Source organism: Lycium barbarum, chromosome 11 (assembly GCF_019175385.1).
Source record: "Lycium barbarum isolate Lr01 chromosome 11, ASM1917538v2, whole genome shotgun sequence".
Taxonomy (NCBI): Eukaryota; Viridiplantae; Streptophyta; class Magnoliopsida; order Solanales; family Solanaceae; genus Lycium; species Lycium barbarum.
In genome coordinates, this window is record NC_083347.1 from 26559697 (window position 1) to 26631785 (window position 72089).

A 72089-nucleotide genomic window follows, 5' to 3' on the forward strand; every position below is an offset into this window, starting at 1 on the left:
ATTGGCATGAAAAGAGAGTACAGTACTTCAATTTATTAGGAAAAGAAGATAATATAAAATATTCTTCAATAAAGTGGCAGAGCAAAGGTCCTAGGGTAGCCTTCAATAGATAATTTTATATAAAAATGATGTAATAGTATACATACAAATGCATATATAATTAAGCCGTTTAACTGGTTTAATTGGAACCGGACCGGTAACCGGTTAGGGAATCGATCGGTTTCCGGTTAAAAAACCGGAACCGTTTAACCGGTTCCGGTTTACCGGTTTGAAACCTCAAATCGGAACCGGTCCGGTTCAAAGTCTCCAAAACTTTTATTTTATTTTTTGTATTATATATATATATATATATATATATATATATATATATATATATATATTATAGTATTTATTAGTATATTTACATATGTTATACAAGTTTATAAGTAAAGTTTAAATATTTACTGACTAATAGGCTAACAGCAAGTCAGCAATACAGAATATATGTGTATACATATATATATTAAGTTATATGCTTAAGTTATAGTGTTATACTACATATACCTAAAATATAGTAAGAATATACGTATATATATCAATATACTTAGATTATATAACTTATATATATATATATATATATATATATATATATATATATGTATATATGTTTAAGTATACTATATATACTTATAACTTATATATTATAACTTATGTTATTTATAGCTTAATTTTTTTCTAAGTTTATAAATTCATAAATACGTATACATATATATATATATACCTAAAATATAGTAAGAATATACTTATATATATATATCAATATATGTATCAATATACTTAGGTTATATAACTTAATATATATAGATGTTTAAGTTATACTTATAGTATACTATACATTATAAGTATATTCTTAATATATTTTAGTTATTTTTCAAGTATATAACTTTCTAGTTTTTATTTTTAATATGAACACAAGTAAATAGAAGAAAGCTTAATGAGTCATATATTTTATTCATTCTTGGATAACATTTATTTGCAAGTTGTAGTTTTTTTTAACTTGCAAATAATACATGAGTTGTACAAAAATAGTAGAATAATAAAATCACCAATTTTGAATCATTTCGTTAATTTCCCCCACATCATATTCGGTCATGGAAATATCTTCAAAGTCTTCCATTTGGTCCGGTCCACTAGCTATCAAATCTTCAATTTCTTCCTCTTCGCCTTCCTCCGCTTCTAAGTTTTGGTTGCGTCGCTCCGATCTTATCCAATCGCGAATGCACACTAGTACTTGCAAGCTAAAGCCGGATAATGAATGTCTATGGTCTCCAATTTGTTGTCTTCCTTGGCTAAATGCGCTCTCCGAAGCCACGGTTGATACTTGAACCGTAAGGATATCTCGAGTCATTCTTGAAAGTATCAGATAACTTGCCTTGTACTTCTTCCACCATGCTAAGACGTCCAAGTCATCCAGTTCCTTGATATCCACATTTGGCTGCATCACATAAAAGTTATATTCATCAAAGTTTGCAGTACAAGAAGAAGTTGGATGTGAATGTAAAACTTTTAAACCCGACAAACCCTTTTTTGCTACTCTGAGAAGTAGTAGGGCGTGAAGCAACGGGTGTAGCACGTTCTTCCAAACTAGAATAATGAGTAAAAACTTTTCTAAACTCATCATCAATAGCGAGTTCGGCTTCAGCTAAAGATGGTTGAACTCCCTCTTCAATTTCTAAAAATGTATAAATTTGACTAACCAAATTTTTAGTATAAGACACTTTTAAACAAGGATTTAAAAGAGAACCCAATATAAATAAAGTTGGGATGGGAAAAAAATACTTCTTAAATTTGATTATCATTTCAAAAATAGCCACTTGATAACTGGGTTTATATTTATACTCTTGTAAAACTCTAGCTATTTCCGCTAAGTATGCTAAAATTCCAGTTACCGTTGGATAGAATTGTCTAGAAAAAGCAAGAGTTGCATTATAAAAAATTTCTAAGAGTTCAACACATTCTTTAACATCTTCCCAATGCGAAAAATTTAACCAATCATCACTATCAGTATTATATTTGTTGTGAACTTATTGTATGGGAATCCTATACTCATATGCTTGTTGTAGCATAATGTAAGTATAGTTTAACCTAGTCTCAATTTCTACTTGAATTTTCCTAGGTCTAAGGTTATTTTCCACACAAGCATTCTTAAAATCTCTAATTCTTCCCCTATTAGCATTACAAAAAAGAAACGCAACCGCATCTCTAACTTTTTGAACAGAATCTTCAAAATGCACAAGACCATCTTTAACAATTAAGTTTAAAATGTGACAACTACATCTTACATGAAAAATATTTCTTAGCGGAGGGTTTAGTTCTCTTTTTATAAGACCTATCGCCTTTGTATTAGTAGAAGCATTATCTAAAGCAATACAAAGTGTTTTTCTATAAATGTTAAAAAATCTCATAATAGTAGACATTGAATCCGCTAAAAATTTTCCATCGTGATGACCTTTTCCTTCATCATATAAAAAAGCTATAATTCTTTTTTGCATAACCCAGTTGTTATCAACCCAATGACATGTAATAGCAAAAAACTCTAACTTGTTAAGACTAAGACCCAAATCAGCGGTAAGACAAACATTACAATTTAAAGAATTAAATATATGACGCAAATAAAATCTATATTTTTTAAACAAATCTATAAAAGCGGCTCTACAAGTACTTCTAGGAATACCCTCAAATAACGGATTATAACAACGTTGAATGTAAGTAACAAACCCCAAACCCGAGGGAAAGGAAAATGGTAAACAATCATAAGCTACCATTTTAGCTATTTCTACACGCTCTTTTTTCTTGTCATACTTAAAATTTCTACCGGTTCGTGGATCTATCGTCATTTGAATACCCCCCACATTTGAACCCGTTTACTCTCCCCAAACATCCATATGTTTGCTTCTCATATGACCATTTAGTGTACCCGTTCCACCATCCTTACCAGTTCCTTGCTTAAAACTAAATACTTGTCCACATAGGGTACATGTAGCTGATTGGTTTTCCCTATTCTTAGTCATAAATTTCCAAACTTTAGCTGTTGGCTTACGAGTTATAGGCGGTTTGTCTTGTGTATGTGATTGTGCAGGACATGTATCTCCTATGGGATTTTCGGGGGGTTGTGTTTCATCATCATCATCATCTTCATTAAAAGTGTCGGTAAAATGTTGTTGCATTGCCTCATGACCTAAAAGTGGATTATTTCCACCAACATCAATACCTAAATTAGGTGTTTCTTCCACAAATGTTTTCTCATTAAGCCCACCCCTAACAATACCACTACTACTACCGGCACCACGTCTTAATCTCTTTGACATTATTAAATAGAATTAATTTAAATCACAATCAAATAAATCACAAGAAAATAAATTACAACAAATTAAATTGCGTAAATTAAATTGCGAAAAATAAAGATAGAGTTGGAACGAAGGTACCAAATTGCCGGATTAATTTCAACAAAGTGAAGGCGGCTAGAATTGCAAATCCACCAAAGCTACTTCAGATTGTTGCAAAATCACCAACTCCACCAACAATATTATAATTGAAAAATTAATAATTGAAAGTTGAAACTATAATAAGACTTTGTAATATTTATTTGAGAGAAATATAAAGTGGCTAATTATTGCAAAGTAACTATAATTGAGAGATTGAGATTTGAGAGAAAGAGAAGAGTGAATTGGTGTGAATTAAAATGAAAATGAAGAAGGGTTTATATAGGGGTGGGGGATGGGTTAAAATGTTAAAAAAAAGTTTGGGGGGTTGGGGGGCCAAAAATTAATTTTATGACCGTTTGGCAACGGCCATTTTTGCAAATAGACCGTTGCTAACGGTCCATTAACGGACAAAGGCCCAACGCCCAAAGGCTATAATTTAATTTTTTTTTATTTCACCGGTTTAACCGGTCCGGTTTCAGTTTTACCGGTTTCGGTTTCAAAAAAATCAGAACCGGACCGGTAATTCCGGTTTTACCGGTCCGGTTACCGGTTTTAACCAGTTAAACCGAACCGGTTGACGGGTTTATATATAATACATAAACTAGGGTAGTTATAACATAATTAATCCTCCTACATATGTTGAATGTGCTCACTGCCTATGTAATATTTTTCTCCTTTTAAAAGTAAAATAGTTGAGAGAACTTTTCAGATAAGGACCGAGTGAAATCACGGATGACATCAACTTATATGAAACATATTAAAAGTCAAGTGTGTGTACTGGATATTGAATGTAATTCCAAACATAAAGTCCCTATGTTGAAGAGCTTTTACAGGTTTCTACCTAATTAGTTCTGGAGTAAATTCACATAACATACTTTAATTTTTATAGCCCTCCAACATTTGCAAAGAACAAGGAACCTCACTTAACCTGAAAGTTGATGGTCTTGATGTTAACATTATCGTAATTCTGAAAAGGTAAAAAGTGGCGTAATTAGTAAAATTTGTTGCCATGTGAGGTCACGGGTTTGTACAGTGAAAACAGTTTCTTGCAGAAATGCAAGATAAGACTGCATACAATAGATCCTTTTGGTCCGATCCTTTCCCCAACAGTGCGCATAGCGGAAGCTTAGTGTATCGGGCTGTTTTTTTTTTTTTTTTTTTTGCAAGATAAGGTCCTCCTTTTCTTTTTATTTGGAAAGTTCAAAAGTAACTCACTTGGCCAAGGGTAGAAACCATCAGTTGAAAATGATATGAGGATCCTTGTAGGAAAGTTATTTGTCAGAAATTAGAGGAAAATGTATTTTTAAGAAAAATATTTTCTGAAAGATTTAACCCAATGAAACATGAAAAATTAAAAGAAAAATCTGAAAAATAATTTTGTCGAAGCAATCACGCCCTAATTAAGTGAAATTTACTCATTTTCTTTCTAAAGGTTACTACCTTCATATGGTTATCTCTATTAATCAGCTTTCCAAAATTCTACACATCAGCTAGTCTAATGTTGTGCCATAAATAAAGGGCATAATAGAAGCAAGAAAGGGACCTTTGCGTTGGAAATGTCGAGAGCTGTCATAGCTTATCCTGAAACCGACTTTTTCTCTACAGTAAGTCACACTATCAATTGGTGATACTATGTTATCGAGTGGCTGCAAATTGATAAGGGCAGTTCACGTGGAAAAGATGCTTTTTGGATTTCTTACTGGATGTTCGATAGTAGTACTTGTTTTGATATTGAGATAATGGGTAAAATCCACACATTAGTATCACTTTTTTTAGTAGACGTTTGGCCATAGAAATTTAAAAAAAAAAAATCACTTTTTTAAAAAAATTTAAAGTTGAAGTTGAGTTGGAGTTGTATTTGGACATAGTTTTTGCAAATAATATTTGATTGTTGAAATGTATTTTTTTGTAAAAAACATGAAATATAATTTATACCTCAATTTAAAAAAACTAGCAAAACCACCTGAAGCAATTAATAAACATAACCAATGCGAGAATCAACTATATCCGAGATCAGCTTATGCAGTGCTCAAAACTGATGGTTTCTTTCCATCAAAAGGCTGCAACTGGAGACTTACTGGTATACACAGAAAATATAGCATCTCTAAATATGATTTTGTTGCAAAAGTCCCATATGCTTCTTTTCTTTTAGAGGCTTTTTAGCACATGATGCGCAATGTTGTTGGAGTGGAGAGCAATTGAGCAACGTAAGTTGCCTCTGACCAGTGAAAAAAATTGTATGAACTTTTATGGTAAAAATTGAGCAACATTAAATTTTGGGGTAAACATGAAACAGAAAAATAAAAGTAAAGGTCCAAAACAGAAAATGAAAAAAAGTGAAAAACAAAGTTTTGGTTGTTTAATGAATTTTAAGTTGTATTTGGAATTTTTATGGCCAAACATCATAAAGTGAAAAAAGTGAAAAAAAAATTCGAAAAAACACAGCTCAACTATCAGTTGTTCACTTTTCTTACCTGATAGTTGAGGTAGGAAATTAAAAAAATAAAGTAATACTTGAGGTGTGTTTTTTTACCCTTATAACTAATTTTTCATTCCAAAAAAGTTTACTTTGAGAAATAAAGTGCTTTGTACCAATACCAATTACATTCTCAAAGGCTAGAAGTAGAAACTTCTTGGCACTAGTAGTAGTAGTAGTATAGGAGTAGTTTTTATGAGGACTCGCAATCTTGGCAAATGTCAAAGTGGTTTATGGAAATGGCTATGTGCTGTTATTACACAAGTCTTCCTGAGTTGTAGCTTGTCGCACAAAGTTTCATGTGGTTTGAAATATTTCACGGATCTTCCTTGTTTTATATGTTACATTACGTTAACCTATAAATTGATTAATCTGCACCTTATTATAAATTTACGCTTGGATCGATGTTCCCATCTCATTGTTTTCTCCATAATGTTTCATCTTCATTACTTGTTTTTTACTTATGTTTAAAAATAAATAAAAAATAAAAAATTGGAGGTACAATGAAATTATCCGGAAAATGCGGGCATGGTATAATTAAGTTAACCTATAAATTGATTAATCTGCACCTTAATATAAATTTACGCTTGGATCGATGTTCCCATCTCATTGTTTTCTTCATAATGTTTCATCTTCATTACTTGTTTTTTACTTATGTTTTAAAAAAAAATAAAAAAAAATTGGAGGTACAATGAAATTATCTGGAAAATGCGTGGCATGGTATAATTAAGTTTATGAGCTGATTCACCCAAGTTTATTTGTGCGATGGACAAATCTATCCATTTGTACATTATTCCTCGCTGTAAATAATGCTCGTCACTTTTCATTCTCAAAGAGTCAAACAAAGTGAATTTATACTAAATTGTATTTTTTCCTTATTAATATTAAGAAAAATACATCTTATAAAACTTATTCATGTATATGGTGTAAAACCTCTCCTCAATATATCGATTATGTGAGTACACAGGTGTACATATAACATCTAACTTAGAGTCCTACAATTACTCAAGTACAATAGCATATCCAACACAAACTAGGAGATAAGAGACTAAATCCTAGTTGGACTATACAAGCTACAAAACGTTATCTTTCATTCCCCGTCAAGTTGAGCAGGGTGTTGAACCACTGTCAACTTGGTCTTCAAATCAAGAAAGCGAGACTTCGACAAGGGCTTGGTGAGCACATCAGCAACTTGATCATGAGAACTCACATATCGAACTGAAAGTGACTTGGCACGAACCGTGTCGCGAACAAAATGAAAATCAATTTCCATATGTTTCGTACGAGAATGGAAAATGGGATTAGCAGTCAAGTAGGTAGAACTAAGGTTATCACACCAAAGGATAGGAACAGTAGACGTGAAGCAGCGTATCTCCCGAAGAAGGAATTCAATCCTGGTAATTTCAGATGTAGCCGCTGCTAATGCCCGATACTGAGCCTCCGTGCTGGATCTAGAGACAGCTCGCTGCTTCCGTGATGACCAAGAGATTAAGTTATCACCAAGAAATATAGCAAAACCAGTGGTGGATTTACGATCATCCACATCTCCCCCCCCCCCCCCCCCCCCCCCCACCCCCCTCAAAATCCGAATTAGAGTATCCATGAAGTAAGTTATTTGAAGCACGTTTGAAAAATAAGCCATGGGAAGCAGTAGCTTTAACATACCGTAAAATACGTTTCACAGATGTCCAGTGAACATCCATGGGACAATTCATGAATTGGGATACTTTGTTCACAGCATAAGCAACGTCCGGTTGAGTGAAGGTGAGGACTGAAGCGCACCAACGATACTGCGATATAAAGTGGGATCACTGAAAGAAACACCAGCATAAGAGGATAACTTTGATGCAGAGGAAATAGGCGAGCAAACAGGACTACAGGCAGCCATATGCACTCGGTTAAGAAGGTCCTCAACATAGTTACGTTGAGACAAAAGTAATCCCTCACTTATCCAAGTTGCTGCAATGCCTAGAAAATAAGAAAGAGTGTCAAAGTCACGAACAGCAAAACGAGACTGAAGCTGTGTAATGAGCGACTTGAGTCGAGCAGGATTATTGCCCATCAATAAGATATCATCGACATATACCAAACAAAACAACTTATCAGTAGCAGTAGACATGTAGAATAAAGAGCTATCGGTCTTGGAACCCAAAAATCCAAGAGAAAGAAGTACATCAGTTAGCCTCTTGTTCCACAGTTGAGGTGTTTTAGCATACAAACACGATCAGGACGACATGGATCAACAAAACCGGGAGGTTGCGACATATATACAACTTCATCCAAGTTCCCATGGAGGAACGCATTCGAAATGTCCAGTTGTGTGATATTCCAACCATTGGTCACTGTTAAGGATAGCAACAATCTGATTGTTGCCGGCTTCACAACCGGACTAAATGTATCCACAAAGTCAATCCCAAGACGTTAATGATATCCCTTGTCAACTAAGAGGGCCTTGTAACGATCGAGGGACCCATCAGATTTCAACTTTGTCTTGAACACCCAACGACAACCAATAACATTCTGCGAAGGTGATGAAGGTACAAGTTCCCAGGTCCCATTCTAAATCAAAGCATTATACTCCTCAGTCATCGCACGACGCCAACGATCATCCTTAGTATCTTGTGAATAACAGGCAGGTTCCTCACCAGAATGTGTAATAGCAGACAAGGAAAAGAGCAGTTATGGCTTCAGCGATCCTGTTTGAGTACGAGTGACCATGCGTTGAACATGAGGCGGAGGATTCAGAGATGAATTAGTAGCAGAAGAGGTAGTAGGTAAGGCAGTTTGGTTTAACACAGATGGTGCGGTGGAGCTAGGCAATGGTGAGTGTATGTCTGTTCCGATTGAAGGCTGGTGCACAACTGGATTAGGTAAAGGTAACAGAGAGGTGCTAGCATTCGTCTCAGAAAAAAGATGAGGTGTTGGCTGTGAAGGCAACAAAGGTAGCTGTAAAGTTATGGGGTCATTAGCAGAATTGGTCGATGATCCGGACACCTCTGCATCCTGCGAGGAAAATGGAAACACGCGTTCATCAAAAATGACATGACGAGATACATAAAATCTACCTAAATCAGGATCAAAACATTTATACCCCTTGTGGATCTTACTATATCCCAGAAAAACACAAGCTTTGGACCTAGGTGACAATTTGTCCTTTGCATAAGGACGAAGCCAAGGAAAACAAACACAACCAAAGACACATAATAGGGAGTAATCAGGATCTGTTTGAAATAGCACAAGAAACGGGGATTGATGTTGTAGTCGTGGTGTAGGTAGTCTATTAATAGTATACACAGCTGTTTCGAAAGCGTTGGTCCAAAAACGAGAAGGAACATTAGTATGATGCAAGAGTGCTTTACCTGTTTCAACAATATGCCTATGTTTTCTTTCCGCACAACCATTCTGTTCCGGAGTATAGGGACAAGATGATCGTTGTGTAATCCCATTGTCTCGTAAATATTGTGTCAAGGCTTGAAACTCGCCTCCCCAGTCAGCTTGAAAAGATTTAATAGATCGCCCAAAATACTTTTCAACAATAGTACGAAATTGAATAAATACAAAAAGAACTTTAGATTTGAAACAAAGAAAGTAGATCCAGGTGTATTTACTAAAATGATAAAAAAAAAAACATAATAAAGATAGCCATCGTTAGAAACAACTGGAGCAGGGCCCTAAACATTTGAATAAATTAAATCAAGAGGGCCAGAGGCCTGAAAACTAGACTCACTAAAAGGAACTTTATGACTCTTACTGACACAAGTAGTGCATAAACTAGATGATTTACTAGAAGTTAAAACAGTAGTTGGTAATGCTTGACGAACTGTCGGATAAGATGCATGCGCTAGACGAGCATGCCAAACACCAAGAGAAACGGCAAAGGAAGCTGGTGAGCGCAATTTTGTCACAGGAAGAGAATAGAGTCCATTAATACTCGGGCCGGTGTGCAGTATTCCCCTCGTTACCAAGTCTTTAATCAGATAATAGTCAGGAAAAAATTCAACGGAACAATTGTTAGACTTAGCAAAAGAACTAATAGAGAGCAAGTTGTGAGTAGCAGTAGGAACATGTAGAATATTATCAAGTGTAAATTTTTTTATCAGAAGCAGTGATGGAACTTTTACCTATGTGAGATATGGGTAGTTTAGAACCATTACCTAGAGTGACTTTATCAGGACCTTGATATTTAGAATGCATAGCAAGGTTATCAAGATCAGAGGTAAGATGATGCGTGGTGCCACTATCCATCAACCAATTCTGTGTAGGTGAGCTTTGGGTGCTGGCCAAATTTGCAGTAGGACGATCGGATATTCTGGTTCCATTAAGTGTTTTAGGTGAGGGAGAGACTCGTGCAATGTGCCCTTTGCCTTCACAATTATGACAGATAATTGTTGACGCGTCTGAAGGTAGAGGATTAGAAGGCTGGCAGGAAAGACGATTTTGAGTCGACTGAGAGAATCCTTGATTCTGAGAGCGTCCACGGCCTCGATTACCTCTTCCTCTCCCACGACCACGATTTGTAGTGAATGAACTCTGAGTGAACTGTGTCGTGGGTGAAATAACATTAATAGATTCATCTCTTTTTAATGTCGTTCTTCATTCAACAACAATCCATATAAAACGTCAAAAGAAATCTCCTCTTGACGTGATTCAAACGGCCTTGTGAAAGTACGATATGTAGGTCCTAATCCAGTAAGAACAAATTCAACCAAATCATCGTTGGAAATCGGATGCTACAAAGCAGCCAACCTGTTCGAAATTCCCTTCGCCTTTTGTATATAGGACTCAATGCTTGCATTTTCTCTCTGTAGATTATGCAACTGAGCTTTTAACTCACGAATCAGTGGCTTTGAACCGGAAGCATAAGCAGCCACAAGTTTAGTCCAAGCTTTCTGAGCAGTTTCAGCACCAAATAGTTGAGGTAATATACCTTCAGATATCGAAGCAACAATCCAACTTAGGACAAGTTGATCTTCTTTTACCCAAGAATTATACTCTGGATTGGGTTTATTATCTAGAAGCCGTTCTGGAATCACTTAGTCACCTTCAATATGATAACCAAGACCACAACCCCTAACCATAAGGAGAAATTGTGTCGTCCACAACAAGAAATTAGAGGATGTAAGTTTCACAGGCAATTGATGGGAAGGTTTGGACAGGGCAAGGCAGTAGCAAAGGAATTATGTGTATTGGGAGATGCTCCCGACGTAGTAGAAGAGTCGCCTACCATTGCTGTCGAAGTTGTGCTCGTTGAAAAAAAATGTGTTTTTTTAACGTCTTAGGGCTCTGACACCATGTAAAACCTTTCCTCAATATATCGATTATGTGAGTACACAGGTGTATATATAACATCTAACTTAGAGTCCTACAATTACTCAAGTACAATTGCATATCCAACACAAACTAGGAGATAAGAGACTAAATCCTAGTTGGACTATACAAGCTACAAAACGTTATCTTTCATATGGGTTAGTTTGAAAATTAAACTAATTAACCAATGATATGTGAGAGTGGCAAATGACTTGAGACTATTGAGATATGGACGTGAAATGTAATTTGCATACTCTTTATGTTTATATTTACTTTTCGATTTTGCACTCCTTTTAAGAAATATTTAATAAATACTCCCTCCGTTTCAATTTATGTGACCATTTGATTGAGCACGGAGTTTAAGAAAGAAGAGAAGACTTTTAAACTTCTGGTGTTAATAAATCACATATATTTTGTGTCATAAATCATTACATAAAAGTAAATTGTTTCCAAATAATATAGAAAGAGGACATTCTTTTGACAAGGACAAATAAGAAAATAGATTCAAGTAAATTGAAACAGAGGGAGTAATATATCCATTTACCATAATATCCATATTAATTGGTGTATACTCTTAATGAACTTGGAAAATGAGAAGTCAATGTAAAGGACAAACAAAAATCTTTTTTTTGTTTTTCTCTTAATACTCCTATGTTAAAATGGATAACTAAAAGTGAAGATTCTTTCTTAATATAGCTGAAAAGTAAGTATGAATAATATATTTGTAGAAGCAAAAAAACTTTGATTTGGATGGTCTCCGCGTTGTTTGTCTAGTCATGCACGCCACCCTCTCCCTCTTTCCCCACCAAATATTGAAAAAGATAGATCAATGTTGTGTTGTTTGTCCTGGTGTGCCTGTCCATAAGTGTACTATAGGGCATCGAAACATTTCAAGTAAACGTTAATTTCTAGTCAACCACGAAAGATTGTAGTGGAGTAACGAATAATTCTTCTATCTTTTATATCATAGTTTCACGTCTGGATCTTAAAAATAAAGTTTTCTTTAACATAAAATGATTTATTCTATAAAATGAGGCCTTTGGGTGCATATCCAAATTAATCGGGCTCAATATTGGTAAACGAAAACGGATGGAAACTGACTCTTGTTTTCTTAATATTATATATTACTTTTTTATTTTAATTTATGATACAGTTAGATTAGGCGTAAAATTTAAAGAAAAAAATAAAAAACATATAAAATTTATGATTTTAATCATATTATTTGTGTGATTATAATATATTTAAAACTTGAGGCTTTAAATATGTCATAATATTTATTTGATTACAAAGTTTACTCATCAAAAATAAATTATTTTTAAATATAAATATTATTATAGAACAAACTACATAAGTAACAAATATAATATCAAATAAATTGAAATAGAGACATTAATATACCCTTAGCCGCCGACGAACACGGCTTGGGCCCGCCAATCGCGTTAAACTTCCCCTTCCTAGCATTATCCCTCCCAATGGCCTCGAAGATAGAGGCAAATTATTTTAATCGGACCACCTTATAAATTAATCCATGTTAATTTAACAAATTTCATTTTAAAATAAGTAGTGTTTTTACATTTTCATTTTGTTTCAAAATTAGTGGTGTTTCACATAATCAAAAAAATATTAATGATGTTCTTTCAACCCTTAATTAAACAAAGAGAGCTTTACATAACCAAAAAACCACCGCTACTAAACAGCTACTCCATCTTTTTCAATGTACTCCATCCGTTTCAAAATATTTATCGCATTTTTCATTTGCATGCCCCTTCAGAAAGTATTTATAAGGGTAGCATTTTGACTATTTTATCCTCTTAATAAATTTCATGTAATCTTTCTTTAATAAATATTTACTTCATCAATGGTGAGAACTCTTAAATGTTGCTAATTAATACAAGGGTAAAATGGAAAAAAATGACTTGATTTTGTCTTGATTAAATAAAATGATAAATATTTTGAGATAAGTTTTTTAGTAAGAAAGACAAATATTTTGAGACGGAGGGAGTATATATTAAGGGTATGGTAGTAAAAATACATCTTACCTTCTAGAAATGAGTAGTTTTCTCAAAATGTATGGTCAAACTAAAAACATCACTTATTTTGAAATGGAGGGAGTAACAAACCAAAATGAAGATATACAGTATATTAGTTATTTATCGTTTTTTGATTTTACATGCCTTTTAAGAAATATTAATTAGAAAGGATATTTGACTACTTTTACTCTTATTTATGTTTAAGTTTTAATCTCTCTCCATTAAATGTTTACTCTATTTATTAATGGCAGAATTCTACTATTTATTAATGATAAAATTCTACTAAGAGTAAATGAAATATAAATAAATTAAATGTGTCTTGAACTTCTAAAATGATAAATAATTTGAGACCACTATCTATAATAACCACGACAGATAATTTGAGACAAAGGGAGTACCGCAATACTCCCTCCGGATAAAAAAAAGAGTCCACTTAGCCTCTTTTTCTTAGATAAAAAAAAGATTTCACTTAATAAATCAAGAAAGAATTAACCTTGTTTTTTCATATTTGCTCCTATTAAGTGTTATATGATCAAATTTCAATACTTATTTAATTAGAGGTAGTTTAGTCAAATTACCTATTTTTGTTTAGGAGTTAGTATTTTCTTAAGAGGTGTGCAAATGACTAAGTGAACTCTTTTATTTTTTACGGAAAAGGGCCAAATATACCCCTGTACTATCGGAAAAGGGCTAAATATACCATTCGTTATACTTTGGGTTTAAATATACCCCTACCGTTATACTATTGGTTCAAATATACCCCTCATCCGTTAAAGTTGTCCAAGGTGGATAGTGAATCCTACGTGGCACTAATATTTAGTGAGGTGGGTGCCACATGGCATGCCACCTCAGCGCCTCTAACACATTTTATCTCTCCTCTTTATTTGTTCTTCCACCATTAAAATTTCCTTTCCTCGTAATCATAAAATGCCCATGTTCCTAACTTCCTATACATACACATATGCATGGACTCCAAGAAAAAAATCCCAAAATTTTAAATAAAATAATCAATTAATTAGCTCAAATAAAACAGTATTGAATGAAGTTTCAGTGTGCAATGTGAACCCATTTGCTTTGCAAAGGGGGAAAATCGGTTCTTCTGCAGACCCACTTCATAGAATTCAAGAACTAGCTAGTAGTCCTTGATGGTTTTACCGTGATTGATTGGAAAAAAGAATGGAGGGGTGTAAATATTTTCTGTGTGAACCCATTTGGTGAACACTGCATTGTAAAAGATAAAAGGGGAAAATATTGATTTTGTTGGAGACCCATTTCATAGAATTCAAGAACACTACTAGTCCTTGATGATTTTACTGTGTTTGATTGGAAAAAATAATCGGTTTCTTTGTAGACCCATCGGACAGAATTGAGTCTCACTTCTCTTTCCTCTCTCACCACAATTTGTTCTTAACCGATGGTGGCGGTAATGGTTGTGGAGGGGAAGAAAACTTTAGTGGTGGAAGAATAAATAAAGGGGAAGGATAAAATGTGTTAGGGGCGCTGAGGTGGCGTGCCACGTGGCATCCACCTCACTAAATGTCAGTGCTACGTAGGATTGACTATCCACCTTGGACAACTTTAACGGATGAGGGGTATATTTGAAGCAATAGTATAACGGTAGGGGTATATTTGAGCTCAAATTATAATGAAGGGTATATTTAGTCCTTTTCCAATAGTACAAGAGTATATTTGGCCCTTTTCCGTATTTTTTATCCGGAGGGAGTACTAGATTAACGGGGAAATATCCTATATTATTTACTATAAAAAGAAGTTCGTACATTGAAGAAAATAAAATAACTTGCTTAGATTCTTTCGGAAGCTACTTGGATGCTAATAAATTTACTAATTACAGATACATACTAGTATTGTGCTTATTAACTTTGATACATGCACCTGGACCACTCACTCCTAGTATTCCTCTTTTCACATCTCTCTTATTCCCTTTGCATTTCACTCTCTTATTTCCCTTTTTTCCACAACTCAAATCATTACTTACTTCATTCTGTTACAGTAATCACTTCTTGACTAGTTTTTGGGTTAAGTAAGACTCAACTTGCACTACAAAGAGAGTACAACTCTCTTCCAATACAAATTTAAGGTAAGCAAAATCACTTTCTTTGTTTTTTTTTTTTCTTCATGTTTATGTCAAAACGATGGGATTTCACCAACAGCTAGGGTCACTATATTTTTGTCTTTTTTGTTTTGCTTGCAGGTGTGAGATTTTGGGCCAAGATCATGCAACGTTGACTTGTTGACTTTTAAAGTGCTTAACTTTTTCACTTCTTGAAGACTTTTATGTTATTTTCTTGAGGTATTTGCCCTTAAACATAGAATCTTGATGCTATTAAGATGAACGGGTTCCAAGAAATGAGTGAAATTTTCAATTCTTGTTCAGTTCAAGCATGTTTTTGAGATTTTGAACTAAGATCACATAGAGTTGACTTTATTGACTTAACCAAATTTGCCTTATTTCTTGAGGTATATGTTCTGTTTGGGGAAGTGGGTAGCTTAAATATTTGATTTTTGGTGTTTAGTTATGAAAGAAGAGGTTCAAGAAAAGGTTGACTTTTTAAGCCTACCCTTGTATATTTGTGTTTTGGGTGTTGTGAGGTGATTAGTTTTTGGATATGCTAATGATATGTTTCCTTTTAATCTTAAAACTTTGCTTTGGATGATAATCTGGAAATAGAATTAAGTTTTTGGTGGATTCATCCTTTTGTATGGAAGGATTTGGATTATGAAATCCTTAAATGTTTGATCATGCTGGATAATTTTCAGTGATGAATTCTTGCTAGTTAAATTACCAAGGCGATAGTTAAGTTTGAATGATGGGGAGTGGCAATCAACTTATCATCATTTAGATTTTACTTTAACTTGTCGTTTTTGTCTAGGGTAGAATTGAAAAAAACTAGCCAATTTATGTCTTGGTTTCCTAAGATGACACTTATTATGAGATAATTTTTTTTGGCTAAGGTAACACTTATTATGTGACGGAGGGAGTATAAAAAAGAAGTTCCTACATTGAACAAAATAAAATAACCTGCTTAGATTCTTTCGTAAGCTACTTGGATGCTAATAAATTTACTGATTACAGATATATACTAGGATTGTGTTTATTAACTTGATACATGCACCTGGACCACACACTACTAGTATTCCTCTTTTCACATCTCTGTTATTCTTTTTTCATTTCACTCTCTTTTTATAGTTTTCGTCTAGGATTTCCTTTTCATTTCATTTCCCTTTTTTCCACAACTCAAATCATTACTTACTTCATTCTGTTACAGTAATCACTTCTTGACTAGTTTTTGGGTCAAGCAAGACTCAACTTGCACTACAAAGAGAGTACAACTCTCTTCCAATACAAATTTAAGGTAAGCAGAATCACTTTCCTTTTTTTTTTTTTTTTTTTTCCCTTCATGTTTATGTCAAAATGATGGGATTTCACCAGCAGCTAGGGTCATTATGTTTTTGTGTTTTTTGTTTTGCTTGCAGGTGTGAGATTTTGGGCTAAGATCATGCAACGTTGACTTGTTGACTTTAAACTTGCCTTTTTCAGATTCTTGAAGATTTTATGTTATTTTCTTGAGGTATTTGCCCTTAAACATAGAATCTTGATGCTATTAAGATGAATGGGTTCCAAGAAATGAGTGAAATTTTCAATTCTTGTTTAGTTCAAGCATGTTTTTTGAGATTTTGGACTAAGATTACATAGAGTTGACTTTATTGACTTCACCAGTTTTGCCTTATTTCTTGAGGTATTTGCGCTGTTTGGGGGGCTGGGTAGCTTAAAAGATTTGATTTTTGGTGTTAGTTATGAAGAAGGGGTTCAAGAAAAGGTTGCCCTTTTAAGCCTACCCTTGTCCATTTGTGTTTTGGGTGTTGTGAGGTGATTATTTTTGGATGAGTTGATGATATGTTTCCTTTAATCTTAAAACTTTGCTTTGGATGATAATCTGGAAACAGAATTAAGTTTATGGTGGATTCATTCTTTTGTATGGAAGGATTTGGAGTATGAAATTCTTATAAGTTTGATCATGCTGGATAATTTTCAGGGATGAATTCTTGCTAGTTAAATTACCGGGCGATAGTTAAGTTTGAATGATGGAGAGTGGCAATGAACATTCGTCGTCCCTCAGTTTTGCTTCATCTTCTTATGTATCGAACGGGTGCAGTAGTAGTCCTCAGGAACAAGGACAAAGTCGTGATCATTTGAGTAGTTTAAGTAATAGTCTTGAAAAACTCATGCTTAATGCTGAGTATGATTACAGTGATGCAGAAATAGTTGTTGAGGGGATTACTGTTGGTGTTAATCGTTGTATTTTGGCTGCACGAAGTCAGTTTTTCCATGAAAAGTTTAAGCAGAAGAATGAGAATTCCTCGAAAGATGAAAAGCCGAAATATATGTTGAAGGATTTGGTTCCTTTTGCCTCAATTGGCTATGAAGCATTTATGGTCTTCCTGAATTATTTGTATACGGGAAACATTATGTCGGCTCCTCCAGAAGTTTCAAGTTGTGTTGATAATGCTTGTGCTCATGATGCTTGCCGCCCTGCCATTAATTGTGTAGTGGAACTCATGTATGCTTCGTCCACTTTTCAGATAAAAGAGCTCGTTATGGTCGCAGAGGTAAGTGTTTGCTATGTTGGTTAAGTTGCATTTCTCATTCTTGAACTAATCATAGAACTAATCCATGACCATATGCTTGACTTAGACACAGTTTCTTGACATTCTTTTCAGGCTTTGTATATTAGGATTTCTGTTGAAAATGCTGATGTCTAAAAAAAACATCTCCGTTTTTCCTAGTATAGCAGCTTATAAACGAAAATCTTCATCATTTAGGAAGTTGCTTCTGTCCTAACATATTGTAGTTTATAAACAATTTATTTCATTGATGGGCTATCTGGAGAGAGAATTTACGGAGCATATTCAACATAATCTGAACTGGCTAAAGACATCTAGTCCTACTCAGGGGCGGATTTAGTATGTGAGTTCTGGATTCATCCCAACCGAATAGATTGGTTCAAACCTATATATGCATTAAAAAAACAACTAAATAAGTACAAATAAAGATGGCCTTAAGAGGATAAGTTGTCCCACATTAGTTCTAAGATTTTGACAGAGTAGAAGTAATTTTATTATCAAAAACTTAACTATTGCCGTTTTTGTCAGATTTCAGAAAGGAACTCTAGGAATTAGTGTTCGTCAAGTTAAGTGATGTACATTTACTAAATTGCTAATCAGTGAATCCTGTCTCAGATGAATTCTGTTTTCCATATGCACAGTTTGAGACTTAAGAATAACATCCTGGATGAGTTAGGTTCCGATCGATAAGTGGGATGTGCAGTTAGTACCAGGTGTATGATTTATTGTTTTTGCCATGAACATGAGTCTCAACATCTTACTAGAGTCCTGAGTTATTCTAGTTCTATGTATGTTTATTGATTATACAGTGTATAGGACTTGCTATTAAATTATAGTGGCATCCTTACTAGATAGGAAATAACAAACATTGTTTTTTTTTTCATATGAAGAGTTCTGATTAATATTCTGTTTGAGTGCAGCGTTGTCTCGTCAACTTTGTTGATAAGGCTATTCCAGAGGATGTAATTCCTATACTTTTAGTTGCCTTTCACTGCAAACCTAATCATCTTCTTGAGCAATGCATCCAGAGAGTGGCACGATCCGATCTAGACAATGCTACTCTTGAGAAAGAACTTCCTCATGATGTTTTAACCGACATAAAAGCAAGGCGCCTCAAGTCTCGACAACAAGGGACTGAACAGGATTCAATAGAAGTGGACTCCTTGAGTGAAAAGAGAATTAGTAGGATTCTCAAGGCTCTGGAATCCGATGACATTGAATTGCTAAAGTTACTCCTGGAAGAGTCTAATGTCACTTTAAACGAAGCTTGTGCTCTTCATTATGCAGCTGCCTATTGCAACTCCAAGGTTGTGAACGAGGTACTCGAGCTAGGTTTAGGCGCTGATGTCAATCTTCAGAACTCTCGAGGATATAATGTCCTTCATGTTGCAGCTAGACGAAAGGAACCATCAATAATTATGGGACTACTTGCAAAAGGAGCATCCGTTTTGGATACTACGCGCGATGGACAGACAGCACTATCTATTTGCCGGAGATTGACTCGTCCAAAGGATTACAATGAGCCAGCAGAGCAGGGAAAGAAAACTAATAAAGACCGCATCTGCATTGATGTTTTGGAGAGAGAGATGATTAGGAATCCTATGATTGGGTTCATGTCTTCTTCATCAATGGTGTTGGCTGATGAATTACTCATGAGGTTGCTTTTATTTGAAAATAGAGGTATCTTTGTTAACTTATGTTGAAATGAACTCTCTTAGTGATCCAGTATTCACATTTTTTATACATATCAAACCTATTCAATTGAATTAAAATCGCATGCTTGGTATTGTACGTACTAGTGGAAACCAAGAAGCTTATGCATAGTTGTGTGCTCTGATTGCCACTAAATTTATCATTCTCTTCTCCTCGACTTGTGTTATTAGAATGTGGATCCTAATTTGACTTTTCTTGCAGTGGCGTTGGCACGAATGTTATTTCCTCATGAAGCCAAGCTAGCTATGGAAATAGCACATGCTGATTCGACCTCAGAGTTTACTGGCCTTTCAACAAATGGCTTATGCAGAAATCTGAGAGGGGTAGATTTGAATGAATTACCATCTGAGCAAGTGAAAAGACTCCAAGAGCGGCTGATCGCACTGCAGAAAACAGGTGATAATAACTCTCTGTCCTTCTCGGTACATTATTTAAACGGAGGAGCCAGCATTCCCAAAGGATTGAGTGATGGAACACATCTTGCATGTTTATAATTCACATAAATCATCCTTTTGGTCCTACTAGGCATCATTCTATTTCTCATGCATAGTTTATTCTATTGATTTCTTACTTAAATTGATTATTGAAACTTCAAGTCATTTCCACCTTTAGGAGATCACAAAAACAGTATTATAGCTGCTATGATAAGACTTCATCCCTTTCTCCATATGTTTTGGTTCAAGGACGGAAAATCATAAGCTGTAACATTGTAAATGAATGTCATCTAGGCTTCCACTTGCCCATAATAAGTAGGAATACTGTTTTTTCCATAAATAGTCTTTCTCAATATTGTGTTTTTTTTAAAATGGCAGTGGAGACAGGTCGGTGGTTTTTCCCTAACTGCTCCGTAGTTTTAGATAGACTACTGGAGGATGACACACTAGATTCGTTGATGTTAGAAAGTGGCACCCCCGAGGAACAAAGATCAAAGAAGATGCGATATACAGAACTCAAGGATGAAGTTATGAAGGCATTCAACAAAGACAAAGCTGAAAAGTATTGGACGGGCTTCTCGACGTCTTCCTCCTCTTCATCTTCCCCAAAGATTAGTGGTAGCCACAAGATCAGGAAAAAGTAGGTCCAGAATTGAACCTTGTCAGCTTAACATGATTGAGCTCCATATACTATAGTGTGTTTGTATGCTTGTTCCTCGTTTTACTTTTGGTAGCTTGTTTATAGTGAAGAAATTGGATAAGTATAATTGGGGCAATCATCTTATAGGAAAGTATAAAGGAGAGTGGGATGATTGTGGGGTAGGTAGGGGCAACAGGAATAAAAGTAGGTACTGGAATGGTTTTTTTTTTTTTTTTTTATCTTCATGTTACTTCTTTTGGATTGATGATTGTTAGTTTGTGGTGATATATATACTAAAAAGGGATCTTTAGGTCAAGCTTGTATTCTCCGCAAACTTGCTTCTTTCAGGATTTTACTTGTAAATCCGCATACTGACAAAGGTGGATTCAGAATTTTCAAGTTTAAGGGTTCTAGCGACCCCTTGCTTGCCATGGAGCCCCTAAATCCATAGCATATATGACATCGCGACTTATATATGTACGTATTTAGTACATCTCCAATAGATATGGGCTAAAGCTGATGGGTTCGAACCCGTACAATAAATTGCATTATCCGTCCCTGCATACTGATATTGGTAATTGATTAAGTCCTTTCATAGGCATGGTTCAAACTAATATACATCAACCAATTTATTCAACTATAACCATTCGATCTAATGGAAGAGTTCAGACTATTAAAAAGAACATTTCATTTTATCTTAGTGTCTTCTGCAAGTGTTATCGCTTGTTGGATAAAATTAAAGTATCAAACATACACAATAAAGTACCAAAGGGGATGGGTTTTAATCATAAATTCATAATCTACTCTTACTCTTGATTGAATATCAAAAATTTGATTCTCTCTGTCTCTGTTTAAACACCGCGCCTGTCCAATAATTTCGTAATTTTCAAATGAGACGAAAATGTATACTTTTACAGTAACAAATGTGTGCGCGCAATATGAAAAGGGCTATTAACAAGCTACTGTGGTCTAATCAATCATTCATCCAAAAGCCATCAAATAAAGATATATTAACATGCTATTGCCTTCACGGTCAAATATTAATCGATATTAGATCAATTTCTTAATTTATATAATCACACACACACATATCGACCTATTTTGCCTAAGTCATGTGGGCACTTACCTTCCCACCTTGGTAAGCGAACCCTCAACTTTACAATGAATAAATACATAAAAGAATAAAATTAAGCAACGGAATAGAATAAATACGTAAGTCTTACGATTTATATATATATATATATATATATATATATATAAGTAGTACAAAAGTGCTGAATGACGACAAACACCCCCAGGGTTTAGTCTGAATAACACAAGAGCATCTAAAGGGAAATAATACAATCTGGAATACTAATACATAAAGTGTCTATGTCTCTGAACAGAATAGGACATAAAAATAGAAAGTCTTCAAGGCAGCGGACGGCCATGCTCACCCTGGAAACTCAAGAGAAAGCTGAAGCGACGATCAGCCACACGTCACTGAAGTGGATCCGACCTGATACTCTGCATTCATAAAAGAATGCAGGAAGTGCAGGTCAGTACAAACAACAATACTAGTAGGCATCATCAGCCGACTAAGCATAGCTAACACAATTCAGATAATAAAGCATATAAGCAAATAAACCAACAAGTATAAGACAATGCAATCAATTCCAAATATTCGTCATCACCTATGTAAAAGTATCTAATCCCAAAGGTACAAAGTTTGAATATATCCAATCCGATCCAACATCACAATACAACACCAAACATCTCAAATCAAGTCATAATGCAATGCCATGCAAATGCGGTGTACACATGTACTCTGGACGGGAATATCGACGTCTCAGTAGCACAACCCATGTGACTCGCGAAGTCTAAGTGACACCCGTCCCGGATCTTTGCCAACAGACAAACGAGACTCCAGATCTTTACCCACCGGGGGTTCTCACCATCACCACTCTGGGGGACCTGTGGAGTCCATGCACTAACAACGATTCCGGAACTAACATCGGATATCGGCCATGCAACAACGATTCCGGAATTGATCATCGGACATCGGCAACCTCACGTCACTCAAGTAAAAAAGTTTTATCAAATATCAATTTCACTCAATCAACGATTCCGGAATGAACATCGGACATCGGCCATCTCACATCACTCAAGTAAAACTGAGCCCAGCTCATCCAGTGTTTCATCAATTATCATCAATATCTCAATAGTGTATCATGAAAATGAGAGTGTGTGCAATGCATGAATCACATCAATAATCATGCTCAATATCACAAGTACCAACAATGGGTACACCAACAATATATCCGAATCACAAATACCAACAGTGGGTATGCTAATAATATAACCGAATCACAAATACCAACAGTGGGTATGCCAATAATATAACCAAATCACAAGTACCAACACTGGGTACGCCAACAATATATCCAAGTACAAATACCAACACTGGGTATGCCAACTATATCATAATCAAGATGATAAAACAGAATCCAATATCTACCAATGACTCATGGCATCAAGCCAACACAATAGAACAATCAAATCACACATAACGGGGTGGCTAGCCCCAAACACACAATAGGGCCCAACCTAAGGCAATAACCAACCCGATTTCATATCCGAAGGTTCACATGTTGTCTTCGACAATATAAACTAAATATGTGCTTCGCTACACGAAGTCTCACCAAGGGTAAGCCATAACTTACCTGGATGGCCGAACCGCAACACCAACAACTCACTCCTTTGCTTTGCCTTTCCGCTGAACCTCAGAACCAAAGTAGTCTAAGCATAATCGAAATCTAAATTAGAAATCACGCAGAATGATACTAATATTGTTACTATTCATTTTAGGTCAATTCCAACCGTAGAAATTGGGGAAACGGGCCTCCAAGGGGAAAACGGGAAATTCGGAAGCCAAGTATCAAATTAAGCACTAGGTGATCATAACTCAACCACTAATTGCTGATTTAACTCAAGGATTAGCCTAATTTCTGATTTCAAGCAAAACCCCCAATTTGGGTATAAACCCTAAGTCTTCGATTCCGAAATTCAACACTAGAAATAGAAGATATATGATTAATAAGCTTAGATTCGTCAAAATCTAACATAAACATCATCAATTTCCTCATACATGAGCCTAAGGAAAAGTTCATCAAAAACCCTCTTTCAACTTCCACCACTAAGGGGTTATTAAAGAGAAGGGGAAAATTTAGGATAATTGTGATTAAGGAAGAGTAAAGGAATTGGCAAGATTTACCTCAAAGAATGTCTCCAAAATATCTCCAAGAACTATTCCCCAAAGCTCTAATTTCGAAATTGGAAATAATGAGGGTCTAAGGGCTTATTTAAATCACACTTAATGAAAATACCTAGCCCGTCACCGCCACGACGGTAACAGGACTGCTACAACACCTTTAAGGCCGCCATAGCGGTCTGGCCAACAATACATATAGCCGCCCCAGCGGCCAACACACTGCAATAGCGGTGCCGCCATTTCGGGCACCATGTACCAGAATTCTTCCCATTTTTTCTAAGTCTCAATCGAAATCCCAAGCCATTCCCGAGACCATCTACTCAGAACCCATATACACAGACCCACATAACATTACGCTCCGAACGCGCTCGTGGCCTCGGAATTCCCAACGGAGGCCTTGTTGATCGAGTCAACCCCCGACGCCTTAGTTCCAATTTCCCACCCAAGTCCCAAAATGCATCCAAGTGCATTGGGAACCGAACTAAATACACACACAAGTTCTAAACGAATATCTGGACCTCTTGGAATTGACAGAATTCTGGAAAGGTCTGTTTACTCAAAAGTCAACTTTGGGTCAACCATCTTTCACTTTAAGCCTATATTTCACAAATGTTGCCAGGAAACCGGTTTAGACACCTCTGAGAGCGTGCCAATGGTCCCCTTGGGTCAAGAACGAGCAAATCAAAGCTCGGGAAAAAGGCAAAAATATCGAAAAGACTATAACGACTAAACCGGTCGTTACAATATACAAGATCCAAACAAAAGTTACTAAACTCACGTGATCCCACAAGTTACACTGTAAATCCGCCCAGAATCTCACCCTAAGTTCTTAATTAGTGCAGTGGTAGTACCATTGATTCTTTTTTGCACCACATGCATTAGAAACAAACTCTACAACAGAAGTAACCACTTCTTCAACCCCATTGGCACATGTGGTGTCCACAACAAGTCTTGGAACATTACCCACATCATAATCCCAACACCCTTCATACCCTTCCAACAACTTTTCCATCTCTTGCCATGTAGACAGCTTGAGCCATCCACTTCACTCCTCTGCTTGAGCCGCCTACGCCACTCGGCCTCATCTCTCGGCTTGCACTCCACGATAACAACCCGGGCCCCACTACGATCCACCAGCTCGAGGGTCCGGTCAAGGTGAGCTCGACGAGAGAGTGGCGAGTCAATCACCACGCTTAGCCCCAAGTCTAGCTGAGCTGAGGTGACTCGCCACATGGCTTCATATGATAGGTCATTGAGGAGTTTTGTGGCTTTGGTGACTTGTTGAAGTGGTTTGGTGCAATCTTTGAAGTGATCTTTGTCTATAAGAGGGCATTTGAGGGTTTTAGCAATGGAGTATGCTAATGTGCTCTTTCCAGATGGCCTTTCATAGCCAAGATTGTTGGTCTTTCTTCAACTTTTTGATTGTCCCTTTGGTTCATTTGATTGAGGATCGGAGTTAAGCAGTGATGGTAATTAAATGCTACTAATAAGATAAAGATACTAAGTATATGATAGAGGATAAGGGTATGGTATTTGCCAAGTAAGGATTGTCCCACACATTATTATAAGGATTGTTCCACACATTATTATCGTTTTTGGTACGTAACTTACAAGAATGATGACCGGATATATAGCTATCAACTTCATTTATTTATCCATTTTTAGTACCATGTATTTGTTTTTCTGTTCTTGTGGATAAGGAGTTCAAGAAACTAGAGCATATTTACTTCCGTCGTTATTTTTTTCCTTCCTTGGAAGCGAAGATTACGTAACATGTACTCCATCTATTTCAATTTATGTGAATCTATATCCTTATTAGTTCGTGTTTAAAAGAATGACCTCTTTCTATATTTGGCACGAATGTTATTTCCTCACGAAGCCAAGCTAGCTATGGAAATAGCACATGCTGATTCGACCTCAGAGTTTACTGGCCTTTCAACAACAAATGGCTTATGCAGAAATCTGAGAGTGGTAGACTTGAATGAATTACCATCTGAGCAACTGAAAAGACTCCAAGAGCGGCTGATCGCACTGCAGAAAACAGGTGATAATAGCTCTCTGTCCTTCTTCGTACATTATTTAAACGGAGGAACCCGCATTCCCAAAGGATTGAGTGATGAAACATATCTTGCATGTTTATAATTCACATAACTCATCCTTTTGGTCCTACTAGGTGTCATTCTGTTTCTCAATCATAGTTTATTCTATTGATTTCTTACTTATTGATTATTGAAACTTCAAGTCATTTCCGCCTTTAGGAGATCACAAAAACAGCATTATAGTTGCTATGATAAAACTTCCATCCCTTTCTCCATATATTTTGGTTCAAGGATGGAAAAACATAAAGCTGTAACATTGTAAATGAATGCCATCTAGGCTTCCACTTGCCCATAATAAGTAGGAATAGTGTTTTTTCCATAAATAGTCTTTCTCAATATTGTGTTTTTTAAAATGGCAGTGGAGACAGGTCAGCGTTTTTTCCCTAACTGCTCCGAAGTTTTAGATAGACTATTGGAGGATGACACTCTAGATTCGTTGATGTTAGAAAGTGGCACCCCCGAGGAACAAAGATCAAAGAAGATGCGATACACAGAACTCAAGGATGAAGTTATGAGGGCATTCAACAAAGACAAAGCTGAAAAGTATTGGGTGGGCTTCTCGACGTCTTCCTCCTCTTCATCTTCCCCAAAGATTAGTGGTAGCCACAAGATTAGGAAAAAGTAGGTCCAGAATTGAACCTTGTCAGCTTTACATGATTGAGCTCCATATACTATAGTGCTTATGTGCTTGTTCCTCAATTTACTTTTACTTTTGGTAGCTTGTTTGTAGAGAAGAAATTGGAGAAGTGTGATTGAGGCAATCGTTATGTAGAAAAGTATGAAGGAGAGTGGATTGATTGTGGGGGTAAGGGTAAGAGGAATAAAAGTAGGTATAGGATTGGTTTTTCTTTCCTTTTTATTTTTTTTTATTTTTTTATTTTTATCTGTTACTTCTTTTGGATTGATGATTGTTTAGGTTATGGTGATATATACTAAAAAGTGATCTATAGATCGAACATGTATTTTTCGCAAACTTGTTTCTTTCAGGCGCACATCCTGATAGAGGTGGATCTAGAATTTAAAAGCTTATGGGTTCTAGTGACTCTTTGCTTGCCGCTGGACCCCTAATCTAGTAGCATAAATGAGTTTGCAACTTATGATACGTACCTATTTAGTGGATCTCCAACACATAGGGTCTGGTCTAAAGCTGCTGCTGAACTTCGACACTAAACTATGTCTCCGCCCCTGATGCTGATATTCGTAATTGATTCATTTCTTCCATAAGCATGGTGTCAAACAACATCAGCAGAAGCTTTTTGGTGATTAAGAATTGTGTAAACTACACTATACATCAAGCAATTTATTCAATTATATTCATTTGATAGCTCAAACTATTAGAAAGAAAATCTCATTTTAACAATGTCTTCTGCAAGTGCCCTCTTGTCGGATCAAGCTTACACAATAAAGTATCAAAGTGGATGGTTTTGAATCTTAATTTTCACCTACTCTTGATTTTGTAATTCTCAAAAATTTGATTTCCCACCCTCCCTCTCTCTGTTGAAGGTGCTTCTCTGTCCAATAATTTTGTAATTCTCAAAATAGGACGAAAATGTATACTTTTCCAGCCAGAAAAGTTCACTTACTAAATGAAAAGATCTATTAACATGCTATTGTGGTCTAATCAATCATTCATCTAAAAGGCATCAAAATAAAGATCCATTATTAGCAACATGTTATTGGGTTCATAGTCAAATATATATAGTTTTTTAGTGAATTTCTTAATAGATACACATGATTTGAACCTACAAATTACATTGTAGATTCACCCTGAATCTCACCAAAAGTTTTTAATTAGTGCAGTGGTAGTACCATTGATTCTTTTTTGCACCACATGCATTAGAAACAAACTCTAAAACAGAAGTAACCACTTCTTCAACCCCATTGGCACATGTGGTGTCCACAACAAGTCTTGGAACATTACCCACATCATAATCCCAACACCCTTCATACCCTTCCAACAACTTTTCCATCTCTTGCCATGTAGACGGCTTGTGCCAGCTTGAGCCATCCACTTCACTCCTCTGCTCGAGCCGCCTACGCCACTCGGCCTCATTTCTCGGCTTGCACTCCACGATAACAACTCGGGCCCCACTACGATCCGCCAGCTCGAGGATCCGGTCAAGGTGGGCTCGACGAGAGAGTGGCGAGTCGATCACCACGCTTAGCCCCAAGTCTAGCTGAGCCGAGGTGACTCGCCACATGGCTTCATATGATAGGTCATTGAGCAGTTTTGTGGCTTTAGTGACTTGTTGAAGTGGTTTGGTGCAATCTTTGAAGTGATCTTTGTCTATAAGAGGGCATTTGAGGGTTTTAGCTATGGAGTATGCTAATGTGCTCTTTCCAGTGCCTGGATGGCCTTTCATAGCCAGGATTGTTGGTCTTTCTTCAAATTTTTGATTGTCCATTCGGTTCATATAGTTGAGGATTGGAGTTAAGCAGTGATGGTAGTTAAATGCTACTAATAAGATAAAGATAATATATGATAGTGGATAAGGCTATGGTAATTGCCAAGTAAGGATTGTCCCACACATTATTATCGTTTTTGGTACGTAACTTATAAGAATGATGACCGGATATGTAGCTATCAACTTCATTTATTTATCCATTTTTAGTACTATTTATTTGTTTGTTTGTTTGTTCTTGTGGATAAGGAGTTCAAGAAACTAGAGCATATTTACTTCCATCGTTATTTTTTTCCTTCCTTGGGAAGAGAGGATTACTTAACATGTATTAATTTAGGTCATGAAAACATATAACATGCACAGTCGTCCATGTTTGGGCGGGATTGATTGGGCTTAATACTAACTAGGGAACTTGCTGCGCTTCGCGCGGTTATTGAAAACATCAGCAAGTTCATAAATAATTCTTCTATAAATTTAATCAAGATAGAACAAACAAACGAACAAAAAAAAAAAAAATCAACCATAGAATAAAAAAAATGAAAAAATCACAATATAGACATTTTAGTAGAATTGGAGCTTATAAAAATGTATTCTTTTAAATGAAAAAAAAATTATTAAGAAAAGTTTTATATATTATAAGGTTAATACACGATTTTCTTAATTTATAGTTCGAAATCATATACTGTATTTAAGGATTTGATTTTTTTTTCGTACTTTCATTAAACGGTAAAATTCTTATTCGATGAATTTTTCTTCCATTCAAGTAAAAGAAAAAAGAAACGAAAATTGATGAGACTAAATAGGAGGAAAAAAAGATAAGTTTTTATAATGTGTCCTTTCATTGTCCTTCTTTTCTCTCTCATTTTTCATAATCATCTAAATAAATCCGTCTTTGCTAATTTCGTTTCTATCCTCTACTACAGTATTTATTTTCTATTCCTTTATTACTTTTTCGTCCTTTTTTCTTCTTTTCCTTCCACTATCCTACAGTCTCTAAAAAATAAGAAAAAATATTAATTTTTTCATGCTTACAAATTTCTATGTTCTTACTCTAAGACATCAAAATATATTGTTATTTCAATATGTCCATTACTCGTCTTGCAAATAAAAAAACTACATCTCCAAAAAAGAGAAAGAAGCAAAAAGTTGGAAAAAGCAAGAGAAAAAAACTTATGTTTTACGTAATTTATAATAGATTTCTTCCGGCAAGAACATTTAGTATTATTTTTCATTTTACCTTTAGTCCATTATGAGCACTTCATATGACAATAGAAGGTTGGGATTGTCACATGTTCACTTCATCTGAGCCTTAACTATGATAAAAAATTTACCTGAAGATATTGCTGATATTCTTATAAATGAATTTCAGTTTATTAAATTAGATATGATTGACTTTATCAATTCTTTTGCCAATTTCTTGAAAGTAGAAGAAATGAACAAATCTTTGAAGAAAAAGTAAATGGTTCTTCATGCCATAAGAAACACCTAAAGAAGGGTGTATTTCAATATTTAATATAAATTCCCTTTCAGCAATTAGTAGTATTTTTTGAACCTTCGTTAATAGTTAGCAGATTTCCGACAAAGTTACCAAAAAATAATATTAGCCTAAACGAAAATACAAACTTGCGACACTCAAAATTCATAAAAACTAAAACTACAAAAATTTCATAGAGAGAACACACTAGAAAGTAAATAGAAAAAAAAAATACAACAAACACATCTTCCTTAGGACCTTAATCATAAGAAAATAGATGAAAAAAGGAACACAGAATTAATACACAATTTTCCGAGCTCTTTATGAAATCTACTCCTGCAAATTGATCAACATTCAAGAGCCTTCTTCATGAGTCAAGATAAAGCATAAAACTGACACTACAATAATACTATAAGGATATTACTACTTCAATATGGAATGAAAAGAATAATCCTGGATAGTGATTTCATGAAGAAAAAAGTTGTGAATTTATATAGGAAAAATTGAGGAATCCCATAGGGTATCTTAAATTTGAAAATTAAATAGTTGGGGTTAGGGGTGTACATGGACCAGGTTGGTTCGGATTTTTTAAACACCAAACCAAACCAATTGCGTCGGGTTTTTAAATTTATACACCAAACCAAACCAATAAAATTCAGGTTTTTCAACCTCGTTTTCTCGGGTTATTCGATTTTCTCGGGTTTTTCGGTTTTTTTTTTCCGGAATAGTCTTGATACAATACATATAACTTTTACTTCAAATATTTCTGTCCTAGTAAGATACAATTATATAATTAAGGTGTTTCTTAAGAAAATAACACAAAATGTGAGAAGAGTGATGACATTGTATTAAAATATTCAACAAAAACTAATAAAATCGGTTAAAATAAATATTGCTAATTAACAAGCCATAAAGAAAATGACCATAATCTAAAAATACTAAGTCATGCTAAAATAAGCACGGCTAATAAGTATTAGTTACATCAAAAAGAAAAAAAACTTAAGTTATGTATTTTCACTCTCTAAACTAATTATGCAAAACTAAAGAATAGATATCCAACATTATTGTCATTCCTGGTGGTAAATTGAATTTCTTTTGTTAGCGTTAGTGTTGAGCTGGTTTTGGTTTGAACTTTATTTGAGTTACAAATATTCATAGGATATAAAACTTATTGACATTCAAAATTTTAAGTTCAAGCTTGAATAATATGATAATAGATTAAAAAAAACTACGAAAAAATAAAAGAAATATCTATAAAATCCATTACAAATAAATATTTTTATGTATAAAATAAACAACAACAACAACAAGCCCAGTATAATCCCACTGAGTGGGGTCTGGGGAGGGTAGAGTGTACGCAGACCTAACCCCCACCTTGAAAGGTAGGGCGGCTGTTTCCGAAAGACCCTCGGCTCAAGAGAGGAGAAAAAGAGAGGAAAAGACAAAAGGTTAGATATGGTCAAGCATTTTTATGTATAAAATATTTTAAAAATTGAATACATGTAATGTCGGGTTGGTTTGGTTCAGTTTGACTTTTTTTAGTTAAAACCAAACCAAACCAATTATGATCGGGTTTTTTTTCTCAACACCAAACCAAGTCAAACCAAACCACTAGTCGGGTTTTTTTCTCGGTTTGACTCGGTTTATCGGTTTGGTGCGGCTTGTCGATTTACTTTGTACACCCCTAGTTGGGTTTATGAGTATGAAAACTTAAAATCATGGAGTTAATGGCATTATCAAGAGTAGAAGTTTAATTGGTGGTATAAGTTATGGAGGTGAAAATTTAAAAACAAATGAAACAAAAAAAGTTAACAAATAAAGAAGACAAAAAGATATTAAGTGCTATAGCCTAGAACTATATGAGTTACGCAAAGGAAGATGATCAGATTTTTCTTTCCGTAATAAACCAATTTTGATCAGTGTTTTTTTTTCTGTACTAATCAAATGTGTATTGAAGCAGAAAAATGGCAAAAAGAAAGGAGACTAATGTGAGTAGTAAACGTTGAAGCTTTTAATTTCGTTTACAATAAAGAATAGGAATTAGTGGAGTAGTAAATTTTGAGACAACATTTAAGTACCAACATCAAAGAATTAAGAATGAATAGAAGAGTAGTAATTGACACATTTATTTTTGTACAATAATAAGTAAATAAAAATTAGAGAAAATTCCAAAAAAAAAGAGAAAAAAGATAATAGGAATGGTGGTCATAGAGAGGTGTCACATCACTTCCCTAATGCCTAGCTTTATATTATATTACAAAATCTGCCCACGCTTCGCGCGGACATTGATGACCTCATTGAATTTTGCGACTTACTTTTTTCTAATATTAAGAATTAAAAATAACAAAAAGCAAATTCTTGAAAAAAAAAATGTTGATAATATTTCATTAAGTACCTCTAATGAATGATTTAGAAGTATTATTCATTCATCAATTTTTTTAATATGTTATATTATACTTTTACTTGATATATTCTTGTGTATATAACTTCAACTACATGACATGCATGTTTTCTAAGATAAAAGAAAATGTAAATAGTACATAAAGCTTATTGCCGGAGAAGCCAACAGAGTATTATTTAGTGTTCTTACATGCCTTAAATTGAAATGCGCAACAACAATTATCAGTTTAGAATCAGGCACCACATCAACGAATTATTAATACAAATTTGGAGGAAAATGTAAAAGTAAGAGAAATAATACTGCAAAAAAAACGTGTAGTTGAATTTATTGATTCTAATCACGGATCGAACTAACAAATTTGGAATAGTTTCATTATTGATCGCATTAGTACCAAATTGAAGATCACCTTGAAGAACTTAAACCAAGTCAAAAAGTACCACCAAGAGATAAAGAAAAGAAAAACATCAAAACTGCAAAAGAAAAAAAAATAGATATGCTATATGATTAGATGATCGCGCATATTTTTAATTTTTTATTCTTTATTGAACTAAATAGACTATACGGATAAGCATCATCACAACTTATTCGCCTATTTTTTCAAAGACTAATATGCAAGGGAAAAAAAACTAAAATCAATGAAATAAGGTGGAAATCACTACCTTGCAAATTTGTTTTTTTTTTTTTTTTTAGGATGCAACTTGAGACTAAGGCAACAATAACTATCATCAATTTACCGTGTTAATTTTCATACACAAAAAAGCCTAGCAAATACTAATAAAATAACAAAGAAGTTAAATGAATTTTATCCCAATCCCACACATACAAAATTTTAATCTTGTATTATCACTTAATAATGAGATTCAGATCAAGCTTAAGATAAAGAGGACGGATTAATTATTACGTCTTAAAAAGCAATTGTTTCATGAGATTTTAAGATCAATGAACAAATAGACTCAAATGGACCTTAAACCAAAAAAGAGTTACTTAAAAGAGACAGAATAATACCTTGAGTCAACTTCATCATATTTCTTTTAGTATCACCTTGCTCCGTAGAGAAACCATCATTATTTCTCTTTTTTATAATCCATAAAAAAATTCTCCAATAGAGAATTAACGAACAAATATTAGATAAAAAATACATCAAAAATAAGAAAAAACAGACTCCCTGTTTCTCAATTTATGTGGCACATCTCGTTTTTCGAGATTCAAAGTATGTAAATTTTGGTCGATATTTTATAATATATATTTTCATTACATTGACATGAGAAAAGTTGCAACTTATAGTACTTTTCGTATAGTTTATTAATGTGTAAATTTAATTTAAAAATGTTAAGTTGATGTAATTCAATTTAGCTTCAAAGCTTGATCAAATTAACGTGAAAGGTGTGACATAAATTGGGAAGGAGGGAGTATTAATGAACAGGAACCAAAGAGTGATTGAGGATTTATGGTTTAAATGGTATTTTCGGGCAAATGAAGCGGTCAGTTCTACTTTTTCTTAATTCAATATGTCTTTTCTCTGTAGCAAAATTTCAGATAAAAAAAAGTAGAAGCTTTACCACCTTACTTTCCTCTCCACGCCAGTCAAATTATCAGTTTTCTCGTTGAATCTCTTTTACAAAATTGTCATTTTTCTGGAAAATCACGAAAGATAAAACAGTTTCTTTTTGTTGGTTAGTTGCTCTCTTATCATTCCTATTTAAAAAAAAAAAAAATTGAAGAGGAAAAGTAAATAATTAACAGATATCATAGATGCACACCAGAGAAACTTTAAAAAGATGCAGAATTATATCCATAAGTAGAAGCCAGACTACGGTTAAAAATCAAAACGTAAATCAATGATAATTAGAATAAATAAAGAGGAAGAAAGTCTATATTGCTATCTCAGTAATGCAAAAGAAAAAGGAAGCGTAGAGCCATAGAGGCAAAGGAATTCTTTAAGATGTTGAAAATAATAGGCAGTTGAAACAAATCAATATAAAAGATGATTTTGAATGGGAAGTAACGTGGGTAAAGGAATGGCCGAATATGTGTGGATTATTAATTCCGTGATAACTAAGGTGAGAGAAAAGTAAAATTTTGACACTAATTCTTGAAAGGCTACGTTTTAGTAATAATTGAGGAGAGAGAAGAGTAAAATTTTGACACTTCTATTTTTAAAAAGCAACGTTTCAGACTAAGGAAGGAGAAAATTTAAATTGACACTTTTAAAAGGCAATGTTTGTAAATGTGGACGCAACTGTTATGTGATGACATATTGAATTAGTACATTTTTTTCCTAATTTATTTATTTATTTATTATACAATTTAAATATGAGATAAAGGCAAAAAAAATGAGAATAAAGATAAATAGGTTTTATGGCTTTAGAGGCATGCCACATCACTTCTCTTAAGCCCAAATTTATAATGATATATAGATATCTTGGAAACTTATTTTCGGAAAACTAGGGGGAATTCGTACAAATGTCCTATTTCGGGGTGGTTCTTAACTTTTGGCCCTCAAATTTGTGGTCTTTAATTTTTGTCCTTCATCACTTTTGACACGGCATAACTTTAGAGTTCACTCGGCAAAGTTTACATTACGCTCGGCATATATGTTATAATACCCACAAGTTATGTCGGACACGATAAAACTTTCAACACTCAACATAATCTGAAAAATATTACACGACTTATGCCGCATATATAACTTAATTCCTCCAGAACTTGTGCCAAATGAAGCAAAAGTTCAGTTTCGAAAGATAAATGTTACAGAACTTATGCAGAGCGAAACAGGTTTGGATGTTTTCATTAAATGAGCAGGGGCAAAAATAAAGACCAATGCGTTTGAAGGACAATCCATGCAAAAACTTCAAAATTGGGAGAAAATCACTTTTAGGGTGGTTGTTTAAAACATAAACCAGTTTTTGAGTATTTAAAACATAGCCACTTCTAATTTGGGCGGCACAACGTGACACTTCTTCTCAAATGAACTTCAGGTTGTATCCTTTAAGTTCGAACTCCACATCCAAACTTGAGGATATCATGTCCTGAAGATATTAGTGCATAAGTCTGAAGTTTGTAGAGAAGATTAATTGTGTTGTTCAGTCCAAAGCCATGTGATATTGCTCAAATTTACTGAATTTTTCTTGTGTCACGAATTGTATCTTCGATTTATTTTTGTCCGTTCGAGTCTGGACAGAGAGAAATTTGATAATTACGGATTAGAAATTATGGGGTTTGAAAATACTCAAAGTATTTGATTTCTCCAGGATCACCTCTGGTTGACGAATATAATGAGTTGCTACATTATTATCAAAGAATGAACATTTGCTTTAATTTGTACTAACTCAATAATGTTATTATTACTAGTTACTGCTACTGTTGTTGCTTCCCAGTTACGGAACTTCTCTTCTCTTAAGCGAAGAAGAAGTTAATTGGAGAATGTTAGTTATGTGTTAAAACAATCGTAAAAGTGGCTACCGGTGCACTTAGCCCGACTATATTTTGGACAACATAACCCAAGTTAGCCCATGGAAAAAATTAGATTAGTATGTGGTCCAAATTGATCCATATAAAAAGCATATCGAAAAATAGACACATAGCTTTTTTTATTTGATTTGTTTGATATAGTCATAACAAAATGAAACAAAAAGTGTTTATTATCATAATTTGGCAAATATACGCATTATAAATGAACAAACAAAAAAAGGAAAAATGACTATGCGCTAGGTCAATTAGCTGGTGCCTTCTTGTTGGTGGTGTGATTTATGACCATTGTAATTTAACTCGAATTAACGTATCAATCTTTTATCCAAGCAAAATAATTTATTTATTTATTAATTTAACTCATCTCAATCTGAACATAATCCACCCATTATTGAAAATACTAATCATATCTCGAAAAACGAAAAGATTAGAAAAGGTTGCTTGAGGATTGAGTGAGTTCACAAAATCTCTTGTCGTACGTCTTTAAAATGTGTAATGCTATTCAATATATATACCGACCTTCTATTTTGATTAATGATAATTTGCAAAGTAAATTAAACTTGTTCAACATATAATAATGAATGCATATAGGAGTAATATATTGTATTTTTGCTCTCTTCCTTTTTTTTTTTTTTTTTTTTCATTCTATATATATTTCGTTGTTTAAGCTAACAGTGCAGTACATTATATTTTCCCCTAAACCAACTAGAGCTCACTTCTGTGATATGCATATAGCTATAAAATAAGTTATCTTTATGTTGGAATTTCTTGCTATTTGTATTAATTTTATTTGTCCCTTGTTTACCTATCGTTACATGAAAGCTCTCACACCATTATCTTTTGTCTCAAATATGCACCTCCTGCTAACGGGTTTTCACAGTAGAAAAGCTGATCAGATTTGACTGTTACAATGAAAGCCATTATGTTTGGACATTTTCCAATTGTTTAGGGATGTATATCAAATTATTACACTGAATATATATAAACCAATTTGATAGTTGTTTAGGAGTAAATTCTATTAAAATTCTGTCTTAAGTTTTCCCATAGCTCTACATTTAGTTAAATAGTGTAATAATTACAACACATCCAATTTAACTCGATGAAAGTCTGCTACGCATTTTGTAGACGTAGTAAAGTTCAATCCACAATGATAATTTAAGGACCACTTGTCGCCACTAATATCCTTAGTAATATTCTAAGACCACTTGACAAATCCTGACTTTATTGATTATTACATTAGCTAAAAATTTCCACTAAATTATAATGTAATTGTCACTTGCTTATTTGTCAACGAGCACCAAAATAATCACAAATTGAACCAAAATTTCCATATTTTATTCAACACCATTCCTGATATATTGAAATTTTTATGCCAACTCAGTCTCATCCCCCTAGTCCACAATAGGGGCAAACCAAGGTGTTAATTAATTTGACCAAAAAAAAAAAAACTGTTAATTAATTATTTCAATGACATTATTGCTGTCGTTGTTATTCAAGAGTGACACTAGTTAATTGGCTGTAAATTGTAATCTTTCCCGTCTCCATCTACCAGCACATGTGATATTTTTGGCATCTTTAGCAGCCTTTATAGTCAAATCATTTTGTGTTCATTCTTTAGCAAAATTTGTTATTGTTTAAAGCTCCAAGTCTCTCAAGATTCTTTTACTCGCGAAAAAAAAAAAAACCAGAGAAGTACACGAATTTTCCTTGAGGTTTCAACTTATACCACATACATCACTTATGAATTATGATATATCTAGAACTAGGGGTGTACATGGACCGAGTTGGTTCGGATTTTTTAAAAACTAAATCAAATCAATTGCGTCGGGTTTTTAAATTTATACACCAAACCAACCAATAAAATTCTGATTTTTCAACCTCAGGTTTTCTCGAGTTTTTCGGGTTTTTTTCGGGAATAGTCTTGATACAAAACACATAACTTTTACTTCAAGTATTTCTTTAATCCTAGTAAGATACAACTATATAATTAAGGTGTTTCATAAGAAAATAACACAAAAATGTGAGAAGAGTGATGACATTGTATTTAAATATTCAACAAAGGATAAAAAAATCAGTTAAAATAAATATTGCTAATTAATAAGCCATAAAGAAAATGATCATAATATAAAATTACTAAGTCATGCTAAAATAAGTACGGCTAATAAGTATTAATTACATGACAAGGAAAAAAAACTTAAGTTATGTATTTTCACTCTTTAAACCAATTATGCAAAACTAAAGAATAGATATCCAACATTATTGTCATTCCTAGTGGTAAATTGAATTTCTTTTGTTAGTATTAGTGTTGAGTTGGTTTTGGTTTGGACTTTGTATGAGTTACTAATATCCATAGGATATAAAACTTATTGACATTCAAAATTCTAAGTTCAAGCTTGAATAATATGATAATAGATAAAAAAAATTACGAAAAAATTTAAGAAATATTTATAAATTACATTACAAATAAATATTTTTAAAATTGAATACATATAATGTCGGGTTGGTTTGGTTCGATTTGACTTTTTTTTAGCTAAATCAAACCAAACCAATTATAGTCGGGGGGTTTTTTTTCAACACCAAATCACTAATCGAGTTTTTTCTCGGTTTGACTGGATTTATTGATTTGGTGCGATTTGTCGGTTTACTTTTTACACTCCTACCTAGAATCTCCCTTCGTTCATCATTAATTTGTGTAATATATATCCATATATCCTAATCTATCAGTGGGCAAATTTTTCCCTTGTGCATTAATTTTATTATCTTCTAGGCTAAATACCTAGATAGGCCCTTTAACTTGACATAATTTTTAAGTTAGACACTTTAACTTAGTTAGTGACCAGATAGACACCTCAACTTGGCAGAAATGTATCACTTAAACACACTAGTCCTGCATGGCATATCACGTACTCTTTTGTTCAATGTAGGCGCGTGAGTCAAAGTTAGAGAACTGCTGAGTCAGCTCTTTTATCAACAAAAAAATTTTATAACCCAAATTTACCCTCATCTTCCTCAAATTCATCTTCACCATTGTTAAAAGAAAAGCCCTGGCGGCATAAAACTCTCTTCTCCATCTCTAAAAAGCACAACTACAACTAAAGTTCCATACTAATTCCTGTTTTTATATTATTTTTTTTACACATTCTCTTTTATCCCATGATCTTCATACTCGTTTGAAACAAAATGAAGCAAATAAAGGCCAAATTATTAATAGGAAGCTTTGGCAGTTTAATAAACAGAGTCAGATTTAAAATGTTAAAGACTCAAACTTCAGGCTTAGAGGGATTTTGTAAATTCCCTTTTTAACGTTTCAACCAAGACAACACCATTAATTTTGAAAATTTGCATTGATTTCCTACTTAGTAAAAAAAAAAAATGCAGGTTCATAAAACTAGAAAAATTAGACAAAACGTAACCTCTTTACTTTTAGGCCTTCATCTATCAGTTAAAGAAAATCTATACTCGTCTCTGGGTTAAGTGAGAGTGGGACATGGGCGGTGGTAAGGGCGAAGGAAGAGAGATGAAGGGAACCATTGGAGAAGAAGAGTATAATAATTGACTGCTATAACTTACATGTGAATTTGCAGAAGCAAATAATGGAGAATGAAGGCAAAGTTTGTTTGCTTCTTTTGGAACGAAGAAGAAGATCAAAGGGGGTTGTGCTGGAGATTTTTTTTATTCCACATGTTTCTATCTTATTCGTTCTTTGACACATCATCAGCAAGTGATGCACACGCACTTGGTTTTACTGACTTGTGTGTTTAAGTGATACATTTCTGCCAAATTGAGGTATCTATCTGGTCACCAACTAAGTTAAAGTGTCTAACTTAAAAATTGAGTCAAGTTAAAGGACCTATCTAGGTATTTAGCCTATCTTCTAGTTAGCCAAGTAACAAACTTAACTTATTTCCTTTGGATTTTTTGTTTTAATCACTGCATTGATGAGCGCATAACATTCAACTTCTTAAAATTATATCTTTACAAAAAGAATGATGAACAAAAAAAAGGCTTTGGCTAATTACCTCGAGATTCTCATACTTAGAGATCTCAACTGAATCACTACATACAGTGATTTTGAAGTTAGTATGGTTCGCAAAAATGTTAGACTGGTCAAGCTATCCCAAGGAATTCTTTTAGTATTTGGTTTTGACTTTTTTAATTTGCTTATACTCTAATTAATAACTTTAGAGAAAGCAGGGAATCTAACCTTACACTGACTTTTTTTTTTTTTTTGTGAAAATGTCAAGAAAAGTTGATTCGAGTATTAAAATTTTAAGCTCATTTTGTTGTCGACTGAATCAGTCATTTTAGTCAAGACGGTGGTACTCAAATTGTTGAAAAAAAAAAAAAAAACTTTTCTGTTGTAAATTAAGCTAAAAGAGTAACAATAGTAAAGGATGAAAACAATAGAAATAGAGGGACAAGAGAGGAGAGATTTCTTATTCATCCAAAGATGTGTTCAAGTACATCCCATATGAAAACTTATGCCTCTATTTATAGTGCTACATATGCATTCAATATATGAGAAAATGGAAGAATCATTAAGATGGTGGAAGATAATGGAAGAACCATTAAGATGGTGGAAGATCCATTAAAATGGTGGAAGATAATGGAAGAGGCATTATATTTGTGTAGTGGACATCCATACTCTATATTTACTATATTTCATAACACTCCCCCTTGGATGTCCATATATGTGCCTCGTTACACATTATTTGCTGCCTCGTTAAAAACCTTGTCAGAAAAACCCAATGGGATAAAATCTTGACTAAGGAAAAAAGAGTGCAGCGCGTATTTTCTCCCCCTGATGAAAAGATCACTTTAATTCTCGAAGACGACGCATTCCAATCTTGTATATCAGCTTCTCAAATGTCGAGGTTGGTAATGCTTTAGTGAACAGATCCGCCAAATTATCGATCGAGCGAATTTGTTGAACATCTATCTCACCTTTCTTTTCAAGATCATGAGTAAAAAAGAACTTTGGTGAAATATGTTTTGTTCTATCTCCTTTAATGTATCCTCCCTTCAGTTGAGCAATACATGCAGCATTATCTTCGTACAATATAGTTGGAATATCCCTTTTCAAAATAAAACCACACATTTCCTGAATATGTTGAGTCATTGATCTCAACCAAACACACTCCCGACTAGCTTCATGAATGGCTATTATCTCCGCATGATTTGAAGAAGTGGCAGCTATTGTTTGTTTCATTGAACGCCATGATATAGCTGTACCTCCATATGTAAATAAATAGCCTGTTTGAGATCGGGCTTTATGTGGGTCAGATAAATATCCTGCATCTGCATAACCGATCATATCTGACTTGGATTCATAAGAATAAAATAATCCCAGATCAATTGTTCCTTGAAGATATCTGAATATATGCTTAACACCATTCCAATGTCTTTTTGTTGGGGAGGAGCTGAATCTTGCCAATAAACTTACTGCAAAACATATATCTGGTCGGGTATTATTGGCTAGATACATCAATGCCCCAATTGCACTGAGATATGGAGTTTCATCACCAATGAGCTCTTCATCATTATCCTTAGGTCGAAATGGATCTTTATTTATGTCAAGCGATCTCACAACCATCGGGGTACTCAACGGATGTGATTTATCCATGTAAAAGCGCTTTAAAACTTTTTCAGTGTATGTTGATTGATGGACAAATATTCCATTTGTCAAATGCTCAATTTGTAGGCCAAGACAAAATTTTGTCTTACCTAGATCTTTCATTTCAAATTCTTTCTTCAAACACTCTATAGCTTTTGAAAGCTCTTTACGAGTGCCAATGATGTTCAAGTCATCAACATACACAGCTATTATGACAAATTCAGACCCATATCTTCTTATAAAAACACAAGGACAAATAGGATCATTTTTATATCCTTCCTTTAGCAAATATTCACTAAGACGATTGTACCACATCCGCCCTGATTGTTTCAATCCATATAAAGATTTCTGAAGTTTTATTGAACAGGTTTCCTGCGAACTTTTGTATGCTTCGGGCACTTTGAATCCTTCAGGGATTTTCATAAAAATTTCTTGGTCCAATGAGCCATATAAATAGGCTGTGATAACATCCATCAGTTGCATATCAAGCTTTTCACGAACTGCCAGATTTATTAGATACCTAAAGGTAATTGCATCCACCACAGGAGAATATGTCTCCACATAATCAATGCCAGGCCTTTGCGAAAATCCTTGTGCCACAAGTCGTGCTTTATATCTTACGACTTCACCTTTCTCATTTCGTTTTCGCACAAACACCCATTTGTACCCCACTGGCTTGACATCTTCAGGTGTTCGGACTATTGGTCCGAAAACTTCACGTTTTTCAAGTGAAGTCAATTCTTCTTGAATTGCGTCCTTCCATTTTGGCCAATCATTTCTCTGTCTACATTCATCAACAGATTTTGGCTCAAGATCCTCATCTTGTTGCATTATCTCAACAGCAACATTATATGCAAAAGTATTGTCGACCACAATATCATTTCGGTTCCACCTTTTCCCCGCCGAGACATAACTTATCGAGATCTCTTCACTATCATTATTTTGAAGTATCTGGACCTTCTCTGTGGGCTTATCATTTATTATGTCTCGGGCCTCTTCTTGAGAAATTTCCCTCACAGGATGATCATCTTGATCATTTATTTCTTTTCTTTTTCGAGGATTTTTATCCTTGGAACCGATTGGTCTACCACGTTTCAGACGTGGCCTGGAATCATTTGCATTAACCGTTTGTCCTACCGGGACATCAACTCGAATTGGAGTATTTGCAGCTAGAATATGAGATTTAGTAACTCTTGGAAGATTAGTAAATGCATCTGGCAGTTGATTTGCGACATTTTGCAAATAAATCATCTTTTGAACCTCTTGCTCACATTGATTTGTTCGAGGATCTAAATGAGATAGTGATAATGCATTCCAATCTATCTCCTTTTCCAACTGCTTATGTTCTCCCCCTAATGTTGGGTATACTGATTCATCAAAATGACAATCGGCAAATCTTGCTGTAAATAAATCTCCAGTCATCGGTTCTAAATATTTTAAAATTGAAGGAGATTCCTACCCAATATATATCCCCAACCTTCTTTGGGGACCCATCTTTGTGCGTTGTGGTGGAGCAATTGGAACATATACCGCACATCCAAAAATTCGAAGATGGGAAATATTTGGCTCTTGACCAAAAGCCAATTGTAATGGGGAGAATTCATGATAACTGGTTGGCCTTATACGCACAAGTGCTGCTGCATGAAAAATAGCATGTCCCCATACCGAAACAGGAAGTTTTGTCCTCATTAGCAATGGTCTAGCTATCAATTGTAGGCGTTTAATCATTGATTCTGCCAAACCATTTTGAGTATGAACATGAGCAACCGAATGTTCAACTGTTATTCCCGTGACCGTACAATAATCATTAAAGGCCTGAGATGTAAACTCACCAGCATTATCAAGACGAATTTTCTTTATCGCATTATCTGGAAATTGTGCTCTTAACCTTATTATTTGAGCCAACAATCTCGCAAAAGCCATATTGCGAGTTGATAATAAGCACACATGTGACCATCTTGTAGATGCATCAATCAAGACCATATAATATTTAAATGGTCCACATGAAGGGTGAATTGGCCCACATATATCACCTTGTATACGTTCTAGAAATGCGGGGGATTCAATCCCAACCTTAGTTGCTGATGGTTTAATAATCAATTTTCCTTGAGAACAAGCAGCACAAGAGAATTCCTTAAATTGAAGAATCTTTTGGTTCTTCAAAGTATGCCCATGTGAATTCTTAATTATTTTGCGCATCATACTAGAACCGGGATGGCCCAACCGGTCATGCCAAATGATAAAATCATTAGAATCATTAAACCTTTTATTTACTACAACATGTGTTTCAACCGCACCAATACTTGTATGGTACAACCCGGAAGAAAGTGCGGGTAATTTTTCATGCACAAACTTTTCCCCAGCTTTCATTGTAATAATATAAAGGCACTCAACTTTTCCTTCATTGGCAGTCTCAATGTGATAACCATTTTGGCGAATAACCTTGAAACTTAATAAGTTTCTTCGAGACTTGCTGCACTATAGTGCATCACTAATGGCCAATATTGTTCCTCCAGGTAGTAATAAGGTCGCTTTTCCAGAGCCCTCAATTAATTTTGTACTACCAGATATTGTATTAACACAAGCCCTTTTCATAACCAAATGAGAGAAATATTTCTTTTCTCTTAATATAGTGTGAGTTGTAGCACTATCCAAAAGGCACATATCTCTATTACTCATCTTGGATCCAATTAAAGACTGGGGAATTTTATTTATCTTCATAAAAACAAAAATACATCGTAAGAAATACGGAAACTAACAATATAAAACTTAATTACTAATCCAGAAGATAAAACAACATAGAGAATTTAAGTACTTCTCGAAAATAAAACAACATAAAGACAACTTAAAACACATAAATAAAAATAATAACATAACACATTCCCCAGTGAAACGATCAAATCTCAATTTCGATCTCCAAAGAAGTCTTCAACTTCCAAATGAGTAATATCATCAAGCCCATCAAAATCATCATCTTTCAAAGCCAAATTAGCTTCAACATTATCATCATATTTTCGTGAAGGCCCTGCCTCATCGTTATTTTTAAAAGTCATGTGTGACTCCACCCGGGCATTAGCAGAAGAGGCACCACCTCTATTTGCCTTTCTTTTGAAGGAATTTTGATAAAGCCTGACAAAATGTTCAGGCGCCCGGCATTCATTTTTCCAGTGACCTTTCAAACCACAACGATGACAGTTGTTCCTTGAAGGATTGCCTTGATAACCCATATTGTTCTCCCTTTTATGGTGACCACCACCACGACGATTATTATATCGTCCCTTGCCCCTGCCACGCCCACGCTCATTATTATGGCCTCGATTATTTTGTCTTCTTTCAGTTGGGCCATGTGTTGCTACCACATTCGCTTCCGGGAATGGAGCAGTTCCAGTGGGACGGGCTTCATGATTTTTCAATAAAAGGGTATTGTGCTGCTCAGCCACAAGAAGACATGATATCAAATCAGCATGCTTTTTAAAACCCCTTTCACGGTACTGTTGTTGTAATACCAAATTGGAGGCATGAAAAGTCGTAAGAGTCTTTTCCAACATATCCTCGTCAGTTATATTATCCCCACATAATTTCAGTTGGGAAGTAATTCTATAGACAGCAGAGTTATAATCACATACAGTTTTAAAATCTTGTAACCGTAAGTGAATCCACTCATAACGAGCTCTGGGCAATACCGTTACCTTAATGTGGTCATACCTTTCCTTCAAACCAGTCCACAATTCAAGTGGATCTTTCACTGTCAGGTATTCAACCTTCAATCCTTCATCCAGATGATGACGAAGGAAAATCATTGCCTTCGCTTTGTCCTGACTTGATGTTGTATTATCCTGAGTAATAGTGGCACCAAGACCTTTGGCGTCTAGGTGAATTTCAGCATCAAGTACCCATGATAGGTAATTCTTTCCCGAGATATCAAGTGCCACAAACTCAAGCTTTGACAAATTCGACATGATGATCAAAACTATCATAAAAATATTTGAGTTAGAAATAATAAAAATAACATAATCTCAAAATAGTATTTTTATTTCCACGAACCAATAACCCTTTTTCTTCCACAAGCAGTATGCACAACCAAAAGTAAAAATTACTCGTACGGTTAATATATCATGTGTGTTTTAATCCTCATAATCATTTTGCAATGTCTGCTGAAAAACATTGAAGCTTAGATATGCTCGATGCACAAACGTCTTCTGTCCTATCTAAATAAATTAGGTGGGCTAAGTTTAGACGGGCTAATCCTTTCATTCGATTTTTTTTTTGTATATCGAAATGACTTCTTACTGCTCATTATTTGTCATGTGATATATGTAAAGCTAGTTATGTCCCCTGATGTCATCTTATAGTGATGTTGCAATTATCAGTTTTAAAATTGACATGGTGAAGTGCTGACCAGCCCGTGCTATGATATGTTGTCCATTCTGCATTCTCTATTAGTTTTTGTCTACTTTAACATTTCTTCTTGGCGTGGTTTATCTATATCATCGAGTACGGCTGTTGTTTTTAAATGTTCTCGTCACTGTTAATTTGTCCATATCCTCATACTTAAAGATCATGTCCCCTTCAATATTTTCCTGTTTCATTTTTTTCTTCTCCAATGGTCTAGTAAGAACATATGATAAAAACATCAAAGAGAAGCAAAGTTTTGAAATTGCTTTGATCCTAGTATCTTGGTATGAGTGATTGCATCTTGCCAATTTTTTGTGTAGGTATGTATCCTGGTGATTAAGACAGTGATCAAACTCTAGTTAACTTTTATAGTTCTTAATCTTGCCTTTTGGCTTTCCTTCTAAAGCACATTTGTAGATTTCTTAACAAACGAATAGTATTGTCATCTTTTAATCAATTAAATGCAAAATTTATAGCATAACCTCTCTGTATAGGAAATAAAGGTGAGAGATTCTTGCAAATTAACATAACATGGTGGTAAAAAATATCTCTTTTGAAGTTTCAAGATTCAGCGTGTTATCCTTTTTAGCTTAATAGTAATCTCAGTGTATGTGTCACAGAAAGATCACAAGCCACAAACCAAATGTAAGTATGTTTAAAACAAATAAATCCGCCACTAAGTATTTATCGAATCTTAACAGATAAATAAGACTTCACCTGAAAGAAAGCCGAACTCGAACTAACGATGCAAATAGAATTAGAGAACTTCGTGCTGATAACGTGTTGTAAATTAAGCTAAAAGAGTAACAATAGTAAAGGATGAAAACAATAGAAATAGAGGGACAAGAGAGGAGAGATTTCTTATTCATCCAAAGATGTGTTCAAGTACATCCCATATGAAAACTTATGCCTCTATTTATAGTGCTACATATGCATTCAATATATGAGAAAATGGAAGAACCATTAAGATGGTGGAAGATAATGGAAGAACCATTAAGATGGTGAAAGATCCATTAAAATGGTGGAAGATAATGGAAGAGGCATTATATTTGTGTAGTGGACATCCATACTCTATATTTACTATATTTCATAACATTTTCGTCGTTGTTCAACGATCCAAAAGCAAGCAAGAAAACTGTGAAGATCTCTTATCTCTCAATAGTCAGCTTAGGCGCCCACATGTGGGAGAGAAGAGGGCAAGTTACATATTTGGCCAATAGGCAAAAAATAATTACTGCTAGTTAAATATATTAAAAATATTATATATTATATATTTAAAAAATGTTCATTTTATGTGTATTATACATTAATATACAACAAATATATATTTGTAGGCTATAATGTATGACATATATTTGCGTGTAAAGTTATGCTCCTATCAATTAGTCGTAATTAATTTGTGTCTTTTCACTTCGTTAGATTACTTGACGATGATAAGTTAATTTGATATAAGCAAATGGGTACGAATAGATATTCATCAATAGTAGAATGCCTATGTTGCAGACCTCCAGACACATGATAAAACATTTTTTTAACTGAGTTTTAGTAATAAACTAGATGAGGTATGCCGTGCTGCGCACGGGCCCAACACTTTAAATTATATAGTGTATTTATGTGTATGTAGTTGTGTACAATTATAAAAATTTATGTATTGGGTAGTGATAGTATATATATATATAATATTGTTAATAAACATACCTAAATTTGCACTGTCGATGCATATATATAGATGAACATTAATACATATACACAAATGTTATTCGTCTATTAAGCGGAATTATGTGAGCATGATAAAATAGTGAAAAGTAAAAGGAGTGTAAAAGTGACACGTGGCCAAAAACATAATTAATATCTGCCACTTGAAATGACATCATATGTTGTGATGTAATTTTTATGAGTAGGGGCAAAATAGGAAAAGTACGAATATATTTAATATTAAGCTACAGTAAGATTCTATTTTTAACTAAGGGGTCGTTTGGTAGAAGGTATAAGCTGGGATATCCCAGCACTAATTTTTATACCATGTTTGGTATAAGGTACAAATTTATTCTGGGATAAATTTATACCTTGTACCAAACATGGTACAAAAATTAGTGTTGGAATATCCCAGCTTATACCTTCTTATCCCACTTATACTGAGATTATTTTATATCATCTTTTACATGGTATAAAATAATCCCAATAGATGGGATAAATTAGTCCCGGAATTATAATCCCGGGATAATTTCGACTATCTACCAAACGACCCCTAATAGAATTATTCAATGGCAAGTGCTTTGACCAAATTGCTCTTGGTTGCCCTTAGTCAACGATCCATTTCTTCAACTCATGCTTTTATATAGTTTAGTTCTAAAAAAGGAAATTTGTCTATTGCAAATTAAAAACTAAAAAAATGGAAGAAATTGCACGAATTGTCTTTCAAATGGGCTGGTATTTAATTTTTGCCTTTAGCAATTAATTTTAGGAATAATTTCAATAATATACAATCCAGCATAAAATATTATATCCACGTAGTTATATTTTTAATTTACATCTGTATAGCCAACTTTTTTTACAATAGTTTTTCTACACACGATATACAACATTATACACTTACTGTAAATAATGTGTCGATCTTATATAAAAGTGTATAATAATGTATAAAAGGGTTATTTTGGGTAATATTAAAAATATGAGTCATTTCAGGTAAATATTTTTTCCAAATAGACATAGGCTGTTATTTTTCCTAAATTTTATGCCTAGTGGCCATAAGTTTTTAATGATGCGGAACATAACTTGTGAGATATTATGATGCAGAAATATAAATTTATACCTCACAATTTTTTTTTTAAGGGACAAAAATTAAACAGCAACACAAAATAAGGGCATAAGTGACAATGAGCTTGAAAAATGTGGAGAAAGTTTTGGTAGGACCCATAGCACACATGTGGATCCCCACCTTATTTATTTATTTATTTTTCACATGAGTAGGAGCTGGACCTATTTTTTTTATTTTTTTTGGCTGGAGGTGGACGATAAAACCACCTCCATCAATTTTTGTTTGGGGAAGGAAGGAGTTTTGTATTAAGCTGACATCAGAAGATGTAACACATGTTATCCATAAATTTGGAATATCCAATAAAACCGTTAGAAAAACAACGCAATAAGAGAAAGTAAATACTTTGATCTACCAACAAAGGGAGTCACTTTTTTTGGACAGTCATTCAAAAATCTGCAAATGCAGCGCGTGGTATATAGAAATCTAGCTGAATGAATCCACAATTATTGACTTACTAGGGTATACTTTGAGAATTACATGGATATTGTTTAATTTTTTAATATGGGATCCACCTTTTTTTTTTTATTGCTGATTTTTCAATATGGGATCAACTTTTTTTTTTATATTGCTTTATTTTTTAAAATATGGGGTCCACATTTTTTTTACATGAGTTGGTGGTAAAAAATAGTACCACATTTTTTTTAGACTGTCTAAAAAAATGATATATTTTTATGTTTAGAAATCATTTAACTTGAAATTTTTTCTTTTACCTTTAATGAAATGATTTAAATTCACACAAATATCTATGACTTGTTTTAGACCACAAGTTTCAAAGATCTTTTCTTTCTTTTTTAAACTTCGTGCCTAGTCAAATTATGTCACATAAATTAGGATAGAGAGAGTACCTTTTAGTAATATAATTATGGAATTTTTATTACAAAAAGTATTATAATTCAATTAATTGAAAAATATCAATAAATTATTTTACTTAGTCCGCTTCTCCCATATATGACTTTCCTGGTTTGGTTCTGCAATTGAAAGATTTGAAATACACCTTTTCCTACCGAGTTTTATGTCATCATCTCTTTCTACTCAACAACACTGAAAAGCGCTTTCATGTGTCAGCATCTGCTGTAGTCTTAAATTTTTAAGTATACACCAATTTCATCATTTTAAGAAAATATGTGTATACGTTTCTTAACCGTTTATATTTTGTCTTCTTGATGTTATTTCTCATTATTTGTGTGAGACGTATGTGTCTAAACTTATACCCAAAGGTATAAGTTTTCAATCTTTTGGTTTTATGTCTTCTTTAGAGGTTTTTGTGTTCAATTTAAATCATTATTTATTTTTTCCTGTATTTCTCTTCTTTAAATTTTCTCTAAGCGTACTTTTTTACCATTTTCTGAACTTATTATCATTATTTAAATGTCCTATTTTTTTTCCTTCTTCACGTGGATCCCAACTTTTTTTTTTTTTTTTTTTTTGTAATTATCTCCTAATTCTTCACGTGGATCCCACCTTAATTTTTTTCTATTTCTACTATTATGGAAGAGTGGACCCCACCTTATTTTTTTTACTATTATAGAAAAGTGGGCCCCAACTTAATTTTTTTTTAAAAAAAATTCTACTATTATAGAAAAGTGGGCCCCACCTTAATTTGTTTTTTAAATTTACTATTATAGAAGACCGTTTATATTTCGTTTTCTTGATGTTATTTCTCATTATTGGTGTGAGACGTATGTGTCTAAACTTATACCCAAAGGTATAAGTTTTCAATCTTTTGGTTTTATGTCTTCTTTAGAGGTTTTTGTGTTCAATTTAAATCGTTATTTATTTTTTCCTGTATTTCTCTTCTTTAAATTTTCTCTAAGCGTACTTTTTTACCATTTTCTGAACTTGTTATCATTATTTAAATATCCTATTTTTTCTGTTGCAATTGTCTCGTACTTCTTCAGGTGGACCCCACCTTAATTTTTTCCTAGCAATTGTCTCGTACTTCTTCACGTGAACTCCACCTTATTTTTTTTTTTTTTGCAATTGTCTCATAATTCTCTACGCGGACCCCACCTTAATTTTTTTTAATCTCTATTATTATAGAAGAGTGGGCCCCACCTTAATTTTTTTTTTCATTCCTACTATTATAGAAGACTGAGCCCCATCTTAATTTTTTTTTTTACAATTTTTTTACTATTAAAGAAGATTGAGGTCCGCCTTATTTTTTTTTATTTTTTTTAGTGACTGACGACAATGCTCCTATATAGAAACTCGATAGAAACTCGATGTTTCTATATTCTAGTAACTCCTGCTCAAAGATTCTCCTTCAAGACAGTCATATTTATTCCCACAAAAAGGTGGGGCACTATTTTATTCCACCAAGTTCGAAAGTTTGTATTAATCCTAAAAAGTATTCATCTATTAAAATGTTCAATTAGGGCCACTCCCAACCCCCCAAACGAAAAGATAATCATTTAAATTTAAAATAAAATAAAATAAAATAAGAAAACCATCCAGATGGACTTGACAAAACGTTAAAAGCTTCTTGGTGGCACATGACAACTGGTAATGAAAACGATTTCCTATTTATTTTCTTAATTCAGCCCCTAATTTTGCCATTATACACATAAATCATTTTTCAAATCGATTGCCTCTCTCAGCTGGCAATTTATTTCCCTTCCAATACGATGTTCAATCAACTACCCTTATCACATTACCAAATTCACTTAACTCACGTGTCCTTTACGTTCAAAGAGAAAATATATACTACAGTATAGTTTTTCAGAATAGTTTTGCCATGGCGAGAGAGGAGAAAAATAGATGGATGAAAGGCAAAAAATATTTTTTAAGCTCTTATTAAAGTTAAATTATTTGATTTGACCAACACTTAATGCTAGTAAATACCCTCTCAAATTAATTCAAAGAACCAGGGAGAGGTCTTTGAGAAGGATCCAACTCCTCTCCATTTCCCCCTAGTTCTAGTTTGGATTGGGACACATGGCATAAGTTAGAATTAATGGCTAAGATCTAATTAATTAAAGAAAAGCCCTAACCATAGTTTAGATAATTAATATTCCATATATTTGCTTCCAAATTTTTAGTGATGCCACAATCATAGCAGCATATTATCTATCCATAAATATACTAAAAACTTTTCTCTTTTTAATTTTCCCAGAACCATATTTATCTTCCATTTTTTGTTTTTGAATTGATAACTTATTATCTATCTTCCAGTTATAAATAAAACATATAAAAGAAAGAAGAAAAGTGAAGGAAAAACTAATAGACGATTCATCAAGTTGTAGACTGCATATAATAGTTGGAAGAAAAGAAGAGTTCCGAGAAAAGTGGTGATCAAATGGAGGACTTTTTTCATAAATTAGCATGAGCAATGAAGATTTAAATGAAAAAAGTATAGAGATAAAAGATTAACTCAAAATCGGATTTACTCACAGGGAGCAAATAGATTCTGCATAGGAAAAAAATCTTTAAGAAGAGAGAGAAAATTTTATTTTATACACGGACAAGAGATAAAACACAAAACTATTTAAATCAAGGTTAGGACTTTTCTTTGATCAATTAAATCTTAGCCGTTAATTCTGATCTATGTCACCTATCCCAATCCAAGCTATAACTTAGACAAAATGGAGAGGAGCCAAATCCCTTTGAGAATACTTTCCTTAATGAAATTAATAACATAAGAAAAACGAGCAATGGTCTCAAGTGGGGAAGTCAACTTTGCAAGTTGTCTGTTGACTTTTAAAAATTGGAGAAATCTAGAACCGTGTAAAACATCAAATTAGAATTCCGTAATCTAACGATGTGCAAATGAACTACACTGTAATTTGCTTGATTTAACTTCCCTTTTCTGAAGTTCCAAGTTCCCATCTTCATAATACAAGTGACATATTCGGTTTAAATTCTTAATTTTGTTCTTAGTTACTTAGACAAGCAATTGCAGATACTAGAAAGTATTATAAGTTGGTAATTTGGTAAAAGGAGATTTAAATATCTCTCTAAATCAAGCCAAACAAATAACCTGCTAAAAATAGTACTCCTTTTCCCCCCTTAACGGAAAATATAATTGTGTTACATATAATAAAAGTATGTTTAACTGCAAAAATAATAGTAGTAAGATAATTTAATAATACTAATCTTCAAAAAAGAAAAAAGAGAAATAAGCTAACTTCACAATTCCTTAGTTTTAATTAGCTCATGAAATACATTCGAGATACAGGGGAAAATTGAGAAATCTATATGACAGGGCAAGGAACTAATTGGCGAACCCAAATACTTATTAACCTCAAAGTTAATAAAAATGAAAAAGGAAGACTAAAAGAAGTAAGGTTTTCATACACTCTATCCTCTTCAAACCCCACTTTGTAGGATTTCATGAGTTGTTGAAGACTGAAAGAAGAAAAAAAACATTTGCATACACTAAAAAAGCAAGAGTTGACTAAATTAATATACTCCCTGTTTCATAATCCTTTTAATAAAAAGTCTCTACCCAAAAACTGCTTGGATTTCCAGAAGTGAAATCCCCTTTGTACATTCTAGTTCTACTACTGAAATTGCAAGGACATTAATTCAGCAAAATATCATGTAACATTTATATCAATGATGAAAATTTACATGTAACAAAATGCAATTGCTTATTCAGCTAATATCTTCTTTTTCTGTAAGTTATGCAGCCCCCTTTGAATTTATATAGATAAACAAAACAAAAATAATCGCTTTAAAGAAAAAGAATGAGGATCAAAGGTCCTGTTGAGTAATGTAATGTGCTTTCTTTTTGCTTTATTCTATAGAATTTTCATCTTTTCTTGTTGTCTCCAAGATTTGTTTTTGTTCCCTTTGCTGCTTGAATCTCTTCAAAACTTCATCAATAGCAATATCAAAAGCATCGTTACTACTCCCTAATCCCTGATTAGATCTTGCATACAAATACTTAGGCATAGCATCAATCAAAATTTCTCTCATCTTTCTCACATCCTCTTTACTAAACTTATCAAGAACCTTTCTAACTATAGAAGTATCATTTCTAACTACAGTATGATCCATGTAAACTGAATAATCCTCTGATGGCAAAGGCAAATGCCATTCATATTGAGTCTTAAAACTCCCTTCCCAAAAATAAACCGGAATTGAACCTGCCAACATGCAATCAAACATAGATCTTCTAGTAAATCCATCTCCTTTTGGTTGTAAACAAAAATCACTATCCAAAAATGCTTCTAGTATTGCTGGTGCCCCGTCATAACAATGTGCAACAGAACAATCCACCACTTTACAAGAACCAGTCTCATTCTTACAGTAATTCATCAACACTTCGCGAAAATCGTTCTTGATTTTCTTCCTCACAGCACCAACAAAACAAAAATGACTAGAACGATTTCGCGACCTAACAAGATCTTGCCATTGTTTAATCTCCGTTTCAAACTGAGGATGAAAAGCTGTAGGATAAGGTACACTAACCTCTAAATCATCCCACGGGTTTTTCTCAACCGATAAACGTAGAACATTTTTCATCAACGGCATTCTTAAAAAACTCGTACCCCAATCGTTATCATCATCAGTTTTTCGTCGAAAAGCCCATGTTAATCTACCAAGCATGAGAAAATGATCCGACCCATTATTTTTATTCCAATAAGGTTGTTCCTTAACCCATTGTAACATTTGTTCACTAGGCTGATCTCGTTCTTTTGCCGTGGTGAACCATAAAATTTTCCCAATTGCAAGTCCTGCATAAAATGGGATGTAAAATGCAGTAGCATTTTTCGGGTCTAAGGTTCTACACTTGTAGTTTAATATCCTTTCATGGTATATCACTTCAGCAGAGTACATATCTGTCCAATACCAAGCGGACTGGAGATTTTCAGGCACGATGGATTCGAGTCCAGTTGCTTTTGGGCCCAAACCACCGTTTGAAACAGCGTTGCAACGTGAACTCCATGGGTCTAAATCATGACAGTTATTTAAAAGATCCTTGTTGAACTTTGTTGGTAGATCGTATACGTAGACTCTTCCAGATTCACACTCATCGTGGGGTTCCTTAGCTTTTGCTAACTGTTTCTGGTGTTCCTTTTTGGGTTTCGAATCTTGAAAGTTTTTAACTTGGCCCTTGCTCTGTATCTGGTGTTCGTTTTTGGGTTCCGAATCTCGCAAGTTTTGGACTTGGTTTTTGTTCTGTTTGTGTTTCTGAATATTGTGAGGTTTCACGATTTGGAAGTTTTGTTGTTGTTGTTGTTGTTGGGGTGGAGAGGTTGGAGAGGAAGTTCCGGCTAGGAAGAGAATGAAGGTGACTTGGATGAGAATGATGAGGAGAAACCATTTACAATGATGAAATCCAACTTGAGATTTGATTAAATGGAAGGAATTTCTGAGTTTCTTGAATGTCTTCCTAGGGGAAGAATTCTCAGATGGCAACATTACTATCAGTGTAAATGGCTACTAGGCCTGGAAGTTGAAACGTTATCACTCAATTAGATGCTTATGTTGTGGTGAGGAGAAGAAAATGTCATAAAGTAAACAAATCAATGAATTGAAATGGGAATAATCGAGGAAGAAGAGGATGAACAATAAGGAAAGTAGAAAATATAAGTCAATAAGGGGAGAAAGGGAAAGTCCTAAATTGGTGGGAGAAATTCCATGATAGGTCACTTACACTTTTTATACAGTAGCGCGAGTTCATGTTCTATATTCGGACAGTATTAATGTTAAAATTATCTATATGGTTAAGTTATTTATAAGATAAACGTGTAATTTTTTTGTAATAAGTGTTTAACATGGTATTAATATGTTATAACTTGTTAAAATTCATTAAACGTGTAAAAATTAATTTTGATACTAGTGTTTATGACTTAAATCATTTATATATTTGAAGAAAATTTTAAATTTATATTTCTTCTATTTCTTACTCTCTTCAGCCTATTGTGATTATTGCTTTAACTTTTTTCACGCTCATTAAGAAAAAATAAAAGTGGATTGACTTTTTCCTCTGAAAAATTATGTGTTCTTAGTACGCCTTCTTTATTATTATTAAAAGTATAGTTGGAAATGATGGTCAATTTTTATTCTGAATTAAAATTAAATGACAAATGTTTTTTAATACTATTTTTTGAGCTAAAGTGATTGCTTTGATTATACTATGATCAAGTTTGTTGTAAATAATTTTACATATTGTTGTAGGTTTATTTTACCACGACATAAAAACTAGAGAAATCTTATAAACAAGCGATAATAAGTTTTATCGACGACCAAAACGCAATGGCCCAAGAGACAAGTTGAAAGACATGTTATTGAAGCACAAAAGAACATATCAAGTGCAGTGTCGAATGGGGAATTACAATTGTAAAAATTTCTAGAAGTATATATGTGTTTGTTCCTGGTTGGTTCTTGCAAAGTGGAAAGACAATCTACTGTACAACTGAGGAGAGGTCAGCGTTTCGAAATAAAGATTAGATGATTGTGTAATATTTTAATGATTACTTAAGTAATTCTTTTGGGAATCAATGAATAATTAAGTATTATTTCGATGACAACGGATCAATCAGGTGCGTCCACGTTATTGTAATAGCACCAAAAATGATTGTGACAGCAATAATGGGTGTACTAAAGTCCATTTGAAACCTTGAACATGGAATATGAAGATAACTTAGGACCATTTAATATGTAACATTGTTATTTTCACACCAAATTTTTATTTTCAACAACCTTCCGTGTATAACTGCTTATATAGGTTATATCACTCTCAAGAACCTTTATATCATGCTTGGGTTCAAAATGTTACCACAATTTACCTGTTAAGAAGAAAAAAAACATGTGCATAATTGCACAATGATCTATGGAAACGAATATGTAAAAATGGATTCAACTTATGTACTCTAACAGAGTAACAATATAAAAATTTACGCGATTATTATATTTTTAACTCCTAGTTTATTTTACTGGTTACTAATCTCACTTTTTATGAATTGGTTACGTGTAATAATATTTTAATTACATTGAGAGTATAAAAAGTCCAGACTGTTAATACATAAAAGCCAAATTACACTACAAGAATATGTTAGTGCTAGGATGAAGCAAGTTCAGGAATAAAGTTCTTCACTTCTACCAATAACAGAAAAGACAAAAGGAAAGATGAAGGGATAAGGAAAGTATAGATTCAATTTGGAACATTTTGTTACGTGCCTAATTTCTCTTGGAGAAGTTATCCAGTCAGTGTAGCTCTTGGAGAAGCACAAAATCACGAGATAACGCTTGAGAGAATGCAATAAAAAGAGCAATCTTTTCCTTCATTTTGTTGCACTAACTTCTCTTGTCTACTAAAATTTTGGTAGTTTTATTCAATCTGTCCCCAGAATTTCTTCAAACTTGCAAAAAAGTGCATGATCAAGTTAAATCTATATAAACAAAGTTTTAGGTATTTTGTCTATTATTAAAACTATTAAAAATAAAAATAAAAAATGAAAGCAATGACAGTATCGTCATTTTCATTTTAGTGCAAGTCGAATGAGGCAAATTATTCTTGGAGTGTGAAGAGTGAAGGCTGCTCTCACTTTTCTTCAGTACTAATCCTGCTTAGATACCATGATCCACCTTGACTCTTCTTAATAAATTTCCTTTTATCTGAAAAAAGAAGAAGTTACACAGTCCTCAGAAAAGAGGGACTTTAAATAAAGTATATATGCCAAGTGATCAAATGTAACTAAATAAGAAAGTTTCATATCCTTTAATAACAGAATAATTGCTTCTTTTTTTAATTTAAGTTATATGCATTGTCTTACAGTACGTTCTTTTACTATTTTTATCATGTTAAAATTTAAATGAGCAACCAGATATGTGCATACTTATAAGTAAGCAAGCAGATGGTATAAGTATTTAAAAGTTAATTGCATTTAACTTAAATTCTTCAGTTTAATAATCAGCTACTATATTAAACAAGGTTTTTTTTTTTTTTTTTTGTTTGCTTCAGAACTATTAGATGAGCTTGGCTTGGCTAGTAATAAAAGGTGTAAAGCCATGACGTAAGTCAATAACTTTCCATCTGACCCTAAAACTAGAAGGAAAAAAAAACCGAAAAAGGCCAAATCATCCTTCAATTATCGAAAATAGAGCACTTTTGCCTTTCGATATCAAAAATGTTCCTAGCGATCTAAAAATTGGACTATTTCTATTATTTTCTAACAGCTGCATCTTAAAACAAATCCTTGACTTCTTAGACCAGGTTAGAGTTAGACAAGGAAAGACCAGGTTAGAGTTAGACAAGGATTAGGGTTTAAGATTAAGCTGTTAAAAGACAAGGGTAGAAGTAGTTCACATTTAGACGACGAAGACATTTTTTATACCAAAAAAGTACTTTATTTCCCATAATTATAAGGTAATTTTGGCCCTTTTCCGCAGAAAAAAAATTACCAAAAGAAAAATACGGTTTTCTTTTAGTATAAAACGGAAAATAGATAGATAATTAAATAAAAGACCACTGTAATTTGTCAACCCCAAGTTGACACATGTATTGACGAGAATTTAGGGATGGTATATTCAAAATAAGAAAATAAAAATAAAGGAAGAAAAACTGGATCTGTCATTGACTAGATAAATTAGTTCCCATTAGTCGGTGTAGATCTATGAGCATTGAATCTCTAAAATCAACTCATTATCATTAAGCTATCAAATATTTAGTTGGAATTCGAAATCAAAGTATTTGATAGCCTACACCTAGCAATCGTGAATGCTACTTTAGTTTTATTTAATTCTTTGCTTATGAACTGGTTCTGCTTTTGACATTGTTTTATTTAGCAAAATAATGCGGTTGATTTGTTTGCACGAAAAAGAACTAAGTTGGCTAAATAAATAGGGGGTTACATAAATACAAGTAAATAGGTAAGATATTTTATAATCTACAACTATTAACTAAATTACATAATTTACAATATATACTCTATATTAGGGCATATGTATAATTTTATGCCATAAATAAAAAAATATTGCTATGAATAAAATGCTAATAATAAGGAGTTTTCTATATTAGTGATAACCAAATTAAATACATATCAAAATGCATTAATTACTTTTCTAAACGTAACATCTCAATATACTCAGCTAGCATTAATCCATAAAGTAGTATACTACTGTTTATGTGATATATATTATACAATTCCCTGAACAAGTATATATATTCTTGTACTTATATATACGTATATTTCACTATTATATACAATATATAATATTCTTTTTTATGTATATTAACTAATATATACTATATATAAAATAATTTCTTGTGTATATTAAATAAACAAGTATTATATATATATATATATATATATATATATATATATATATATATATATATATATATATATCTTTAACCACATAAATTATTCAATATATTAGGCATATATTTTTTATTATATTAAATATATACAAATATAAATTTAATTGATTTCATTTTCCTATTTCATGGAAGATAGAGAAAAAAATTGAATAGTAAATATGTGATGGCAGAAAGGAAGCCAAGTTTAATGGGATGGGGTGTCAATTATTAATTAAGATCTTATTTTAGTGGTAATCCATAAGTAATTATATTATTCTATCTATATATTGTATATTGTATACTTTATATGTTATTGTAGAGTACAACTGGTTGGCACATAGAGTAATATATTCATATATTAGGTATATCGTAATATTATATACTATATACACAAATAATATTAATATTATGTACTGTACTATATATAATATTATTATATTACGTACTACATATAATATACAAACTTAAATATACTAATTTCTACAATTATATTCACGAACATTTTGTTATCATCTTTTCAGTTTAATATACCAATTTGAATATACCACATACCTTCTAAGGTATATTTTCATGTACATTTCTTATACCATATTTTTCATATATCATATCTTTTCATGTACTTTTATTATATTAATATATTCAAATAATTTATTTTAGTCACAAAAAATAATTGAATCATCATCAAGTTTCAATTAAAAAAAAAAGAAGAATAAAAAGGAGGAAATGAAAAAAAAAAAGTCTTTTTCAAACAGTAGATAGAATATGGTATTTGAAGTTGATTTTGTTATGTTTATTTGGAAAATTACATTCTAATGATTTTGAAAGAAAGAGAAAATAAAAAATGGATATGCATTAATGATATTAACTCCTAAATTTAAGAATTATTGATATTTTAGGAATATAAAATGTTGTATTTTTGTAATTAAGAAGTTAAAATTTTGAATAAATTGTATTTATGTAATTTTTTAAAAGTAGTTGTAATCTTTTTAATTACCATTTGAAAAAGTTGTATTTGTGTGACTTTCTCAAATAAATATTGTAGATGAAGCTCGCACTTTGTGAGCCATAATAAGGTTTTTCTTTATTTGTTTGTTTTTACCTTGCCATCACTAATATATTTCAAAACTCAAACATATTAAAAAAACAAATAGAATCAAGTTAGAATTTAGCATATTTTTGTTTGGTTGAATCGCTGACATAAAAATCAGAAGAAATGACGAAAATACTAAACATTTGACCCTTCTGAATTTATATCGGGCTCGTCTTCTTTTTTTTTTTTTTTTTTTTTTTAATTTTTTAATTTTTAATCTGTTTTGTAAAGAGTGTCGGTTCTTAACTTGTCAGCTGGTACTAGAATTCATACACATTTAGTGGCCAGTCACTTGATAAAATTACCAGAACCTTAAATAATGCATGATAAGTACAAAGACAGATGTATAGCATGTTCAACTTTAATTATTCTACGAACAACCACATGGAATAATAATCCTTCTTCACTTAGCTTGAAGCATTTAGATACTTCTGGTTCCTTCTCTGTGTTTTTTTTTCTTTTGGTCACATGTAGCTGCTTGTTGGAAATATATTAAGTTGAATACATAGGCAAATTACTGCAAAGTTCCAAAATTGGTTCATTTGAACCAGAGATACCCGTCGTGTACAGATTGACCAACAATACAACCAGATAGGTAATGTGGTTTAAAACATTGATATGTTATTTGTCCCAATATGGTTATCTTATTTATTGTTTTATGTCTTTCTCATATACGACATCAAAACTAGTGACATATAATAATATACATTTGTAGTTACTATAATTTATCGCTAGGAAATGGATCCAAAAGGGATAGCTTACCAGCCCCAAGGCTGCTCGTACTGCCTATAATATTTTCCCAAATAAATAAATAAATAAATAAAGAGAAAAAAGAAGAAGCTGTAGAGTATGGTCTACAAGTTCTCAATTTCTCCTCATTAGTTTCCTCAATTTCTCCTCATTAGAAGTACATGTACCTTTTGGCGCATTCCAAAAAAACGGGGTAGACGTTTCTTAAAAATTGAGACTTTTACTGTTTCACATGTGAGTTGTAATTTATAATATATTGTGAGGTCATTTTGCATAATTTAGGTCTAGAGTTCAAATCCAACCAGAGGCCTTTACCTCTTCTAATTTCACCTTTGCCACTAGTCATAAGTTATGAAATATGTTCATTGAAATAGTATTTACTAGCCACTTTTTGACTTGTTTTTTAAAAAATAGTCACTATTATAAAATTTTAAATTTTACATGTGAAACTCCATGACATTTTGACATTTATTCACCTGTGGACATTAAAAATCTACGATTTTCAATTACAAAGATTGAAAATATGCAATTTTTGGATTTCACCCATTATTCTCATTCCCAAACAAAAAGAAAAGAAAAGGAAAACTAGGAAACAAAACACAAACTCTTTACTAATCCATAGACAGTCTTTGTCCGAATACCATAACTTGCATGGACCATGGCTTAATGGTCCAATTAGTTTGAATGGCCCAAAAAAAATCAAAAAAATAAAAAGGGTGGACTACAGAGAGAACAAAATGGCTGCGAATTGCCCATCTTTTGGGGTGGTCTTTAAATTTTGCCCCTCATATTTGTGGTCGTTAAGTTTTGCCCTTAGCTTGTATACCTGAGGTTCTGGGTTCGAACCTCCGCTCAGGCATAAAATAAAAATAATAATTTCACAAGGCAGGGCTGGAGGAAGTGTATGCCGGATCCGGCATAAAGTCCTTAAGGAAAAACTAAAGTTATGCCGAAGGGGGCATAACTTTTCCTCAAGGCATAGTTTAGTTATGCCTTATGGGGCAAAACTTTTCCTTAAGGAACTATGCCTTATGGGGCAGATTTTTAATTAAGGCATAACCAAAAGTATGCCTCATAAGGCAGAACTTTTCCTTAAGGCAAGCTTTTAGTTATGCCTTTAGGAAAAATTCCGCCTTATGAGACATACTTTTAGTTATATTTTATGGGGCACACTTTTAGATAAGGCATAACTAAAAGTATGCCCCATAAGACGGAACTTTTCCTTAAGGCATAATTAAAAGTTTGCCTTGAAAAGTAAAAATAACATAAAATATATATGTCTCAAGGCAAAGTCTGCCTCCTTCGGCATAATTTTAGTTTTTCCTTAAGGATTGTATGCCGGATCCGGCATAAAGTCTTTAAGGAAAAACTAAAGTTATGTCAGAGGGGGCATAGTTTTTCCTCAAGGCATAGTTTAGTTATGCCTCATGGGGCAAAACTTTTCCTTAAGGAACTATGCCTTATGGGGCAGACTTTTAATTAAGGCATAACCAAAAGTATGCCTCATAAGACAGAACTTTTCCTTAAGGCAAGCTTTTAGTTATGCCTTTAGGAAAAGTTCCGCCTTATGAGGCATACTTTTAGTTATATTTTATGGGGCACACTTGTAGTTAAGGCATAACTAAATGTATGCCCCATAAGGCGGAACTTTTTCTTAAGGCATAATTAAAAGTTTGCCTTGAAAAGTAAAAATAAAAATAAAAAAATAGATGTCTCAAGGAAAAGTCGGCTCGCTCCGGCATAATTTTATTTTTTCCTTAAGGATTGTATGCCGGATCCGGCATACACTCCCCCCAGCCTTGCCTTGCGAAATTATTTTTTTATTCTATGCCTGAGCGGAGGTTCTAACCCAGAACCTCAGGTATCCAAGCGAAGGGCAAAACTTAAAGAACACAAATATGAGGGGCAAAATTTAAAGACCACCCCAAAAGAAGGGCAATCCGTGCAAAAAAAAAAAAAAGGAACAAAATGGGGTATCCACCCTAAAGTGTGGACCTTGACAAACCAAAAGGCCCATAAGTCCGAATAGCCCACCAACTGCCAAGCATTTTTGAAAGGGCAAGTTACACATTAATAAAGAGTTGATTGCTACATTTGTATATGCTAATTGTACTGAAGGGGAAAGACTAAATTTGCGGGATGATCTGTACCAATTAGCAGCCTCTATAATTTTTCCATGGTTGGTTCAGGGAGATTTCAATGTGGTGATATCCGAGGAAGAGAAACTAGGAGGCTTGCCAGTTACTCTAGCTGAATGTGAATATTTTGCATTCTATATCAATTCATGTGGCCTATTTGATATAGGTTTCAAAGGAAGTCTATTTACTTAGTGGAATGGAAGAACAACTGATGATTGTATTATTAAGAGATTGGATAGAATTGTGGTGAACATAGAGTTTGAAAATTTGCTTCCACAGATATAAGTAGAGCATCTTTCAAGAACTGGTTCTGATCATGCTCATCTACTTTTAACCTGTGGAGAACAGATTTTTCCAGTTAAAAAAGCTTTTAGATGTTTGAACTTTTGGACTCAATATAAGTCATTCAAAAATTTGGTGACTCAACATTGGAATATTGATTTTGTGGGATCACCTATGTTGACTTTCAAACAGAAATTGAAAAATCTTAAAGGGGCATTATCAGTGTGGAGCAGGGAGACCTATGGAGATATCTTCAAAGAGCTAGCAATAAGGGAGGAGATTTTAAAAGTGAAAGAAGAATTGTTTGAAGAAGATCCAAGAATTGTTCTGCAAAAAGCTCAACCTAAATTGAAAAAGTATTTGAGTATAGAAGAGCAATACTGGAAGCAGAAGGCTGGTTTCTCATGGTATTTAGATGGTGATAGAAATACTAGTTTCTTTCACAATTATGTCACTAGAAAGAGGAAGAAACTGCAATTATACATAATTTAAAATACTAATATGTGTGGCTGGAATCAATAGAGCTTATCACAGAGGAAGCAGTAAACTTTTTTCAGAAGCAATTCACTCAAGAGGGGGAAGTAAATGATTTTGAATTACGTCAACATGTTTCTAGTTGATGTGCCGCGAAATTATGGGATATTTGATGCTAATTCCTTAAGCTTTGGTGACTCTTCAAGCACCTTTGTTGTTACTTTTTCTGTATTTATGTCGTTTTGTAGGATAAGATGCCTGGAGAGCATAACAAAGCATAACAGAGCAAAATGGAGCAAAATAGAGCAAAAATAGAACAAGCAGCACTTTCTGGCAGCACATGCTAGCAGCACTTGCTGCAACATGTTGGGCATGCATCACCTACGAGTAGCACTTGCTGCAGCATGTGGTGCCTACGAGTAGCACTTGCTGCAGCATCTGCTGCACGCAGGGCATTTTTATCCACAATTTGTTCCCGTTTTTGGAATGTTATAAATACTCTTTTAGGGTTTGTAAAACATATCTTTGGCCATTTCACACAAGTTTTGGAGACTAGGTTCCTACACCACACTTTGGGGTTGAAGATTTGGTTGAGCATTTCTTAAACCTTTAATTCATTTCTTCAATTCCTTGCTTTGTATTGTATATCTAAGTGTGTAGTGTTTATTTTCTTCACTTGAATCTTGTTTATGGAAATATTCTACGATTAAAGTGTTGGATGAAACTCTTGTTTTGCTTATGTATTGAATGATTTTTATTGCTATTGAAGTGAGTCTTTGTTGATTTAATTAATCTTGTTCTTTAATGTTTCTTAAGGGATTAGCTAACCCTAAGGCTGGCCCATTTACTTTGATTGAGCTCGGAAGAGGAAATCTAGGTTGGGAAAGATTAATTAACAAGAATTTGGGTCATTAAACCCATCTAATAACTTGAGCTAGAAATAGGAAAGTTTCTTGAGATTCAATTGGTTGTGCTTGATATCATACTCTAAGGCTTGGAAAAGCTTAGAGTGAAATTCATTGATTTGGTTGGAAGACTTTCAATGAGATTGTAGAAACCATTATCTATTAACATAAACCTGCTCTTAGTTGTAAAATCATGAAATATATTGGATCGTTACTTGAGTGTAATTTCCTTTGTATCCAAACTTGTAGCCATTGATCATTTTACCCGCTTTCTAGTTAGTTTTATCTTTGTTAGTTTTTAAATCAAAAATCAAATACTGAAAAAGTGTTTGGCTTAGCTTAGTTGGTGATAATTCCTTACTTGTTTAAATCGCCTAGTATATTGTTCCCTGTGGGATCGACCCCGACTCATAATTGGGTAAATTATATTGCGACGACCGTGTACACTTTCTCTTTGAGGAGTGAATTTGAAAGTTATCACTAGCTTGGTGACTCTTGAGCAGAATATGAAATTATGTTCATAACCATCAATGGAAGAAGTAAAGAATGCAGTTTTTGCCTTGAATGGGGATAGTGCAAGTGGACCCGATGGTTTTATAGCTATTTTTTATCAGAAGTGTTGGGATATAGTGGGGGAAGATGTGATTGCAGTAGTATTAGCATTTTTTGATGGGGCTGAGTTATCCAAATCCATTACTCATACTAATTTGGTTCTCATTCTAAAAAAATCAGTTTGTACAGACTTTCTCTGACATGAGACCAATTAGTTTGTTCAATTGTATTAACAAGGTGATGTCCAGGGTAATTCATGATAGATTGGAAAGTATTATCCCAGGTTTGATCTCTTCAAATCAATCTGGTTTTGTGAAAGGAAGAAGCATCTTTGATAATATTCTGCTCACACAGGAGATAGTATTAGATATCAGAATCCGAAGGAAGCCTGCTAATGTTGTGATTAAATTAGATATGGCCAAGATTTATGATAGAGTATCTTGGAAATATTTATCGCATGTGCTTAGAAAAATGGATTTTGCTGAGCACATAATCAATTTGATCAGGAGTTTGATTGCTAATAATTGGTATTCTATATTGGTGAATGGTCAAGTTACATGTTTCTTTCATTCTACAAGAGGAGTGAAACAAGGAGATCTTTTATCTCCTATTTTATTCCTACTCTCAGCAGAAGTTTTATCTAGAGCTCTAAATTCTCTATTTGAAGACAGTAGATTTGTAATATATATGGGATGCCTCAGTGGTCTTCTCCTTTAAACCATTTAGCATATGTTTATGACATCAAGATTTTCTCATCTGCTGATTCATATTCTCTAAATTGATCATACAAATGTTGAGCAAGTATGAACAGACTTCTGGGCAGTTAATCAATAAAGGGAAAAGTTCCTTCTTCATGCACTCAAATGTTAGTAATGGCTAATACAATTAGTTGGTGAGATTATAGGGCTTGCTAAGGGGCAATTTAGGTTTTCCTATTTTCCATTCAAGAAAAAAAAGGTGTATTATTCAGATCTCATTAAGAAAATAAAGGGAAGATTACATTCCTGGAAAGGTAAACTACTCGCTTTTGGTGGAAAGGTTGTACTGATTAAACGTGTTCTTTAGAGTATGCCTATTCACCTTCTTTCTGTACTGGCTCCTCCAAAGTGTGTGATCAATAAGCGTATAGAATTTTTGGAGTAATAAGGATGAGGGAAGGAGTAAACACTGGGCAACTTGGCATGATGTTTGTTTACCTACCCAGGAAGGTGGACTTGGTTTTAAATCTTTATTTGATGTTTCAAATGCATTATTTGCAAAACTATGGCGGAGATTTAGAACAACTGCTACTTGATGGGCAAATTATATGTGGAACAAGTATTGCAAGAAGGTGATTCATACTTTAACACAATGGAAAGGAGGGACTCAAGTGTGGAAAAGATGTGACAAGTAAGGGAGGAAATAGAACATGAAATATGGTGGGAAATAAAATGAGGTACTTCATATGTGTGGTATGAGAATTGGACCAAATTGGGAGCTTCGCACTATGTCGTACCCATTGAGTATCCTCTTAATGAGAATCAGGAAAAGTAGTTGATTTGATAGATGATGGTCAATGGAAGGAGGATCTATTGCAACAATCCTTTTTTACAGAAATTGTTGATCACATTAAATCAGAGATTCATGTTGATCATTTACATGGTAATTGGGATAGGCCCTGGTGGATGCCAACAAGCACAGAAAAGTTTACTATTAATAATGCTTGGGAGATTCTGAGGCATAAAAGTCTTGAGGAAGAGGCTTGTTAAAACTTATGGATTAAAGGGGTTCCTTTCAAGATTTCTTTTTTCAGGTGGAGGTTGTGGAAATTCAAATTGCCTACAATAGATAAGCTACTGAGAATGAGAATTCATGTGATTTTTGCTTGTTATTGTTGTACTATACCACAGTAGGAAACTATGCAACATCTATTTTTAACAGGCAATTTTGCATCAACAGTTTGGAAAGTTTTCAGAAATGCAGTGGGAATTCAAATAAATCTGGTGCAAATTCATCACGTTATAAGAACATGGTGGAAAGTTGGATGTGCCGTAAAACTCAAGCCAATTCTATATGTTGTTCCAGGTATGATAACTTGGGAATTATGGAAAATGAGGAATGCTATTGAGCATGGGAGAAAGGTGAGATTTAAAAGGGTAGTACATGAGATTAATAACAATCTATGCTATCTTTCTAAATTAAAGTATTCTTGGCTCAAGAATATTCCTTTCCTGTGTCCTGATCTAGTAAGATTCTTAGAGGATTATAAGCCCAGAATAGTCACTAAGATTGTTTACTAGAAATTTCCCAATGATAGATGGATTAAATGTAATACTGATAGAGCTTCAAGAGGTAATCCTGGGCCTAGCTCATATGGTTTTTGTATAAGGGACTGGAAGGGCGATCTAGTGTATGCAAAGTGCAAGAAGTTGGGTATTAATACAAATGTTATTGCTGAAGCTAAAGATATGGGGCTGGCTTTCAGTGTAGAACATGAACTTCATCCTCTAGTTTTGGAGACTGATTCTTTGTTGTTGAAGAAGGTTGTGGATGGTATTTGGAAGCCCCCATGGTGTATTATCAGAGAAGTGAAAATGAGTAAAGTATTGAAGGAGGAATTCAATGTGATTATTCAACATGTGTTCAGGAAAGGGAACACCTTAGCTGATTATTTAACTAACCTAGATTTTGTTTTTGCAGGTACATCAATATTTTCAACTTTTTCTGAACTGCCTAGTGCAGGGAGGAAAATTCTTAATTTGGACAAGGCATAGGTACCAAATCTAAGAATCAAGAATCCTAGGAACACTGGAAACAATGATTTATATAATTGACTTCGCAACTCAAATACTGGCGAGGCTTCTAAGGGTGATATTAGCCTTAGGCTCATCCCATTGAGGATTTGTTAGTAAATGAGAAGTGAAGTACATTGTACAGGCATTAATCATTTTATTTGATACTAAGTAAACAATATAAAGTTGCAACCTTTCATGGCTTAAACAACTATAATAGGTGTTCAATATCAATTCTTGATGGGAAATACCAAATACAGTCATATACAACACAGAGGAAGGTCTAAATTTAGATGCGTTCATATAAAGAAAGTGAGTTACAACGTGATTATAGCTGAATTGTCAACAATAGCTCAGAGATGAGAGTTAGAGAAGATGAACAACCACATCAATAGAAAATCCCAAATCGAGCGCAAGAAGAAAAAGAAGAAAATTCATGTGTTTTGAGCTACTGTACTCGGATTCATAGCTGCAAGACCAAATTCGGAGAAAGCTAAGAGATTGAAAGAGAGTTTACCTAATTTGAGATTGATCTGATTTATCCGAGATTTAACTCCGTGGATATGGATATACAGTGCCTGGTGAGAGCTCAGGGGTACGAATTGTTGTTCCGTGTCGGAGAAATCGGCATCATCTCCTCTGGTGAAGCTGAGAACCAGCGGTTCTGATGAGTTCCTTAGCTTACTTTCCTAAATTTGGTTTCAACTGAGGCTTCTAGGTCTTGTCGGGCATTTGCATTTGTTTTGTTGCTTTATTGTTTTGAACTCTGTTTTACTTTAATTGATTAGTTATATAATATCCCACTAAGCATTCTTAGCGGTTGCCCAAAAACAATTTTAAAAAAATTAATAATCATATTTGGCTAGTACTCGAAAGGCAGGGAAGAAAAATAGAGATACAAAATTAATAAAACTTGGAAAGGAAAAATAGATATTGTCGATTGATGTTTTTTTTTTAATAATACACCATATTCAAAATGTTCAGATTTTGAAACGTGATTTGATTGATGACTTAAGCTCTATCCACTCATTTTCTTTCATTTCTCTTTTGGGAAAAACGAGATAGCAAGTAGGAAATATTGAGAAATAGAACGATCTGATTTAATTTATTTTTAATTATCATGAGATGATCATTTTAGGGTGATATTTTTGGCGGCAAATGCTTTTATTATGCTTGTAGTCTCGAAGAGAACGAACTATGTAATTTTTTCCTAACATTTTTTCTAGTCATTTTTTTAAAGTAATCATGAGATAACGGTGAGATTATTACTTAACTTGAAGCTTCATGTTCTGAGTTATGAAAATAAAAAACATCTCGATAAAAAGCATTTACTCTATCATTTAGTATGACATGTGTTTCAAAAATGTGCTCTGACTTGGGAAATGTGCCCCTTGTATTCTCTCTCTAAAATCTTTTTTTTCGATGAGCCTTCTCTCCCCTCATGGGAGGGAAGATACATTTCTTTTCAGGGGACAAATCCTTTAAGATATACGAAGATTGTGGGGACCAAGACAAATGGTTCTTTTGGGTGGAGTGAGGGAGAAGGTTTACTAGCCAGATTAAACTAGATGAGAAGAATCTTAGATGGGTTTGCTCACAGTTATACCAAGCTTCATACGGACAAGGGATTCTCTATAGAAGATGGGGAAGGAAAATACAAGCATACATTTATAGGGTATATCAGAATTACAACACTCATGAAAGATTCATAAGAGTCGAAACAATAGCAGGGGAGAGGAGAAAAGTGATTATTATTCCAGAAATTGTGTACAATGGGGGATGGGGAGACATAGCAGGGAAGATCCTTTAATATTTGGGTGAAGAAACAAATCATAAATACAAAGTAATCACTGATATTAAAAAGAGATCCTTCCTAAAAGCAGCAGAAATCTCTCAATGGCCAACTCAGAGAAGGGCAGGCGACCTTGAAGACCAGGATGAAAGCTCCAATTTCCTCTCCAAATGCTTGATCGGAAGTTTCAATGACCTATTCCACTACAGCCCAAAAGCAGAAATCATCCAGCCTTGGTTTCTTAAGAGATGGTAGGTGACAGCAGGTCTGAGAGTCACACCGATATCACACAACAAATTTTTATTTGAACTGCCTTCAAGACAAGAAGCAGCCAGGATCAAAGCTGGAGATTTGTTCTGGAACAGTCGTCATCTAAATCTTGAGTGGTGGTCAATAGAATCTGAGTATTATCCAATAGAATCTGAGTATTATCCAGCAAAATCAGAGATTGAGCACAAATGGGTCAAGGCTTTTGGGGTACCGCTAAATGGTTGGAACATGGAATCTTTTCGATGTATCGGAGAGAAGTGCGGAGGTTTCATAGGTGCAGATGCAGACACGAAGGCAAGATCTTATCTTTTCTGGGCGAGCATCTGTGTTAAAATGACTATGGAAGAAATCCCAAAGGAAATAGACTTGTATGTTAGTGGTTTGAGATATCTGGTGGTGATTGTGGAAGACCAGATTACTCGAATCATCCCTGACAGACGGAGAGAGGTGGAGAAGATGGAGGTTGCTACTCCAAACCCTAGAAAGGTATCGCATGTTTATCCTTTGGACAATAAGAAGAAGCTCAGTTATCCGAGAAACTTTAATTCAAAATCCCTGGGTTTGACATAGAAAAAATAGAGGTCACGTGCCACAGTATAAGGGGAAGGAAAAAGTATGGGCTAATGGGGCCAGCAACATTCTGAGCCACAATTACACTCATTATTTCCAAGGCCCAAAGAATAAGAAGAAAAAAGAAGAGAAATAATTATAAAAAGATCTGGAAGGCTGCTGGGCCTGGTTTTGATCCTTATCAGAATAGAAGTAGCCCATATTCTCATATTAATTATTTCGACCCTCTTTCAGTCGAAATAGAAGCTGCAGAAACCAGAACAAAGGAGCAGTTGCCTGTGGTTTTTGCATGCGATTCAGAATCAGAAGCAGATGATGAAGCAGAGACACCAAGACCTTTAATTCCAAGAGCCCTTGCTTTGAATGAGTTTGAATCAGTAAGTTGCTCAGAACTTGATCTCTTCTCTTGCGATGCTCTCTCTCTTCCATGGCATGATGAGAACCATATTGGATCGACGCATATAAGCACTCCAAATGTAATCGATACGTCGAGGTGATCCAAGACTGTCATGTTTAAAGCGTGCAAGGCTTTTGGGATTCATATGGCAGGGTTTGAGCACGAAATTCTTGGAATGGTCTTAAGGATGGAACAAAAAAGACAAGAACAGATTGAAAAGCAACAACAATCACCACCCTCGGAACTGAGAAAAGGGAAGAAGAAGCAAACATTGGAATTGAGAAGGCTTAAATGAGAGATGAACTTTGATGGGAATATAACAGGTGATAGGTGCAGGTACTACAAAGCTTCCTCTACATGAAAATAAAAATTCTGAGTTGGAATGTGTGGGGTCTCAATGAGTTAGAGAAAATAACAACAATCAAGTCACTTATCAACAAATGGAGGGCAGATATAGTTTGCTTGCAGGAAACTAAAGTTGAGGAATGGTCATCAAGCTGGATTAATCAATTACGGGTTAACAGATGGATTGAATGGGCTGATTTAAAATCAAATGGAAGAAGTGGGGGCATCTTAATCCTTTGGGATAAGAGACAGTGGACAGTCAGAGATATTCATAGGGGCAGCTACACCATTTCTTGTCTGATGGAGAGTACAAAGGAGGATTTTAAATGGGGCTTTACAAGTGTTTATGGGCATTACAGCAATCCAGAAAGAGAACTACTATGGCATGAATTGGCAGCAGTAAGGGGCTTATGGATCGAACAATGGGTAGTTGGAGGAGATTTTAATGTGTGCAGATATGAAAGTGAAAAATACAACTGCCATGGAAGATCCAGTGCAATGATCAACTTTAATGAATTCATTCTTGATCTGAACATTATTGATCTGCCTTTACAAGGAGCAAATTTCACATGGTTCAAGGGTGAGAATTCTTTGCAAGCATTGATACGCTCAAATTACACCTATTAATGGTATAATGCGGACATTGTCAAATATAGTAACCCAACAAGGTTGGGGTCGAATCCCACAGGGAATATGGTGTGAAAAGGTTACTAAAGTCGTAGGATGCTAAGTTCTAGGTCTAATGTCTTAATCCGGTGATTTTGATAAAAGTTGGTTTTTCTATAACTAATTGCTATCTATTGCTTTGGTGGAAATTTATGGTAAAAGAAACTACGGTTGTGTCCCCGCTAGATAGGGTGTATGATCATGGGTAT

At 33.9% G+C, this 72089-nt stretch overlaps 3 protein-coding genes across 6 annotated transcripts; 1 reads left to right on the top strand and 2 right to left on the bottom strand.

Annotated features, from left to right (window-relative positions):
• Positions 1-15172: 15172 nt before the first annotated feature.
• Positions 15173-27013, top strand: LOC132616465 (BTB/POZ domain and ankyrin repeat-containing protein NPR1-like). Of its 4 annotated transcripts, none has more exons than XM_060330875.1 (8): positions 15173-15375; positions 15490-15588; positions 16565-16651; positions 16773-16867; positions 17333-17906; positions 18842-19601; positions 19836-20030; positions 26417-27013. In XM_060330875.1, exons 5-8 carry the CDS (start codon positions 17379-17381, stop codon positions 26680-26682), a joined length of 1749 nt encoding a protein of 582 aa, XP_060186858.1. In that variant the 5' UTR covers positions 15173-15375; positions 15490-15588; positions 16565-16651; positions 16773-16867; positions 17333-17378; the 3' UTR covers positions 26683-27013. The 4 variants fall into 4 exon arrangements, with proteins under 4 accessions (XP_060186858.1, XP_060186856.1, XP_060186857.1 ...); XM_060330872.1 differs by lacking the exon at positions 26417-27013 and adding an exon at positions 20447-21024 and having other exon boundaries at positions 15179-15375; XM_060330873.1 differs by lacking the exons at positions 16773-16867; positions 26417-27013 and adding an exon at positions 20447-21024 and having other exon boundaries at positions 15178-15375.
• Positions 27014-44319: 17306 nt separating this feature from the next.
• LOC132619615 (uncharacterized) lies at positions 44320-45375 on the bottom strand. Its single transcript, XM_060334464.1, has one exon. It carries the CDS (start codon positions 45373-45375, stop codon positions 44320-44322), a length of 1056 nt encoding a protein of 351 aa, XP_060190447.1.
• Positions 45376-53152: 7777 nt separating this feature from the next.
• On the bottom strand, positions 53153-55229 carry LOC132618662 (xyloglucan galactosyltransferase XLT2-like). Its single transcript, XM_060333688.1, has one exon. It carries the CDS (start codon positions 54993-54995, stop codon positions 53364-53366), a length of 1632 nt encoding a protein of 543 aa, XP_060189671.1. The 5' UTR covers positions 54996-55229; the 3' UTR covers positions 53153-53363.
• Between the last annotated feature and the right edge of the window lie 16860 nt (positions 55230-72089).

Coding starts and splice junctions, on each gene's coding strand:
- LOC132616465 (XM_060330875.1), top strand. CDS start 17,379: ATGATGGAGAGTGGCAATGAACATTCGTCGTCCCTCAGTTTTGCTTCA. Junction 19,602..19,835: donor GCTTTTATTTGAAAATAGAG/GTATCTTTGTTA, acceptor CTTTTCTTGCAG/TGGCGTTGGCACGAATGTTA. Junction 20,031..26,416: donor GATCGCACTGCAGAAAACAG/GTGATAATAACT, acceptor TTAAAATGGCAG/TGGAGACAGGTCAGCGTTTT.
- LOC132619615 (XM_060334464.1), bottom strand. CDS start 45,375: ATGTCGAATTTGTCAAAGCTTGAGTTTGTGGCACTTGATATCTCGGGA.
- LOC132618662 (XM_060333688.1), bottom strand. CDS start 54,995: ATGTTGCCATCTGAGAATTCTTCCCCTAGGAAGACATTCAAGAAACTC.